The sequence below is a fragment of the Saccopteryx bilineata genome, chromosome 5, assembly GCF_036850765.1.
Source record: "Saccopteryx bilineata isolate mSacBil1 chromosome 5, mSacBil1_pri_phased_curated, whole genome shotgun sequence".
NCBI classification, from domain to species: domain Eukaryota; kingdom Metazoa; phylum Chordata; class Mammalia; order Chiroptera; family Emballonuridae; genus Saccopteryx; species Saccopteryx bilineata.
Window position 1 is genome coordinate 162,027,570 of NC_089494.1, and position 72,089 is coordinate 162,099,658.

The window sequence follows — 72,089 nt, forward strand, 5'->3', positions numbered from 1 at the left end:
TTCTCCAAGGTATGTTGTAAATAAAACTGTCAAAAATCAATGACAAAGAAAGAATCTCAAGGTAGCAAGAAAAAAGAACACAACATATAAAGAAAGGTCCATCAGGTTATCATCAAACTTATTGGCAGAAACTTTAAAAACCAGAAAAGGGTAAACCCAAACATTCAAAGTCCTGAAAAAGAGAAATTACCAGCCTAGAATAGTATATCTATTAAAGTTATCCTTTAAATATGAAGGAGAGATAAAAACTTTTCCAGACATACAGGAACTGAGGAAATTTACCACCAGAAAACCCCCACTGTAGGAAATGCTCAAGGGGGTTATTTGACAATACATAAAGAAAAAAACAACACCAAACTAAAACTAAAAGCTCCAACAAGCTTAAAATAAAAACAAGTATAATGTGTGACAACAATAACATAAAAGGGAAAATAATAAAGAACTGAGGTAGCAGAGGAGGGTTGAGTGCAGAAGCACTCATAAGACAAAGGACTTTTGTACATATAAAATTTTTTCTCTTAATAACCTAATGATAACCACCCAGGAAAAAGACAGTACTGGAACACATAACTTAAAAAAATAAGAAACAGGGGAAAGAAGTATGGACTACAATAAACGAAAAACAACTGACAGAAACACAAAAGAAAAGAACCAAATTAAATACAGAACTACCACAAAACAAAACATAAAATGATTATAAGAAATCTTCAAGCATCAACAATTATCCTAAATGTAAATGGTCTGGACTCACCAATAAAGAGACACAGAGTAGCATATTGGATTAAAAAGCAAAACCTAACCATGTGCTGCCTTCAAGAGACACATCTAAGTTACGAAAACAAAAATAGACTCAAAATGAAAGGTTGGAAAATGATATTCCAAGCAAATAATATATAAAGAAAAGAAGGTGTAGCCATACTAATATCTGACAGTGCTGAAATCAAGACAACAAAGGTAACCAGAGATAATGATGGATATTTCATAATGATAAAAGAAACATTGTATCAAAACACAACACTTCTTAATATATATGCACCAAATTGGGGAGCACAAAAATATATAAGATATCTACTACTTGATCTAAGAATGGAGACAGACAAAAACACAATCATACTTGAAGATTTTAATATGCAATTAATGGCTTTAGAGAAATCATCCAAACAGAAAATCAATAAAGAATTAATGGCCTTAAGTGGCACACTAGACCAAATGGACATAACATACATTTACAGAACATTTCATCACAGAACATCAGATTATACATTTTTCTTCCAATGTGTATGGAATATTCTCAAATATAGATCATATGTTGCACCACAACATTAACCTTAACAAATCAAGAAAAAATTGAAATTATGCCAACCATATTCTCAGATCATAAGCCTTTGAAATTAGAATTCAACTACAAAACTGCCATTTATGACAACATGGATGGAACTTGAGAACATTATACTAATTGAAATAAGAAAATCAGAAGAAGCTAAGAACTATATGATTTCACACATAGGTGGGATATAAAAATGAGACTCATCGATATAGAAATAGTGAAGTGGTTACCAGGGGGAGGAAGGTAAAGGAGGACACATAAGGCGATGGAAAATTATTTGACTTTGAGTAATGGGCACACAACATAGTCAACCATTCAAATGCTATATAAATGTTTACTCAAAACTGATATTGATTGATCATTGTCACCTCACTAAATTTAATTTCTAAATAAAAAATAAAAATAAATAAATCATTTGATAAAATCCAGCATCAGTTTATGCTAAAAACTCTCAGCAAAGTAGTAATAAAGGGAACATACCTCAACATAATAAAGGCTATATATGACAAACCTACAGCTAACATCATTCTCAATGGGGATGAACTACAAGTGTTCTCTTTAAGATTGGGAACAAGACAGGGATATTTGTTTTCACCACTCTTATATAACATAGTACTAGGAGTCCTAAACACAGCAATCAGACATGAAGAAAAAATAAAAGGCACAGTTATAGCTGTTGTTATTGGGGGGACCTGGGTCAGGGGGTAGAGAGATGGAGCAAAAAAGATAAAACTCATGGATATAGACAACAGTGTGATTATTGCTTGGGGTGTGGGTGAGGATTGGATAAGAGAATATATGAAGGATAAAAAGTGATGCGCAGAAATTTGACTTTGGGTAGTGAATGTACAAAATGGTATACAGATGATGTGTTGTAGAACTGTGTACATGAAACCTGATAATTTTGTTAACTATTGCCACCTAACATACTTAATAAAAAGGAAAAAGTAGAAATAAAATAATTATTGACCATTTTCTTTTTTATTATAATACATAATGTGGTCTTTCATTTTAACTGTGCCATAGAACAGAGGTTTACAGTCAGCAGTGCATGGCAATCAATACCAATGTGTTTTGCAAGTTTCTCAATGCAAATATTGAAAGACATAAGAATTGTCCCAGTAAATATTGGGAAACTAAAGTCTCTGCTTTTACCTGTGATTTTCAAGTTTACAGCAGGACATGTCTAGATATTCATGTGATGGAAGCATCAAAATCTTTACATATAAAAAATTATCCTTGACACCAGGTTTCTCCTTTTTTCAGTATGGGACTGTAAAGCCAGTAGCCGCAACCACCATCACAGCCACCTGGCCCATGCAGGTTCTCATTTGATTCGGACAGATGGTAATGAAACAACAGAGCCAAGAACTGGTGGGCCATTAGCTTCAATCCTAGCTTGCACCTGGCGGGCGAGAAATAAACAGTGAAAAAACACTTCCCTTTCTATTCAGGGCTCCCAAAGCCACTGACTTATCTGAGTTTCCTAGAATCAAATATTTCTAGCTCATTAGCTTTATTCACCTCTGTTCCCAAATTTCTTCTCTCTGCACAAACTCTGCACAAACTGGCTTCTCCTTCAGCACTCTACCATCTTGGCTGCTTCTCCTCTCCTCCACATGGCTTTCTCTGCTCTCCTCTTTAATGCTAATCTCAGGAACTGAGAGAGCAAGTTCCCAGTCTGCCCCCTTTATAGTATAGAAATCAAAATCTTTAATCCAATATACAAACAAGGAAGTCTCTGATACAAAGTCACTTATCTGAGGCATAATAAGATTCCTTATGAGAGTTCACCACCCCACATCATGTAATCAGTCAAGGGTGTGGGGAAAAGCTTAGTCTTAAAACTAAGCCTTAGGCTATAATAACTTTGCCAGCTTACAGCCTGTCTCCCACACCCAGTACAAACTGTAAGTGAGCAAACATATACATTATATTTACAAACTTATTTGACTAACATTCCACCCCTTTTGCTCACTTCACAATCTAAAACACAGGTATTCCTGTACAAGGACATTAAGCACATTACACAAATTACAACAACATGACTAATCATACAATTTCAACAATTACAAAGGTACATTTCACCAGTCTCTGAGCACTTTGCCAAAAGCACAAAATGTCCTTGGCCTTCTTTCTAGCCATGGGAAAAGCTTCCCGGGACAGGGAAAGGGCCTCCAGAAAAGCTGCCCCCTGCCCCCATTAGGGTCTTTTACATTGTCCAAAATTCATAAGTCCATCCAACAAAGGAGCCAGTGCACAGTCCATCATAGCCCAGAAATCAGTCCACGCACATGAGACCTCAGCCACTCTCCTCATCCCTGCCATCCTGGCAGTTCTTACACCCATGATGGTGAACCTTTTTATAAAAACTGCCCACTTTTGCAGTGCTGGTCAACCTTGTCCCTCCTGCCCACTAGTGGGCATTCCAGCTTTCATGGTGGGTGGTAGTGGAGCTACCAAATGGTGCTATGATTGGCCCACCATGAAAGCTGGAATGCCCACTAATGGGCAGGAGGGACCAGGTTGACCAGCACTGCAAAAGTGGGTGGTTTTTATAAAAAGGTTCGCCATCACGGTCTTATACTGCCCCAAAGAGGAGCACATGGCAATGGCTGTCAGCATTTCCATCTCTACTCCTGAGAGCATGATGGCATTCACCCCTATGTCCCAAAACTGCAGACCTGTTAGGGGTGGAGTAGGTACTCCTTGCTGCTGGGCTCTCACCTTCTGGATACTGCGAATTTGCAACTCCAGCCCAATTCTCATTCTCCAAAGGAGAACTGAAAACATCAGCTCCTGCTGCCAGGCTTAAGCCCCAGGCTACTGCTGCCTTCTGCTCTGCGGGCCTTGCAGCCCCAGCTCTGGTCTCAGCCCCAGCCTCCCACCACTGCTGGCTCTCCACAATGTCCAGGGAAATCTCCAACTCACAAACCTGTGATTCCTTCTCCAGTGGCTGCTCCATTTTCAAGCGAATCTCATGAATCTGGACTGCCTCCTTCTCCTGTGCTTGCTCCAGCTCCAGGGTCGGCATCTCTTTCTCCTGTGTTGGCTCCAGCTCCTTCCACTGCTCCGTTTGCAGGTCCCAGTTAGCCTCTTCCATAGAGCTCTTGGTTTGCTCAAGCATGGCTGTAAAAGTCAGCCAACCTACAGCCCCCAAAAGGACAGCCCTGGGGAACAATAACAGCAGCCAGTCCTCTACTCCACTGCTCAAAATGGTGGTGGCTTCATACTGATCTGTATTGAATCCTGCTGACTACACCAAATTTATGGCCAATAGCTTCGGCCACCATCACAGCTGCCTGGCCATGCAGATTCACATTTGATTTGGACAGACAGTAATAAAACAATGGAGCCAAGAACTGGTGGGCCATTAGCTTTAATCCTAGCTCGGTGAGAAATACACAGAGTGGGAAAATATTTCCCTTTCCATTCAGGGCTCCCCAAACTACTGACTTATCCAAGTTTCCTAGAATCAAAGATTTCTACCTCATCAGTCTTATTCATCTCTGTTCCCCGTTTCCTTCTCTCTGCACAAACTGGCTTCTCCTTCAGTACTCTGCCATCTTGGCTGCCTCTCCTCTCCATCATGTGGCCTTTATCTGCTCTCCTCTCTAATGCTAATCTCAGGAACTGAGAGAACAAGATTCCGGTCTGCTCCCTTTTATAGTATAGAAATCAAAACCTTTAATCCAATATACAAATAAGGAAATCTCTGATACAAAGTCACTTATCTGAGGCATAATGGAATTCCTCATGAGAGTGCACCACCCCACATCATGCAATCAGTCAAGGGTGTAGGGAAAAGCTTAGTCTTAAAACTAAACCTTAGGCTATAATGACTTTGCCGGTTTACAGCCTGTCTCCCAACACCCAGTGCAAACTATAAGCAAGCAAACATATATATTATATTTAAAACTTATTTGACCAACAGGGACCATTTATAATAAGTTAGCTGTAAATTATAATGCACCTTCTTGGTCTTTTAAGGGGTTCTATTGAGTGCTGTATCTTTTGCTGTCTCTCTAAGTTGATATTATTTAATTTCTTTACATGTAGAGGAAAGTTATACATAATTTTAAATAAATACATAAAAATTATATACATGCTTTCTGATTGAAATTTTTATTTTTACTTGGTTTCTTCTATAACTTCTTTCTCTACTTCACTCTCTACAGCAACTTTTAACAATAAGAAATGTTAACAGCTTAGTATGAGCTTTCTACATTTTCTGTATGCTTGTTGTAAGATAATGTACTTAAATCTGCAGGTTACATAGAGACAATGTAAAGCCAGTAGCCATGGCCACAATCACAGCTGCCTGGCCCATGCAGGTTCACATTTGATTCAGACAGTCTGTAATGAAACAATGGAGCCAAGAACTGGTGGGCCATCATCCTTAGTCCTAGCTTGCACCCAGTGGGCAAGTAAAAACACACACTGGGCTCCAAAACCCTTTCATTCAGTGCTCACAAAGCTACTTACTTATCCCAGTTTCCTAGAATCAAAGGTTTCTAGCTCACCAGACTTACTCACCTCTGTTCCCCATCTCCTTCCTTCTCCCTGCACAAACTCTGCACAAATTGGCTTCTCCATCAGCACTCCACCATCTTGGCTGATTCTCCTCTCCTCCACATGGCCTTACTCTGCTCTCCTCTCTCTGCTCTTCTCTCTAATGCTAAACTCAGGAACTGAGAGAGAGCAAGCTCCCAGTCTGCCTACTTTATAGTGTAGAAACCAAAATTTTTAATCCAATATAAAAACAAGGAAGTCTCTGATACAAAGTCACTTGTCTGAGGCATAATGGAATTCATCATGAGAACGTACCACCCCACATCAAAAAGTGTGGGAAAGTCTTAGTCCCAAAACCAAGCCCCAGGCTACAAGAATTCTGCCTGCCCACAGCCCGCCCCCAACACACATTAATATAATCACACCCATCTCAAGCAAGAAGGGCAACCAATACCATCACCTGGGTGATGGGCTTCCACGTGGGAAGTGCCATCTTTAACAAAGTGAGCAAAATATATTTTATTTACCCAATAGACACCAAGTTAAAATGAATTTTTGAGTTTATTAATTAGCCAGCTAGCTACACGGGGCACAATCCCAAATCATGTAGAAAGTCCCTACCATTCTGTGGCTGATTTTATAGACCAAATCCCATACTGGTTGGGGTGGGTAAGGAGGGGCTTGTGATCCCTTTGTCTAGAGGTATACGTTACTCTCATGACTTTAGGATGGGAGGGTGAGTCAGAGTGCAGGAATTCCTAATTAAGGTACATAAACATTCTTTTTAAAAGGCTTTTAAGAAAAGAGAAGTGAAGGGATTCTTAGGTAAATTCTATCTTCCTTGCTCCATAGTTAAATTATGACTTATCTGACCCAGTTGTCCTTGTAAGCCAGGAAGCACTTGCATTCTTTTCCCTCCATTCTCCACAGAAAGGAAGGGGCAAGAAGCCTGACCTTTCCTCTTTAAAATATCATTGCTAACACTAAGTTTACAGTTCTTTGGCACCTTATCACATGAATATATATGTATTTCTTGTGGTTTAAAAGTGGATACTGGTATATTATGACCCCCTAATCCACAAATTTATAAGTTTTTTTGTTGGAATCCATGGGAGTCTGAAAAGACCAGAGTAACAGGCTTTATTGAAAGGAAGAAAGGAACCCTGCTGGGCACTTCTCCTGGGAAGAAGAGCACCAGTTACAGACTAGGGGCAAATTATATTGTTTTTTGGGAGAGCCTAAGGGGATACTGAGTCAAAAGTTCTGGTATGTTCCCTTTTATGGTTTTAAAATTTTAGCTTTCTGAAATGCTCCTTCTTAGGGCAGGTTGACCAGCTTCTTGGAATTCCTCTGTCTCAGGGGCAACATTCCAGTAAGGGTGAGGTCTGACATCCAGCGGAACACATCCAGAGGGCAGTTTGGAATTCACATATCTATCATTTTTAATTGCACACCATTCTGAGTAGTGTGATGAACTCTTGCGCTGTCCTGCTCCATCCTGCTTTGATGCAAATCATCCAGTGTCCCCACCTCACTTCATCTTGGAGGCACTTTGTCATCTCTCATCATCACAGGAAGCATGAGTACAATGCAATATGTTATTTCTGAGATGGATGAGAGAGACCACATTCACATAACTTTTATCACAGTATTTATTATAATTTTTATTTTATTACTGTCAATCTTGTTATTAATTTATGACTGTGCCTAATTTATAAATTAAACTTTATCATGAGAAGGTATGTATAGAAAAGAACATAGTATATATAATGTTTGATACTATCTGCAGTTTCAGGCATTCACTGTGAGTCTTTGAACAGATGCCTGTTTTGAACTGAATACAAGTAATTATTGATCAGAGCCCAAATTGATTATAAATTTAAAGAGCTTTTATTAGCCGGCCAGCAACTGCTAGCTGAGAAACAGCTAACAGTCCCAAGGCTAGGGAGAGAGCAGTATTTAAGGGGATAAACCACAAAGTTTACAACATGTATGCACAACATTCTTGACATTTTGGTAGAAAGCATTCTTTATTCTAAAGCTGATTACAGTTCTTCCTGTAATTGCTGAAAGGTTAAAGCATAAAACCACATCCTGCTTATGTAGGCAAGATTTAAGTCAAGATATCTAACTAGTTAGGCTTGTAAATATTTTTCACTCTAAGCTACTGCCACAGGCAAGCTCCGTTTAATGCTTAACTTCCTTGTACAGAAGGGGATTTTGTATTGGGGATTTTCTACTCTAAGCAGCTACCAAAAGCAAGCTTAAAGTTCCTCTTTATGTTCAACTCTCTATACACAATACTGAGGTTCCATACACAACACTAGGCCCCTATCACATGCCCCATGAATAAGGGCAGATGACTGTACACACTTTCTTATGTTCAGCATGTGGAAATTCCTCCAAGTGCACCAGTGTAGCAAATACTACATGGAGTGAATGCACTGCAATTATTCAGCGATTTTCCTATGGGTGACTGTTCACTTGGTTGCCAGGGCTGGCACAAGACATGCTTATGCAAAATAGGTATTGTTACACAGGATGTTATTTCTGCAGGATCAAGATTTATGAGTTAAAGGGTATGTGAACTTTTAGTTTTAATAGTTGATGCCAGATTGTTTTTCAAATTCAGTTCCACACACCTAGCTGTAATATATAAGATTAGTTTCTTCCCCAGACAGTGATGCACAAAAGATAATATGACATAGGTTTTCACCATCAGGTGGCTATAAACAAAAATCTCTGTTACTCTAATTTGTTTCCCCCTAATGATTAGTGAATCTTTGCCTTGTATTGTGCTTGTGGCCATTGGAATTGCTCTGTGTAATGTCTTTTCATAATTGTAGTCAAAATTTTACAACTTATTTGCGATTTTCTTGACAATTTTTTATGAGCTCTCTTAGGTTATAATATCAACTCTTTTTCACATGGTTTATAAATATTTTTTAAATTTATCATTTACATATTTACTTTTTCCATGCAAACATTTATATTGTCAAATACATTTATTTATGTAGTACTCCAACCTGCAGGGAACTACCAGTTGTAAAGCCAGTAAACAGGGCCGCCATCACAGCGGCCACCTGGCCCATGCAGGTTCCCATTGGATTCGGACAGTCGGTAAAGAAATCATGGAGCCAAAAACTGATAGGCCATTTTCTTTAATTCTAGCTTGCACCCGGTGGGTAAGTAAAAACACACACTGGGCTCCAAAACCCACTCACATTCAGTGCTCACAAAGCCACTGACTTATCCGAGTTTCCTAGAATCAAAGGTTTCTAGCTCACCAGCCTTATTCTCCTCAGTTCCCCATCTCCTTTCTTATCCCAGATACAAACTCTGCACAAACTGGCATCTCACTCCGCACTCCGCCATCTTGGCTGCTTCTCCTGACCTACTCCACGTGGCTTCCTTCTGCTCTCTGCTCTGCTCTCTCCTCTAATCATCCCAGGAACCAAGAGTGTAAGCTCCTGTTCTGCCCCCTTTTATAGTGTAGATCCATAACCTTTAATCCAATATACAAAATAGGGAAGTCTCTACTACAAAGTCACTTCTCTGAGGCATGATTGGATTGTACCGTCCACATCAAAAAGGGTGGGAAAGGCTTAATCCCAAAACCAAGCCCCAGGCTACAACGATCCTGCCTGCCCCCAACACACAATAATATCACCTGGGCGACGGCCTCACGTGGGCAGTGCCATTTTTAACAAAGTGAGCATAATACATTTTATCTGCCCAACACCAGTGTTGCATGAAAAAAACCTACTCAAGATACAAACTTATGTCAAGAGGAAGAGAGAGGGAGACCTGCCAAGAGAGGCAAAGAGGATCTCCTGAATCTTCTTCTCCTTTAGCTTTTATTGATCAGAAACAGAACAGGGGTAATAGGATTACAAGGGAACGAGGCCAAGTGACAAGGGGGAAAAATGACTAATGGACATTTTGCTGACATGGAGAAAGGTTAATTTGGTCAGAATATTCTTTTTCTTTTGCTAATTAACAAGCACAAAGGAAAGGGCAATCCAGAACCTCTAAGATAACTTTCTAAAGTCTGTTCACATGCATTCCTTTGTGTCTGCCCAAAGGTCACTCACTCACACAGTTTCTTGATATTTGCATCCAAGAGACATTCACTCAGGGCTTTTAACTAAAGTCTCCCAATCCAAGGCATAGAGAGTTCAAGGTTAAATGGGTGATTCCTTACATCTCCCCCTTTTTTGTTTTAGTAAAGATTAACAGAGAGGATGAGTCAGCTTCTCAGATCATTTCATGCATTCCTCTGCTCCTCACCATCTGTCTCTCTCTCTCCCCTTTCGTTTTGGAAGACAAGCCAGCCCTTTCAACACAATTTGTTCCCAGGTCTCCTGGTAACTGGCTGTGAGTGATATTTTCTTCTATTTTCATTGGAGTGAGAGCCCTTCTGGGCTCTCAGCCTCACCCCCTCCTCCGTTCCTATAAGCAGGGGAGACTCACTGCTCCTTGGCATTTCCTACCAGGCTTGATGTGGCTTATTCTTTGCTCTTTGGTTTTTGAGAGCTGTTCTTGTAGTCCAGAGTTGGTTTTTCATGCTGATTGTTCCTAAAATAATTTGTAATCTAGTTTGGTGGTGTGAGCTGGGAGTCTGTACATCTGCCTACTCTGTTGCTATCCTGTTTGTTTCTTTTTTATACTTTTAATTTCCTTGGTGAAGTACTTTTTTTGTTCATTAAGTTGTTTTTTGAGCTCACTAAATTGCCTTTCAGTGTTTTCTTATATCTTATTAAGTATTTTTATTTATTTAATTTTCTATTTATTCATTGTAGAGAGAAAAAAGAGAGAGAAAGGGAGAGTGTAAGGCCAGGAGGCAGGGCCAGAGCCACTATCACAGCAGCCTGGCCCATGCAGGTTCGCATTGGATTCGGACAGTCGGTAAAGAAACCATGGAGCCAAAAACTGGTGGGCCATAGTCTTTAATCTAGCTTGCACCCGGCAGGCAAGTAAAAATACACACTGGGCTCCAAAACCCAGTCACATTCAGTGCTCACAAAGCTACTGATTTATCCGAGTTTCCTAGAATCAAAGGTTTCTAGCTCAACAGCCTTATTCTCCTCAGTTCCCCATTTCCTTCCTTATCCCAGATACAAACTCTGTACAAACTGGCATCTCACTCAGTACTCCGCCATCTTGGCTGCTTTTCCTGGCCTTCTCCACGTGGCCTCCTCCCGCTGCTGGCTCTATTCTCTCTGCTCTCTCATGCTAACCTCAGGAACCAAGAGCAAACTCCCGCTCCGTTCCCATTTTATAGTGTAGAAATCCAAACCCTTAATCCAACATACATAATGGGGAAGTCTCTAATACAAAATCACTTCTATGAGGCATGATAGGATTGTACCACCTCACACCAAAAAGGGTGGGACAGGCTTAATCCCAAAACCAAGCCTCAGGCTACAACAATTCTCAACACACATTAATATCACCTGGGCAACGGCCTCTTTAACAAAGTGAGCATAATACATTTTGTCTGCCCAACAGAGAGAGAGAAAGGAGGAAAAGTAAACATCAACTTTCATATATGCCTTGCCCAGACAAGTGCAGGGTTGTGAACTGGCGACCTCAGTGTTCCAGGTCGACACTTTATCTACTGCACCACTATAGGTCAGGGCTATTGAATATTTTTAGAGCTTCAAATTTGAATTCTCTGTCATTAAGCTCCAAGCTCCAAGGTTTCCATGTTATTTAGACTTTTTCTCTGAAAATTTTTCATCATCTCTCTGAGCTACATCTCTGTCTTGTATATCCATAATTGATATTTTTTTCTTGATGGCATTTGCAGGTGATATTTTTAATTCCCCAATAAGATATAATTACTTCTTTTTCTGGTAGGGGGTGCTGCACTACAAGATTTGCCTCTGCAAGATTCTTGGGTGTTCTAGTAAAGCTTAGCTGTCGCCTTTGTAATTATGAAGGCAGAATCATTGCATTGATAAGAGGGGCTTATTTCTAGGGCTTTGCAACTTTATAATACCAGCACTGGCTGACCAGAAGTCCTCCAGGGTCTGCCCTTCATGTCCCAACAGAGCAAGAAGCATCTAGTTTTGGGGTGCCCCCTCTTCTCACAAGAGAGAGCAGCCTAAAGACCTTACGGAGGGGAATCCAACACCACTGCTGTTTTCACAGCAAGGGGAGCAATGAGGAACTGGGAGGCTGGGGTGACAGAGCCCAATCCCTCCTTCAATACCACCCTAAGCTCTCCAAGCACAGCCCTGGGAAGGGCAGCAGGTGCGTGCCACAAGCTGGTGTCCTTGCGTTTTGGGAGCAGCTGTGGCAGAGATTGCACGCAGATCAGATATTTCCCATTTATACACACGGAACTCTGTCTGGCAAGCCAGTGCCTTAGCTTCAGAGACAGTGGTGGGCAGATCCCAAATCAAGTGTGTGTGGAACCATAAGGCTAAACTCTGCCAGTCGGGTGGGCAGATCAAGTGCACAACAGTGTCCTATGGGCCGATCTCTACAAGCTATTCACATGGAGTTCTTGGGAGCTTGCTACTGGCTTTGTTGTGTCCCATGCCTGTAATAAATTAGCTTTGCAATCATGGGTGCAGCAGACTCTGGGAAGTGGCCCTGCTTCCCGTTCTTCATTGTTACCCCTTACTCTGCTCCTTCCCCCCAGACTCTCTTCCCAGCTTCTCCAGTTCTGAGACAAAACCTGAGCAAACAGTGCCTCCCTCCATCAGGTCCGTGAGGAAGGAGAAAGATTCAGTCCTCTGGTATTATTTTTTCTTCTGTGCTTTGGCCTGCCTTTTGCATGATCATACCTTTGTCTATCCAATGTGTGTATATTTCAGGTTCATCTGGGTATTTTTCTCTACTTATAGTTGTAGAATTTGTTGCAATTTCAAGGGAGAGATGAGGAGTATCTTTCATGTAGTCATTTCTCTCCAATATTTAAATTTAAATGAGCTCTCCTTACATATTTCAATTTTAAAGCAACAATGCAGGAATAAAACTATTTTATTTAGTTCAGTGTTAGAACCAGCATTTACAATTTTTGCATGCAGCAACTTAATTCAGGTCTCAAAAAAGTCACATTTTGGCTATTTTTTGTTGATATTATTATTTTTTTAGATTTTGTTTATTAATTTTTATTGGAGAGGGAGATAAAGAGAGAGAAAAGAGAGAGAGAGAGAGAACAAGGGGAGGGGCAGGAAGCATCAACTCCCATACGGGCTTTGATCAAGCAAGCCCAGGGTTTTGAACAGGCAACCTCAACATTTTAGGTCGACACTTTATCCACTGCACCACCACAGGTCTGGCTAGTTGATATTATTTTATAGATTTATAAGCATAGGTTTACCAATTAGTCATAATTCACCCTAGGGGAACTATTCTTATGAATGGACAGGGTGTTACCTATTCTGCTACAAAATCAGACAGAAACTAAACAGAAACCAGAATCAGACAAACCAGAGAGGAACTTGGGACTCCAGTGCACAACTAGACCAGAAAGATGCCTATCTGACCTCAGCCAGGGCAATTTGTGACAGGGGCGCTGAAGAATGTAACTAGCAGAATCTCCTCAAGAAAATTACATTCGTCAGCTGCTTGGGAAATACTGTAGTCAGATCCTTCAAGGTCTCTTAGTCAGACTAATTTCTAGGCAAAGAGTAGGGAAGAAACAAAATGATAGCTCAGAGAATTATAGCTAAAACATTACAGAAAATCAGAAAAATTTAGGATTGTACAATAACAGGGAGAGCTATAGTTTTAAGAGTAATGGAATCTCCTAACATTATTCCTTCTCAGAGACAATTTTCCATTAAAGAAGGAGTATGACTCTTCCCAGGTCCTGGGGGGAAGAGGTGGAAGAGGATAAGGAGAGCTGAAGGCTCTTCAGTAGGTAAGGGAATAGGAATAGATGTTCTGTCCTCCTTACCGCTTCCTCAAATCTCATTGTCGCTGTAACCGGTGGTTCAGGTTGACTATGCTGAGATTTTTACTTTCTGCCATGTTGTTAGAAGAAGAAAATAAACCCTTTAATTCGTGTTCAAACCATCTTTTTAAAACTTTACCAGCTTGCTCCCATAATTTGCAATCTAAGGTTACCTAATTGGCAAACCGTCTGCAGTGTTCTTGTACAGCAGCATGGAGCAAGTGTTATAAATTTCTAACAGAAATGCGCTGCTGCCAGATGAGCTCCTGACCCATGAAGAAACCTCTCTGACCTATGTGCTTTGGTCCCTTCCTCAAGGCAAGTAGGGACAGTTTCTTACCAGAATTCCTCATAAGATACAGCCGTCAAACTATACTTCACATACGGATTCCACATGACCATGTCAGGGGTCACCACTTGTAGTACTCTAGCCCACTGGGAACTACCAATGTCATGTGAAAAAAAAACTACTCAAGACACAAACTTATGTCAAGAGGAAGAGAGAGGGAGACCTGCCAAGGGAGACAAAGAGAGACCTCCTGAGTCTCCTCCCTTAGCTTTTGTTGATCAGAAACAAAACAGGGGTAACAAGATTACAAAGGAGTGAGGCCAGGTGACAAGGGGGAAGAATGACTAAGGGACTTTTTGCTGATATGGAGAAAGGGTTAATTTGGTCAGTATATTCTTTTTCTTTTTCTAATTAACAAGCACAATGGAAAGGGCAATCCAGAATCTCTAAGCTAACTTTCTAAAGTCTGTTCACATGTATTTCTTTGTGTCTGCACAAAGGTCACTCACTCACAGAGCCTCTTGGTGTTTGCATTCAAGAGACATTCACTCAGGGCTTTTAACTAAAAAGTTCCCCAATTCAAGGCATAGAGGGCTTAAGGTAAAATGGGTGATTCCCTACATATTTATTCTTTCATAACATTTGATTTTCTGGTCTATTCAACAAGGTCTTTTCTCACACAAAGTTGTGTGTTGTTATTTCATGTATTTTCTCTTCCTTTTTTTACACTTTATATCATTCATGCATCTGGAATTTATTTACATATACGGTATAAGAGGGGAAATACAATTCTATTTTCTATGAGGTTAATAGTCATTTGTTACAGTATCATTTATAATTCATTCTTTTTCTATGAATTACACTACTCTTTTAATCATATCTTAAATTTCCATGTAATAAAAACTAATCCTGAATTTTCTATTTTGTCTCACTGGCATTTCTGTGTAACCTTATACCTTGTTTAGATTAATTTGGCTTTGTAGTAAGTTCTGAGACTCGGTCAAGAAAATTTCCTTCATTATTTTCCTGTTCTTTTCATAAATTTTCTCTCTGGCATTAAAAATTTTAATATACACTTGAAAAAATTGTATCTAATTTTAAACATCCTGGTGGAATTTTAAATAAAAATGCTTGTACATTATTTTACAAAAATTTAAATTGTAATGAATTATCTTTCAATCCAAAAATTTAATGTACATTTTCACTGATTCAAATATTATTTTATACCTTCAGTGATATTTTATAGTTTTTTTCTGTAGAAGCTGCACATTTTTGTGCAATTGATTTCTAAGTATTTTGAAGGTCTTTAGAAAGAAGGCAATATTTTACCACTTTTCATTTTGAGGTGCTTTGTCGCAGTTTGGTGTATTTGTCTTGCATCCAGTCAATGACAAAAGTCTCCAGTATATGCTAATAATTAATAAAATCTTTTGTGTTTTCAAGTTGTGTCAACATTTCCAAGGTTTCACCAGATTGTTTCTTTTTTTGGCACACTTCCAACCAATGGACTTGTCACAGTCTGTCCTGTAGGAAACACTGCTCAGCTTGCATTCAGTTTCCTGCTTAAAAAAAAAGAGAAGTACATAGCTCTACTTTATAACTTGATATTAACATAGAAGAAAAATTACTCATATATATTTATCTCCCCTAAACTTTATCTTAATTTTATTTTTCCTAAATGTCATCTTAATCTTATTTTTTCAGTATATAGCTAATATGAACTCATGGCTTTTTACAAACTCAACTATTTCCAGATAACAATATTAACATTGTTTGCATTTTCTCATTTTCACAGCTTCTTTAGCAGATTCCCTCAGTAGGTACCTTTTTTTTAAAAGTTGTTCTGGCAGCCATTGTAATGAGCCTTGGTTTGTGGCAACAGTATTTAGTTATGTCTTGAATTTCCTGATGCAAAATAAAAATAGTTACTTCCTAAAAGATGTATTTCTTTTTTTAAATTTTATATTTAACATTTATTTATTAAGCCCTGACTGTTAGGTCAGCAAAGAAAAATGAAATGAGTGTTTTAAAAATGATTTTCAAAACCATCCAATTATGTCTTGATGTGGTATCCTTTCTAACTCTAGTTGTACAGTGCACTTAGTTGATTATTCTGACATACCATTTTGTTGTTTTCTGGTTAATAACCTGCAATGATCCCTCACCATCTACATAGTGTCCTGAATCCTTCCATCTTCTTATGGCACCTTCCCCATCACTAGACAGGGCTTCCACAAAGCCCTTCTGTTACATTCTGGAGCCTCAGGGAGTTGTTCCAGGCACTCATTCTCCAGCCACACTGTTTCTTCTGGGCACTAGTATTGCATATGAAAATTGTGATGGGTAAAGTGCAACTCGATGCCATGCACCTCCATTAGGAGAGACAGAGCTAGAAACAGTATTTTAAAGATATGAGTTCACATAATTTTTTCAACTTAGTATATGTTGTCTCTTACAGTGTGAAGTTTTGTCAACCACTAATATTTTCTATTACACTGATAGTGACTTTATTAAGGAAGTTGTTTAAGGGGAAATAAATAAAAGGGAGGAATCAGCAGGTACATAGGAACTCAGGTTTGAAGAATGTTGAGGGTACGTATTGAAGGGTGATTGCAGAGGAAAGAAATAAAGGTGGCAGACTGTATGAAAGGGTACCTCATAATTACACAAATCCTGGAGTGATCCGTGCCACTTGTCTAGCTGGCTGTGTGCCAGCTCAAAGTTTTCAGAGGTAGGTTTTTCTAAACTCAACAAAACAGAGATCAAAGCAGTTCTAGGCAGTAGGGCCAAGATTAGACACCCAAGTGAGAGGACAGGAGAGGTCTGAACAAAGCTCAGTAGGAAGCAGTCTGAGACGGCAACATTTTAGAAATCTGAAAACACAGAAGCTGGTACATGCTGGGAAGTTCATTGTGGCTAATGCTGCAATGAAGTCTACAAAGTCAGGTAATTTCATTAAAACAATTTTTTTTCATTAAATAAATATATTTTTAAGTGGGAGGATGGGAGATAGAGAGAGATTCTCTCATGTGCCAGGATCCACCTGGCAACCTTCGTCTAGGGTCAATGCTCAAATCAACCAAGCCGTTCTCAGTGCCCTCAGGGTGAATGCTTGAACCAATCCATCCATGGGCTGTGGGAGGGGTAAAAAAGAGGAGGGGAGAGGGAGGCAGGGAGAAGCAGATTGTAGCTTCTCTTGTGTGTCTGACCAGGGATTGAACTCCGGAGGTTGGCATGCCTGGTAGAGGCTCTATCCACTGACACAACAGGCCAAGGCCAAGTAAGGTAAGTTTAAAATACAGTGTAACTGTTTCTTTAAAAGTAATACATTTTCATATAAAAACCAAATTGGCTTATATTTAAAAGAACAAGATCACAATGAAATACATATTATAGCAGTTATCAACACTGAAGTTTCACACTTCAAATGTAGGCTTTGTTTACAGTTAAATCTACTTTATTCACACTTCCGTACCTTGTACTTTTATGTAAGGTAAGAATAATTTCCCATTTCATTATAAAATCTGCATAAAGATCATTTGTATACATTATTTTTATTGCTTATACTTTATTATTATGTTATAATATATATGTTATCCATGCATTATAAGTCCTTGGTCATTAAACTACTCTCCAACTTTCTCTATTACTAGTAATACTGCAACAAATATCTTTGCATATATACTTTTTAAAAATATTAGATAATTTACCTAAGATAGATTAAAGATATGTATCAAAGGTATGTTATATTTTGAAGCTCTCATCTAATATTGCCAAATCAATTTCTCAGAAGACTGTGCCCCAGTGTTTACACTCTGATCAACAAACAAGGAAAATTCCCATTTATTAACTCTGTAACAGCACTGAGATATATCATTTAAAAATTTCTAAACAGACTGATGAAAGTGATATTTCATTTTTAATGTATATATTTTTTTTTGCACGGAAATGTGTATTGAGGTATAATTGACATAAAATGTTTATTAGTTCAGGTGTACAGCATAATGATTAAGTATTTGTATATACTGTAAAAGATCTGCACTATGTCTAGTTACCATACATTTAATGTACATTTCATATATGCAAGTGAGGTTGAATATATTTATTAGTAATTTGTAGTGTTTTTTCGGGAGATGTGTTGTTGGGAATGTTTTAATGCACCAATTCAGGCATGAGAAGGAAGGGACTTGAAAGACTAAAATATAGCTACTTAGAATCCAGAAATTAACCTAACAACATTTGTCAGTCTCTTTTAATTAAATTTCTTCTAATTATTATAGTTAATACATGATGGAAAGAAATTTGACCAACCCTGTACATTTATATTATTCTAACATGGCCTTAAAGTGGTTAATCTTGAATTATGTTCTCCTTAAGCTATTTAATAAAGTTCTAACCTTGGGCTAACCTACATCTATAAGACTGAAGTAATTTATTAAATTAGCAATTAAAATCCAGGCATTATTTGCCGCATGATGTGATATAACTAGAAGTAAACAACCCACTTAAAAAGTAGCTTTGAAAAAAACTAAAATTGAATCTAATCAAGCATTTAGATTCAATGCCAATTTATAGGAAATTCAAGGGATGGAGGGAGGACTTCAGGGAAACCACAAAGGAATCAGTAAGAAAGAATGAAAAACTTAAGCAGTACATTAAGAAGCTAGGAGAATTCCTTGGCAAGTGGAATAGAGGAACTGAGTCAAGATAATTAAACAAGGCCAAATGATTTGAGCAATTTAAGGTTCTATCTTTCCTAACCAAGGACATTTAGAAACAAATCATTTACACATTCCAGACCTTGCTATAGGGCAGACTTGTACAGATCCAGCTCCCTTTTCAATGACATTCTTTAAAGATGTCATTATACACTCATTTTGTTAAATTAACACATTAAAGGGCACACCTGGAAAACTAATAAATATTCTGCTAAAACCCTCCTTCCCTTGAGACCTCCTCTAAGGATTCACTCCCAAAAATGAGAGAGAAAAGCCTCAAGACAAAAAAACTCAACATGAGTTCTCTCTGGAGCACATTCACACCTTTTCTCGGGCATGAACTTTTTAGTACCTTTCTCCTAAATACTAAGGGTTCCCATGACCAGATCAGCCATCTTAGAGAATGTTCTGCTGTTCTGTTACAAGACGGAGACTAGGTCCAGAGTGAATCTGCTTTAGGCTGTCCTACAGTGTGTGGATTCTTGACTTTGTGCAGGAAAGATTTCACTAAATGAGTCCCTATGATTTTGGAGTACATTGATTAAAGCTGGGTACAGTGACACAAAGGAAGAATTTAGAGTAGAAGGGCTTAGGTGCAACCAAGAGAACAGCAGGTGGCAGCAGCTAGCTAGTTCAGGTTCACCCCTTGAACCTGTCTCCAAAGTCCTCTTTTTCTCTGACTTTCCAGTGAGCAGAAAGCAGCCCCCCCCCCACTCACTTCTGTCACTGTGACTTTTATTTCTCAGTGAGTCCATGCAGTCCAGTGTGGCCCACTTCATTCTTATAACATTTCTAGGAAGCAAAGAAGTCACACCTAGGCTCTCTCCTGGTACTTCTTCTACCCTAAACCAGTCCTTTGTTTCACTGTTCCCAGCTTTAATCAAGGTACTTTCAAAATCACCTGGGCTCATGTGAAATCTTTTCTGCTCAAAATTAAGAATGTACCCAGTATAGGCCAACTTGGGGCAGATCCATTTGGGGCTCAGTCCTAGTCAAGTAACAGAACAGTAGAACATAGTAGAACATTCTCTAAGATTGCTGAACTGGTTTATACAGTAAACCAAAGACCGGATAAACACATATATACATAGATAAATGTAAAATAATATTCCTGAGACAGTCAGGGAAATTTGAATATATCCTAGGTAAAATGTTATTAAAGAATTATTATAATTTTTGTAAAGTATGTCAATAGCATGAATTGCATCACTTCATCAGATAAAAATTCCATTATTTAAAGAACAATTGACCTAATACATGGGGTTTGCTTTAAAGTACTTCAGCAAAACAAAAGTGGGAAGGAGATGTAATAATATTGGTAAAATGTCGACAATTACTGAAGCAGGGTGATAGATACATGGATGGAGGTTCATTATGTTATTTTTCATTTTGTGTATGTTTTTAAAATTTCTACAATAAAATATAAAAATAAAATAGCAAAGTGACATCAGAGAAATGGTGCCTTAAGTAGGGCTCAATACCTCTCATTGACATTTCAACAAATTCAACTAGTAGAGACAGAATAACAATCCAGGAGAATCTGAAATACATGTACACCAAACAAAGGTACAATTGGGTGGAACGGTAGCTAAATATATAATCGATCCTGAAGGAAATAAGATGGAGAACAGAACAGTCCGCCTTCCTCACTTACCTGAGCAAGGGCTGCTTTCACTTGGAACTGAGAGAAAGTGAAGGCTGGTGACAGAGATGTTCAAGCCGAGGAGAGAGTGTGCCTGTGGCAGCTCAGCCATGCAAGTTAATGCCAACAGCAGACCCTGGCAGAGGTAGGGCGAGCAGTTTCCTTGTTTACTTCTGATATCCTAGTCTGTCTGCGAGTATCCTAGTCTACAGTGTGTGAGTAGTTCCTCCTAGCACCTCAGGCATGAGTGCCCACATTCCTGGACAGAGAGGAACGGATGGAGACCGTTAGCAGTAGCCTTCTGCATGGGCTGTGACCAGAGTCTCGGTGTAATCCCTGCTCCCCAAACAATAGTGCATGGAGAGTGCACAAAAGCCGACTTCCCTACAGCTGCTCCTCTCTGGTGGGGCACCTCTGCCAGACATACAGGCTATCAATGCACATTACCCAGGAAGAAAAAAATATGGAAGTGCTAGGGAGAGGGGCATGCAGGCAGTTTGCAGACAGTCTCTGGAGCAGATCCCTGGATCCAATTGCTGAAATTAGCTTAACCCACAGTCTGCTCACTGCCCATCTGCCTTACACCAGCAGTGGCTCTGGCTGACATGATCTTCTTTTTCAGGTCAGTGATCTAAGAGAACCCAATGGAGAGACATGATATTTTTTAGGGTCTCTTGCTCTGCACACAGTAGCTGGGGTAACTTCCTGCCAGCCAATACAGGGTAAAAAACACAATCCTATGGCACAGACCTCAGATAACACTGCAGAAGTTAGGCAGGCTAGGCTGTAGGCTTTTTAACAAGGGAGAAGCCTGCAGAGAGCAATCCCATGGAATGCTAAGGCAAATTTAACTAGATATACCTGGGGAACCTTAGAAAGGAGCCCGAACTGAAGTTACCTTGCCCCCCGACCTGTTTAAGCTGGTGGCTCTGGTTCGCAGAGCTTTCATACTCAGAGCTGTGCTCTAAAAGGACCTGAAGAAGAGAGTTGGCAGATTTTAAGACCTCCTGTTCTGCAGGCAGTGACTAGGGCATCTTCCTGCCAGCCAATATATGTTACAAAGTGCAAAAAGCATGGAGAGAGTGGTCCTGCAGAATGCTGAAGCATACTAGACACTCTTGGAGGCTCATAGAAAGACATCTTGAGAGCAATTGGCTACCAGCCTTGCCTCATTACGCTGGCTGCTCTGGCTAGCAAAGCCTTACCCAGAGCCCTGCATTGAGTGGGGATAGAGTGGGGATTTGCCAGCTCTTAGGGCCTCTTATGCTCCAGGCAGTGGCAGGGGAACTTCACAGCTAGGTCACCATGCTGCCGGTTCAGGAAAAAGAAATTTGGAGAGAGGCTCCAGGAAAACAGAATCTTCCATTGTTGGAGCCTGCAAACGCTAACAAGCCCCTACTACCAACAAGACTGTGGCATGATGTATGTCATCACCATAGCAACACATCAACTGCAAATCTCTACCTAAGTGTGATACTGGGGTAGAGCCTGGGGTACAGTGCCACCAACCAAAAAGAGAGAGAAGAAGGAAATAGGAGGGAGATAACCTCTGAAAATCAAGAATAATCCACAGTCTTTATAACTTTTTCCACTTTTTTTCTTTCATTTTTTTTATCTTCATTTTTTTTCTTCCACCTTGGTCCTTTTATTCTCTTTTTGACTTATTCTTTTCTCTTCATCTTAAACTTCATTACCCATAAGTGTTACATTTCCCATTTGTCTTTTTCTTTTTCTTTTTTTCTCCCTCTCTCTTGGTTTCTTCTTTTTCACTTTTTCTCTCATTCGATTCTCACTCACAAATTATTTTATTTTGAATTCAAATTTTTTCTGTGTGGCATTTTGTGTGTTTTATGCTTCTCTTTTTAACTCATTAGCATTTGCCCCAACCCCAGCTCTCCATTCTATCTAGTTTTTGTTTTACTTAATACAATAGTATTTTTAAAATTTTTTTTCTTGTTTTCTTCTTGTCTCTTTTACTGTATCTCTCATATGACCATCATGTACAAGCAAATTATTTTACACTTGATCCAAATTTTTTTCTTGTAGCATTTGTGGGTTCTTACCTTGTTTCTTTTGCCCACTTGTCACTTCTCCCTACTCAGGCCCCCCATGCTAGGTAGTTTTTGTTCCATTTAGCACAATATAATTCTCAGTTTTTCATGATATTTTCTCAAAAAAAAGAAATAATAATTTAAAAATATTTATTATTTTTTATTCTTTATTAATTCTTATTAGAGTTATTAACAAAACCACCCTTAGATGCCATTAAGAAAAAGAAAATAGAATATAGAGGATACAAAAAATAGAGATGTAGCACAGATAGATGAGAAAAATCTATAGAAAAAAATTTTAATAGATTGGAAACCTTGGAGTTAAATGACAGAAAACTTAAAGTAGAAATTCTAAAAATACTCAGAAATATACAAGAAAGCACAGAAAGACAATTTAGGTAGCTCAAAAAACAACTCAACAAACAGAAAGAATATATTACCAAGGAAACTGAAACTATGAAAACAAATCAGAGATAAAAAACTCAATTTACAAACTGAAAAACAAGGTAACAAGCTTATCTAATAGAATGGGCCAGAAAAAAGACAGAAATAGTGATATAGAAGACAGGAAACTAGAGGCACAACAAAGAGAAGAGAAGAGAAACTCATGAATTAAAAAAAATGAGAAAGTCCTACAAATATTGTCTGACTCCATCAAAAAGAGCAACATAGAATAATAGGTATATCAGAAGGAGAAGAGAGAGAAAATGGAATGGAGAACATATTCAAACAAATAATAGATGAGAACTTCACAAGTCTATGGAAAAAACCAAGCCTCGAATTCAAGAAGCAAACAGAACACTGAGTTATCTTAACCTCAAGAAACCTACTCCAAGGCACATCATAATAAAATTGGCACAAACCAATGACAAAGAAAACATTCTCAAGGCAACCAGAGAAAAGAAGAATACAACATATAAAGAAAGGCCTATAAGATTATCATTAGATTGCTCAGCAGAAACTCTACAAGCTAGAAGAGAGTGGACCCCAATATTTAAAGTTATGAAAGAAAGGAACTTCCAGCCAAGAATACTATACACATCAAAGCTATCCTTCAAATACAAAGGAGAAATAAAAACATTCACAGATACAGAAAAGATGAGGGAACTTATCACCAGAAAACCTCCACTTCAGGAAATCCTAAAGGGGGCTTTCCAACCAGATACAAAGAACAAAACAAAACAGAACCACTAGTAAAAGCTCCACCAAGAACACAATAAAATCATATTTAAACTGTAACAACAAAAACAAAAAAGGGAAAGGATGAAGATTAACAATAGTAAAGGAGTACAGAAGCACTCATGAGATAGTGTACTAAAATGAACATGGTAGGTACACTTTTCATTACTTAATGGTAACCATCCCTGAAAAAACCACCACAGAAGCACATGACTTGAAAAAAGAAGAAACAGAGGAAAGAAGTATGGAATACAACCAAACAAAAACAAAGGATAGAAAAACAAAAGAGAAGAATCAAACAAGACACAAAACTGACAGAAAGCAATGTATAAAATGGCAATAGGGAACCCACAAGTATAAATAATTACACTAAATGTAAATGGATTGAACTCACCAATAAAAAGACACAGAGGAGCAGAATGGATTTAAAAAGAAAATCCAACTGTATGTTGCCTTCAAGGAACACATCTAAGCAACAAGGATAAAAACAAATTCAAAGTGAAAGGCGGGGAAACAATACTCCAAGCAAATAACATCCAAAAAAAAGCAGACGTAGCAATACTCATATCTGATAATGCTGACTAAAAGACAGCAAAAGTACTCAGAGACAAAAATGGTCATTTCATAATGATTAAGCGGATGCTGAACCAAGAAGACATAACAATTCTTAATATATATGCACCAAACCAAGGAGCACCAAAATATATAAGACAGCTACTTATTAACCTTAAAACAAAAACTGACAAAAATACAATCATACCTGGAGACCTCAATACACCGCTGACGGCTCTAGATCGGTCATCCAAACAGAGAATCAATAAAGATATATTGGCCTTAAACAAAATTCTAGAGCACCTGGATATGATAGACATCTACAGAACATTTCATCCCAAAGTGACAGAGTATACATTTTTCTCCAGTGTACATGGATCATTCTCAAGAATTGACCATATGTTGGGCCACAAAAACAACATCAGAAAATTCAGAAAAATCGAAATTGTACCAAGCATATTTTCTGATCATAAAGCCTTGAAACTAGAATTCAACTGCAAAAAAAGAGAAAACCCCCACAAAAATGTGGAAACTAAACAACATACTTTTAAAAAATGAATGGGTCAAAGAAGAAATAAGCGCAGAGATCAAAAGATATATACAGACAAATGAAAATGACAATATGACATATCAGAATCTATGGGATGCAGCAAAAGCAGTGATAAGAGGGAAGTTCATATCACTTCAGGCCTTTATGAACAAACAAGAGAGAGCCTAAGGGAACCACTTAACTTCACACCTTAAGGAACTGGAAAAAGAAGAACAAACACAACCCAAAGCCAGCTGAAGAAAGGAGATAATAAAAATCAGAGCAGAAATAAATGAAATAGAGAACAGAAAAACTATAGAAAAAATTAATAGAACAAGGAGCTGGTTCTTTGAAAAGATCAACAAAATTGACAAACCCTTGGCAAGACTTACCAAAGAAAAAAAGAGAAAGGACTCATATAAACAAAATCCAAAATGAAAGAGGAGAAATCACCACGGATATCATAGATATACAAAGAATTATTGTAGACTACTATGGAAAACTTTATGCCACTAAATTCAACAACCTAGAAGAAATGGATAAATTCCTAGAACAATACAACCTTCCTTGACTGAGTCAAGAAGAAACAGAAAGCCTAAACAGACCAATTAGTAGGGAAGAAATAGAAAAAACTATTAAAAACCTTCCCCAAAATGAAAGTCCAGGCCACAACAATAAAAACAGCAATGTATTGGCAGAAAAATAGACACTCAGACCAATGGAACAGAATAGAAAGCCCTGATAAGTAAAAAATATATATCGTCAAATAATTTTTGATAAAGGGGCCAACAACACATAATGGAGAAAAGAAAGTCTCTTCTACAAATGGTGCTGATAAAACTGGAAAGCCACATGCAAAAGAATAAAACTTGGCTACACTTTGTCCCCTTGTACTAAAATTAATTCAAATTGATCAATGACCTATATATAAGACCTGAAACAATAAAGTACATAGAAGAAAACATAGATACTAAACTCATGGACCTTGGTTATAAAGAGCATTTTATGAATTTGATTCCAAAGGCAAGGAAAGTGAAGACAAAGATAAATGAATGGTACTACATCAGACTAAGAAGTTTCTGCACAGCAAGAGAAACTGACCACAAAACAGACAGCCAACTAAATAGGTGATAATATTTTCAAACAATATCTCAGATAAGGACCTAATATCCAAAATATACAAAGAACTCATAAAACTCAACAATAAACAAACAAACTATGCAATAAGAAAATGGGAAGAGGACATGAACAGACACTTCTCCCAGGAAGAAATACAAAGGCTAACAGATATATGAAAAAATGCTTATCTTCATTAGCTATTAGAGAAATGCAAATCAAAACTGCAATGAGATACCACCACTTCATGCCTGTAAGATTAGCTATTATCAACAAGACAGGAAATAACAAATGTTGGAGAGGCTGTGGAGAAAAGGGAACCCTCATCTACTGTTGGCAGAAATGCAAAGTAGAACAACCATTATGGAAGAAAGATTTGTGGTGCCTCAAAAAACTAAAAATAGAACTATGATATGACTCAGCCATCCCTCTACTGGGTATATACTCCCAAAACTCAAAAACATGGGTATGTATAGACACATGCAGACCCATGTTCATTGCAGCATTTTTCACAGTGGCCAAGACACAGAAACAACCAAAAAGCCCTTCAATAGATGACTGGGTAAAGAAGATGTGGTACATATATACTATGGAATACTGCTCAGCCATAAGAAATGATGACATCAGATCATTTACAACAACATGGAAGACCTTGATAACATTATACTGAGTGAAATAAGTAAATCAGAAAAAACTAGGAACTGTATGATTCCATACATAGGTGGGACATAAAAATGAGACTAAGAGGCATGGACAAGAGTGTGGTGGTTCCTGCAGGGGGTGGGGAGGAGAGGGAGGGAGTGGAGAGAGGAGAGGGGTACAAAGAAAACTAGATAGAAGGTGACGGAAGACAATTTGACTTTGGGTGATGGGTATGCAACATAATTAAATGTCAAAATAACCTGGCAATGTTTTCTCTAAAATATGTAACCTGATTTATTAATGTCACCCCATTAAAATTAATAATAAAAATAAATAAATAAAGTAGCAACAGGAAATAACTTCTGGAATGGCAAAATAAAGACCTCTAAAAATGTGATTCCCCACAAGAACAATGAGAGCAATGGCTAAAATACTCAAAATCAATTTTTAAAACTTTGTATATTAACTGAAGTCAATATTCAAAGAGTAGTAATTTTAAAAAAAATCACCAAACCTCATTTACAACAGTGAATTTTGTGGCATTTTAACTTGTTTTATTCCCATCCTTCTAGCTCCAGCTCATCAATTTCTCTAGGGCTTCCTAAAAAGTAGCATCTTCCTCACTGGTCTGATGGGTCTGGTACAGTGTTCCCACCCAGAGTAGACAGAGATGTAGCATGGGCCAGCAGACCCCATAGATACTTCCCTCTGCTAGCACAGGGTGAGCTGATCCAAAGCCCCAGCTCTCTCTCAGCTTCTCCTGGGCAGAAGAAAGAGTTGATCTATGCATCCAGTTTCCAACTTCTCTGGTGATGATCAGAGAACTAGTATCTATCAGACTAGTTTTGAAACGGACAGGTTTAGCATAGTCTAAGTATTGTAACTATAAGATATTTTATGAACCGCAAGGTCATCACAAAGAAATACCTGTAAAAGTTATACAAAAGAAAAAGAATCTAAAGAATATCACTAGAGAATCTCGACAAAACATGGGGAAGACATAGAGGAAAAGACAAATGCCTGAAACTAATATAAAATACCAATAAAGAAATCTACAATTAAAAAATTTAGAGAGAAAAGACAGACAAAAGAACAAGATTAACAGAATACAACTTTCAAAGTGGCATAGCAGAAACTTCCCTAACAATAATTACTTTAAATGTAAATGATTAAGTCCCCCATCAAAAGAAAGTGACTGACTGAATGAAAACAAATAAACAACAAATAATATCTAGACTCCACTATAATGTCTACAAGAAACCCACTTTAGATTTTGAGCACAGAGCGCACATAAGCTGAAAGTGAAAGGAGAGAAAAAATGTGTAAATAATAACCAAAAGAGAGCAAGATAGCTAAACTTAGATCTGACTAAATTGACTTAAGTGAGAACTGTCCCAGGAGATAAAGAACATTATAAAACAATGAAAGGGTCATACACCAGGAAGGTATAACAGTTATAAATATATACCAACTCAGGATTAGAACACGTAAGTATGTAGAGCAACTATTAGCAGAACTGAGGGGATACAGCAGTATTTGGATCTGGAACAAGACAAGGATTTTTACCAATCTATTTGACATAGTAATGGAAGTCTTAACCAGAGAAATTAGGCAAAAACAAAGCAAAACAAAAACTAAAAGAAAACCACCTTGATAATAATATACAAAAATCATTTGTGTTTTTATACTCTAGCAACATACTGTCTGTAAAAGAAATTAGGAAAACAATCTTATTTATTATAGCACCAAAAAGAATAAACTGCTTAGGAATACACTCAACTAAGCAGGTGAAAATCCTATATACTAAAAACTACAAAATGATTAAAGAAATTGAAGACACAAGTAGATGGAAAACTATCTTATGTTCATGTCTTGAAAGAACTGAAAATGTGTGTCCACACACAAACTTGCACATGAATGTTTATAGAAGCATTATTCAAAATAATAAGGAAGAAACAAATAAAAAAGCCAAATGTTCATCAACTGATGAATGGAAAAATAAAAGGTAGTACATCCATAGACAGGAATGATGTTTAGCCACAGAAAGGGATGAAGCAGTGATAAATGCTGCACCATTGTTGGGCCTTAAAAGCATCATGCTAAGTAAAAGAAGGCAGTTACAAAATGCCACGTAATGTATGAATTCATTTACATAAAATTTTGAGAATAGACAAATAAATGGAGACAGGAAGTAGTGGCCAGGAGCTGGAGGGAAGGAGAAATGGGGAGTTGATTCTAAGGAGTATAAGGTGTTTTAGGGGAAGATGAAAATGCTCTAAAGTTGTATAGGTAGTAACAATTCTATGAATGTACTGAATGTTGCTGAATTATATAATTTAAAAGGGGTGATCTTATGATATGTGACTTATACCTCATGAAAGCTATTAAAAATAACAATTATATTGTTTTCCTCCCTCTGCAAATTTCTTTTAATAAAGAAAATCAGTTTGCTTAATTAAAAGACTGAAGGGAGATGAGTGCAATGAGTTGCATTTCAGTGAAGTTGAATGATGGACACTTCATGCCTAGACTGGGATTTGGCACCTCGGCTCCTAGTAAGGTAACTATTGTGGCATTGGAGAGGGAGGGGTAGCAGATAGGGTCCTGATCAAACTAGTCCCTGTGTGAATGTGGGAAATTTAGATGGGCCTCTGTTTCTTCATTGGTAGGACGCTTTCCCTCCAGTTAGGTTGTTTTGTGCAGAAAGCCAATGCTTTTCAAATTTCAATAGGCAAAAAATACCAGAGCATCTTGTTAGAAATACAGATCGAAGAGTTCAAATCACAAAGTTTCTGATTCACTAGATTTGGGAGAAGGCTCAGAAGTCCACATTTCTAACGAGCTACCAAAGATCCTTGTGCTGCTTGTCCAAGGATCACACCTGGAGTAGCACTGTATCAAGGGAGTTGGAAGGGGTGGGTATGTTGGTTTCTGTTATTCTCCCTTGCTGTCCAGTTGTAGCCATTTCACAGTATATTAGGATAAATGGAACCCAGTTATTATGTAACCCCAGGCAAGGCACTTTGCAGCAAGCGTGCTTGTGATGAAGTTTCTCTGTAATGTTTAGTATCCAAATTGTCCCTGTCCGTCTCTACTCAGAATATTGAGAGAAATCTCTGTAGCAAAAGGATGTGGAAAAAGACAAAAAAAATGGTAGAGTCTCGGTGGTCTGAGGTGGAAATTGTCTCTCGGAGGCAGGTAGCCAGCACTGTGCCAAAAAGGGGGCCAAGTGACTCTTGGAAATTCTTTCTTTCTGGAAGACTGAACTCCAGGCATGTTTCTTGTTCAAGCACTGTAACCTTCCAAGAGCACAGTGTTCTTTCAGTGGCGTTTATGGTTCTTGAATGGAAGCTGTAGAATTGGTTCTTTAGCTTGAGAGTCATGTAGTGTGAATACTGAGGACCATAGCAAGAACATTGGCACAAAGTGTAGCTTTTCCTTTGATTTAGCTCTTCAATCGGTGGACAATTAATCTCTATGGCATTAGTGAACTTATCCAGAGTTAAAAATCTAAAACTGTATTTAAGACCATTTAATTACAGAGTGAGGTAGAAGGGGTTATTGGAGGGAATAATTATGGCTAAATTAAAAAAGCTCAGTCTGGTGGACCATAGTAAATTTCGCAGCTGAGAAAAATAACAAAGCTTTAAAGCAGAAATTATCACCTAATGAACAACTTAATGACCAAAAAATGATTATGAGACATCTTTGAGTGAAAAACTAGTTTATTCTTATAAATTCTTGTCCTTCCTCAGATATTTGAAGTGTTTCTCTAAGTGTACATAGGGTAATGACTAATGCATTCCATCTAAAGTTCCATATTCATTGCATAGATAGATAATTTTTAGCATTGGATTTCTGGTTAAAACCAGATAAATAATCTCTTATAAATTAAATTAATTTAGGGATGTATATTTAAAGGTTGTGTTAACCTGTAGATCACAGAGAGAATAAAAATCCAGAGGCAGAAGGTTAAACCCAACAATGTACTGTGGGGCCGGTTTGTGGGCTCACAAGACTCAATTGTGAGCATCTATTCCCCAAGTTGGTAGCTTGAGATTAGTCATGAGAAAAGTATTTGTACCGCACAAACTTGTAAGTACCACAGATTGGGACTTTTTTTCAGAGTCAATTGTCAAACATTTGTCACCTCTGGCTCCTAACCCTTAGCAAAGCAATAAGTTTTGTCAACCAGCTTTGCTTATGGTATTACTCATGTGTTCCTGAATCAAGTGGCTTTTCATTTTTTATGCATTTGTAGGTTGCTAAGAGTAAGGTAGAAGAGGCCATCAGGACAGCAATTGATGTAGGCTATCGCCATATTGATTCAGCCTATGTCTACCTAAATGAAGAAGAGATTGGAAGAGCCATACAGGAAAAGATTGCCGATGGCACTGTGAAGAGAAATGACATATTCTACACTTCAAAGGTGCTCTATAAAGTTGCATATGTACCTGTGGAGTTTAATTGTTTCTTGGTAAATTACTCCTCTCCTTGGTTTAATTTGATTTGCTCTCAAACCTAGGTCTGTAGAAAAGTGGTTAGGAACATGCTGGATGATAACGTGGGTTCTGGTCAGACTTTCTATATTTGGTTCTTACTAAATGTGTAACTTTGGACTTAAACTTACATAGATTCTTTGCCTCAGTTCCCCAAGCTGTAAAATATAGATAATATTATTTACTTAACTGGATTTTCCTGAATGCTACATAAAAAATACATATAAAGCTTTTAGAAAAGCTTTTAACATATTTTAAATGCTAAAAATAATGTTTAAGTGTATATACATACATATGATATATACATACATACATATATATATGTAAATACATATATTTATATATATTTGGTAAATTTAGGAATGGATTTGGCTTTTCCAACTCAGATATACTCAAATTTTGACAAAGTGACTTAGTCTTCTTTAGCTATAATATGAGGTGATGCAATTTCTTCAGAAAGTAGAGGTTTTTGGAAACTAATAACAAGTTTTAGTTCTTTAATATTCTGTAGTTTTTACTGTGAAATATTTTAATCACAAAAAGAGTTTTTTCACATTTCTGAGCCTTATCCATCATATCTCATCTAGTTACAGGGTCAGCAAACATTTATTTCTCTTTCCCATGAAATACAAATAATTCTCAAAAATTGATACGATAAAATTAATGTTTATGAATGTACTTAAGTACTTTAAAAAAACCCAAAATTCTTGAGTCATTTTCTCCTAACTATTCTCCATGTCCACTGACATCATATCTGAAGCAAAAATGAAATAATTTAGGTATTTATTCCAGAATGAACAGGAAACTCAAGAGGAACTTTGAGGGGAAGTAGCTCTGAAGAGAGTTGCTGTCCATGCAAGTGAATCCTATGCAGGTCTGTGACTGGATATATCTTCAAGCCCCGAAATTTGAATCTCTCCCTGTGACTCTGTTTAGATGTAGTATCACAACAGTACGAGCCTTCTTACTCTGACCTCCTAATCTTTTTTTCATAGAATCTGTTTGTTTCCTTATCATTAATACTTTTAATTATTTTTTTCTTAGGATATTACTTCTTAAAATGAGGTGATTAAAGTGTCCCCAAAATAAAGTTCATATTTAAAATGCAATTTCCCAACCCAGTCTGCAGATACTATTATTTATGATGTTTTAAGTAGCACTCAGGAATATGTCTTTAATTAGCTAACCAAATAATGCTTTTATATTATAAAATTTGAGAACCTCGGCCCTGGCAGGTTGGCTCAGTGGTAGAGCATCAGCCTAGCATGCAGGAGTCCCGGGTTTGATTCCCAGCCAGGGCACACAGGAGAAGTGCCCATTGCTTCTCCACCCCTCCTCCTCTCCTTCATCTCTGTCTCTCTCTTCCCCTCCCGCAGCCAAGGCTCCATTGGAGCAAAGTTTGTCTGGGCGCTGAGGACGGCTCTGTGGCCTCTGCCTCAGGTGCAAGAATGGCTCTGATTGCCACAGAGCGATTCCCCAGGATGGGCAGAGCATCGCTCCCTGGTGGGCATGCTGGGTGGATCCCGGTTTGGCGCATGCGGCAATCTGACTGTCCCCCCCCCCCCCCCCGTTTCCAAATTTGGAAAAATACAAAAACAAAACAAACAAACAAAAAATTTGAGAACCTCTTTGTAAGACCATATTTTCAGTTTGCTGCATTATTGTCTTAATTCTGTATGAAATAATTTATCATGATCAAGAATTAAGAGAGTCACTGAGTGACTCATCACTTCCGTCTACTATAAGTGGATTATGGTCATTGATATCTTTTTTTTGTTTTTTTTGTTATTTTATGAATCTCTCCCAAAGAGTCTTAAATAAATAATTCCACACTCCTTCTCTTTTAACCATTGAAGCTGTGGGGCACCTTTTTCCGTCCAAAATTGGTCCAAACTGGCCTGGAATTGTCACTGAAGAAATTTCAGCAGAGCTATGTGGATCTTTTCCTTGTTCATTCCCCTTTAGCTTTGCAGGTGAGTAATTTTACTTTGGTTATCAATATAAAAATTGTAGCTGAATGCAAGGGAAGAAATAGCTTTTAAAAATGAGACAAAATGTACAAAATACATTAAGATCCCTCTTTTTTCACTTCAACTATCTTCATCTCAGTTCAGTTCAGCCCCAGAATGACAATAGTTCACTTGTTTCAATGGCTTTGTGTCAATCTTGTGGAAGCCCTGTGCTCCTTCATCTGAACGCCATGCCCACTGTGTCTGGGAAGTGTCCTGATGTGGGGGTCAGTGGAGGTCCAGGAAATTCAAAGAGGATGGGACTCAGCCTTTGATATGCTGACAGGTTACTCTCTCATTTGACCACCTCCAGGTAGAAAGTGGAATGGGAAAGGGCCAGGACTGAGCTGAGAGGCTTGATGAGTCAGAGCTCTGCTCTAGGCACTCACTAGAATGGGGTCCTGGGTGTCTCAAGTTGTCTTTGACATAAATAATATTTACTAAACATTTAGCAGTGAAAACATTTCTAAGAGATGTGTGCCCTAAATGTACTTTCTTTTTCTTTATCCTAATCTTGAAATGCCGTTAAAAATAAGGATTGATTGTTCTATTAGCCTCAAGTCAAACAACTTGGCTGAAACCAGACATAGCTTAATACAACCTCTTCTTTTCTATGTTCCAGCCTGGGGAGGAAATTATACCAAAAGACGCACATGGAAAATTCATTTTTGACACAGTGCCTTTCTGTACCACGTGGGAGGTGAGTACCACCTCTGCTGCTTGGGGCAGAGAGGATAGACAAGACAGAATTCAGTAAAGGTGGGTCTAGTTCTGCCACCTGTGTAGATTCAGGCAAATCCCAGAATGCACCTTTGCCTCAGTTTTCAAAATTTACCCATTTAATAATTCAATACTACTTACTGAGTGACTATGATGTACTCAGTTCTTAGTACTTCTAAATACTCAGGTGACATCAGTGAATAGATCCAAAGATTTTGTTCGCATGGGAACTAATGTGTGTGTGTGTGTGTGTGTGTGTGTGTGTGTGTGTGTGTGTCTGTGGCTTGGAACACAAATTGGTAATTAAAAACAGAATGGGCAGGGTGGGCCTCCTTGAGAAAATGACATATGAACAAAGTCTTGCAGAGAATGAGGAAATTGATATCTGCATATCTGGACAAAGAGTAATAGAAGGCAAAAGAAGGTAAAGGTGGTTTTTAGATGGGAGAGAACATGCCATGTTCAAGAAACAACTAAAGGGCATGTGTGCTTAGAACAGAGGGAGTTTGGTGGCCAGTGATGGGAAACAAGGTCAGAGAGAAAACAAGGGCCTCCACCCTACTTCCCATGCTGCAGCTGCCCCAGTCCTGCCCTCCTGGTGCTTGTTTTGTTGTCACTCAATCACATATTTTTAGGTGTTCAGCTACAGATTGTGCTGGCTCCTTTAGCTCTGTTCTTTACCTTGCATTTTTTCTTGCTCTTATCTTCTTGCACACTTTCTCTATTATTTTTTATTCTCCTCATTTGGCCAATTCCTGTTTTGTTTATTGACACCTGAACCTTTCAGACTTCTCTCTTTAGCTCTGGCTCATAGTCACTCCTATCCCCAGGCCACGCCCTGAGTGTGCTCCCATTATGACATCTTGTCAGCCAGTGACTCCACTGACCTCTCACAAATTTTTCCTCCCCAGGCCCTGGAGAAGTGTAAGGAGGCAGGATTGGCCAAGTCCATTGGTGTGTCCAACTTTAACATCAAGCAGCTGGAGATGATCTTGAACAAGCCAGGACTTAAGTATAAGCCTGTCTGCAACCAGGTTAGTCCCATCAATACAACTCTGGCTTCTTCTCCCTCCTCTTCAGCTTAATTTTCTCTCATTTCCACATGACACTAATGACACTACATCTCATATACTGCTCACAAAAATTAGGGGATATTGTATTGCTTCATATTCATTTTGAAATATTCCCTAATTTCAGTGAGCAGTATATGTTGTGCTTTCAGACATCAGCTGCTTCAAGAGAACTAAACGTATTTCCCATTGTTGAAGGAAGTTCTCTAGACCATGTCACTTTACTAAAAAAAAATCTAAGTGTCAGATTGGAGTATAATCTACTAGGTGTTATGATGATTGGTTCTAAAAATGTAGAGCTAGTAGTTTACTGACTTTCCTTATCTCATAAAAGGTTAGTAAGTTGGAACTATGAAACTAACAACCTTTTTTTTTGAGAGAAAGAGAATGAGGAGGAGGTGAGAGATGAGAAGTATCAACTTATTAATAGCTTCTCATATGTGCCTTGATAAGGGTGGGGAGTGTAAGTAAGCTAGTAACCTCTTGTTCAAGCCAGTAACCTTGGGTTCATGCCAGAGACCTTGGACTTCAAGCCAGCAACCTTTGGACTCAAGCCAATTACCATGTGTTTCTAGCCAATGATATTGGGATCATGTTGATGATCCTGTACTTAAGCTGGAGACCCTGTTCTCAAGCCGGCAAGCCTGCATTCTAACCAGAGACCACAAGGTCATGAACTGGGGCCCTCAGCATCTTAGGCTGATGCTCAATCCACAGTGCCTCCACTGGTCAGTTTAAGTCTAACAGCTCTTGTATTCTGTGCCATGGGGCCTCTTGATAGCACTAAATTACTCCCAAACAATGTGAAAGTGCTTAATAACACTAAATTGTACCCTTAATAATGGTTTATGTGGTAAGTTTATGTTATGTACATTTTACCACCATAATTATTTTTTATTAAAAAGGCAATTTGTTAAGATAAGGCCACTTCAATGAGCAACACATATATACCTGTCTTGTAAGATAATAAAAGAAACCAGGAGTGTAGAAGTGACTGACTGGCAACACTTCTGCACTGCAGAGGGCCCACACTCCCTGGATTAGCCCATATCCTTTTACATTTCTTCCATGCAAACTCAGACAATAATATTCAATCCATATATTAAATATTAGTAAGGCTTATTATTTTTCTTATTTTTAGATTACAAATAAGGGTCCTAAAAAGTTAAACTTCTTGTCCCTTGGAAAATTTACCTTCACTTAAAGATCACCAATTAAAAGAAAGGAAAGAAATCTGGTTTTGCCTGGAGTAGTTGGTAAAGAATTAAAGGAGAAGCTGGATATTACTTGAGCTCTAAAGGGGGGGATAGAATTTGGCCAACTTGAGGCTGATTGGTTGGAGGGAGTTTACTAGGCCAAGAGGAAGACCCAGGTACACGACCATGTTTCCAGCCGGAGAGTCTGAGAGATCTGCTGATCGCAAGTTCTGGTCTTGTCTCCATGAGCACTGAGCTCATTAAGCAATACTGAGATGCTACCTCAGGGCAGTTAGCCAGAGTTAAGTCTTTGGAAGTCCCTGTGGCACAGCTGTGAGTGACAATCATGTGTTTTCCCATGTTGCTGGTATTCCTAACTGTTTTTGACACCGTGCAATACAGCACTGTATATTCCTTGTTAATTTCCGTTGGTGGTTCTATAATCCCACACTTCTGCTTGGCGACCCACAGGTAGAATGCCACCCATACCTCAACCAGAGAAAATTGCTGGACTTTTGCAAGTCTAAGAACATTGTCCTCGTTGCATACGCTGCCCTGGGCTCCGACCCCGAGAAGGATTGGTAATGATCTCAAGAGAGTTATTCTTACCAGAGATGCTGTACACTCTAGAGTCCTCTCTCAACTGTCTGGAGGAAATTTAGGATAGGTAGTAGAGATAATTTATCTTTGTCAACCCTTTTCCTTGCCAAGTGGTAAAGACTCAATAAAACATCAAATAATAACATTATTGATAAAAAGTTCATAAAATTTAGGTTTGGCTTTGAAGAGTGACAAAACCAGTCCAAGCCATGATTTGACTCTTTTAAAAAATAATTTTATTTAGAAAATTAAATTTACTGCAGTGACATTGTTCAATAAGAGTATATAGATTTCAAATAAATATTTCTATAGCATTTGAACTCTTGCTTGTGTTCTGACACTTTATGGTTGAGTGATGTGGAACAAGTAACAACTTCTCCAAGTATTATTTTCCTTATATCTTCAAGAGAATATCAATTATGCACCTTTTAACACATGATAAAAGTGAGAGAACTGAAAGCATTATTTTGAAATAGCAAAGTCATATAAAATAGGATTTTTTTTTTGTATTTTTCTGAAATTAGAAGCTGGGAGTCAGTCAGACAGACTCTGCATGTGCTAAACTGGGATCCACCAGCATGTCCACCAGGGGGCGATGCTCTGCTAATCTGGGGCATTCCTCTGTTTCCCCAGAAGCCATTCTAGTGCCAGAATCAGAAGCCATGGAGGTGTCCTCAGTGATTAGGCCAATTTTGCTCTGATGGAACCTTGGCTATGGGAGGGGGAGAGAGACACATAGAAATAGGAGAGGGGGGAGGGTGGCTTCTCTTGTGTGTCCAAGCTGGGAATTAAACCTGGGACTTCCACATGCTTGGTCGATGCTCTACCACTGAGCCAACTGGCCAGGGTCGGCAGTTTTTCTTTTTATGATGGTGGTTACCAGGTTTTAGTTTGAAGAGCAATTTTGTCTTTTTGACTTATTTGATCTTTTACGAAATTTCTCATAAATGTTTTAAAGATGAAAAGGAATCCAAGGTTTTTTTTCTTTCTTACTTTCTCTTGCCCTTCTTCTTTGGATTTACCAAGAGAAGCAAAACCAGACTTTGTGATAGTCAGAGGTAATGAGGAAGATTCTAGAGGACTAGCCACCCCCAGCTTGAATGAGTTGTCCCTAGTGAAATGGGTTAACAGCCTCAGACACACAGTATCTCTGCCTCCTCGCCAGGGTAAAGAAGAACAAACCAGTTCTCCTAGAAGATCCAGTACTCATTGCCATTGCTGCAAAGCACCAGCGAACCCCAGCTCAGGTGGCCCTCCGCTACCAGCTGCAGCGAGGGGTAGTGGTCCTGGCCAAGAGCTTCACTAAGGAGAGAATCCGAGAGAATTTCCAGGTACCCAGTAGGGCTGTAGGCAGCAGGGACTGATGGACACTGCATTTCCCCTGGTGTGGGTTATTTGTGAGGCTCTCCATGTATATTGGGGTAAAGCTTGTCTTCTGTAATTTGTACATAGAAGTGCTTTTATTTAACTCTCCTGTACTCCAACTGCTGCAGGGTGGGGGGTTAGCAAGAACACTAAACAGGTTCAGGTTTGGTCTCAATCCTGGTGTTTAACCCAATTGTGTGAACCTGAGTAAATCATCCCTTAATTTCTTTAACTGCAAAGTGAAGGCATAAGATGAGAAGGGGCTTATTTTCAAAAATTTCTGATATCCCATTGCTACAACCACAGCCACTCCATAGAAGTCTCTGTAGGTAGCCTGAATTGCCAGTCTCAACAATCTGAGTAGAAAATCCCCATGACTTTGCCAGGGAATGTGCACCAGGTTCAAGGCAACTATATCATAAAAGCTACATAAATTTCTACTTTAATTTGTATGTCTGTCTGGAGGGCAGGGGTAGGGAGTTATTGCCTCAGGAAAATTGATCTTCTCCTGTTTCTGATAGGTTTTTGATTTCCAGTTGACACCAGAGGATATGGAAACTTTAGATGGCCTCAACAGGAACATGTCCTATTTTGATGATTCTTAGTAAGTAGCTTATTTCCTTATAGACGCTGGAAAGCAGGACAGTGAAGGAACTTGACTTTTTCGAATCCACAAAGCAAAGACTTCTCTTCCCTTTTCCTGTAAAAAAATTGTTGGAAATCATTTTGTCTTCAAGCCCTCAGACAACTCTTTCACTGTTACTTTTATGTTCCCTCTGTCATAATGCTACTTAAATTCTAGGATCAATCAATTTATTAATATTATTTGCATATTCCCTCTGCTCTTGCCCTTTTTCTCCTCTTACTCATTGATCCAAACAAAACCTGGTTAAGTCCCATCTCTGCTACATCATCAGGTTCTCCCTTCCGCAAGATTATTACTTAAGGCATTGAAATATGTGTTCTTCTTAAATAACAAGTAGACAGGGAGGAACCAAGATGGCAGCAGTATAGACAGATGCAAAGATTCCCAGCTCACACCACCAAACTGAATTACAAATTAATTTACGAACAATCAGTGTGAAAAACCAACTTTGGATTAAAATAACAGGTCACAAAAACTAAGGAGCAAAGAAGAAGTCATAGCAAGCCTGCTAGGGAACTCTGAACCGCAGTGGGGTGGGCTCCCCTGCATCCAGGAGTGAAAGTGGGGTCAAATTGAGATCCTAGAAGGGCTCTCCTTACAAGGAGAAAAGAAGGAAATATTGCTCACAGCTTCTTGCCTTGGGACCTGGGAATGAGGTGTGCTAAGAGGGCTGGCTTGTCTTCCAAAAAAAAAGTGGGAAGAGAAAGAGAGATGGTAACGAGCAGAGGGATGCATGGGATTACCTGAGAAGCTGACTCATCCAGAGTGGAGGTGGCCATAGCTGGGGGAGGGGTTGAACCCTCAACAAAGCACAAGCCTAAAGTGGTTCCAGGTGACCCACTTCCAGAAGCTCTCCAGTCCCAATCAGAGTAACAAGACACAGCTGACAACAGGAAGTGGGGAGGAAGGGCAGTAACTCGGGTCTTAATGGAGATCTGACATACACCTCCACTTTACTGAAATGAAGAAAGCACCCCACCCCCAGAAAGAAGCTGGCAGATCTGGCCTTCAGAGTCTCCAGTTACACCCACTGCATTCCTGGATACAGAATAAAATAAGCCTTCTTTTGACATCAGTAAACAAGACTACCACTGAGTTAAGAAAATTGAGAAGAAAACAAACAAATCAAGACTTCAAAGAGGCTCTACTAGGTAAGGAGATCACAGCTGGAAGAAGCCTACAAGTCACAGAGGATAATGGTAGGCAGAGAAGCATAAGTCTTATACTTCAAGCAGATAAATCTTCTGATAAAGTCTTGGATGAATTGAAAGTAATCAAATTACTGGATGCAGACTATCAAATAATTATTTTTAGGATGCTTGAAGAAATCAAAGCTACAGTGAATGGACTTAATGAACACTTCAATATAAAATTGAAAGCATCAAAAAAAAAAAAAGGAAATCATAAAGAAGAACCAGACAGAAATGACAAACACAATATTAGAAATGAAGACTACACAGAAAGCAATTAAAAGCAGTCTGGATACAACGGAGGATCAAATCAGTGACTTAGAGGACATGATAAGTGAAAGCATGGAAGGGGAGCAGCAAAAAGAAAAGAGACAGAAAAAATCTGAGGAAACTCTAAGAGAGCTCTATGACAACCTAAAGAGAAACAACGTCCGCATCATATGCATTCCTAAAGAAGAATATAAAGAACAAGGGTTACAGACTTTGTTCAATAAAATCATAGCTAAAAACTTCCCTAAGTTGATGCAGAAAGATGTCACACAACTTCAGAAAGCACAGAAATTCTATTAAAGAGAAACCCCCAAAAATCTATACCAAGACACCTTATAATTAAAATAGAAAAAATCTAAGAGATAAAGAGAAAATATTAAAAGCTGCTAAGAAGAAAAGGTTATCACCTACAAAGGAGCCCACATAAGGATGACATCAACTTCTCAACAGAAACACTTGAGGCCAGAAAGGAATGGCATTATTCAAAATAATGCAGAACAAGAGCCTACAACCAAGACTTCTTTATCCAACAAGGTTATGTTTAAAATGGAAGGAGAAATAAAAAACTTCCCAGACAAAAAAAACAAAACAAAACAAAAAAAATTTATTACAACCAAACCAATTCTTCAAGAAATGTTAAGGGGCCTGTTATAAACAGAACAAAGGGGGAAAAGAATATAAAAAAGAGGATATAACTTTAAAGAATAAAATGGCAATAAACAACTACATATCAATAATAACCTTAAATGTAAATGGATTAAATTCTCCAATCAAAAGACATAGGGTAGCTGCATGGATAAGAAAACAGGACCCGAACATATGCTGTCTACAGGAGATGAATCTCAAAACAAAATATACACATAGGCTGAAGGTAAAAGGATGGAAAAAAATATTTTATGCAAATGCAAATGAAAAAAAGCTGGGGTAGCAATACTTATATCTGACAAAATAGACTCTAAAACAATGATTATACTAAGGGATAAAGAAGGTCACTACATAATGATATAGGGAGCAATCCAACAGGAAGAGAAAATGATTATAAATATATATGCACCTAATATAGGAGCACCTAAATATATAAAGCAGATTTTGATGGACATGAAGGGAGAGACAAACAGCAATGCTATAAGAGTATGGGATTTCAATACCCCACTAACAACAATGGCTAGATCCTCAATAAAGAAAATTAACAAAGAAACAACAGAATTAAGGGATACACTAGATCAATGGGATTTAATAGATATCTTCAGAACCAGCTACCCTAAAGCAGCAGGATATAAATTCTTTTCAAGTACTCATGGTACATTCTCTATGATAGACCACATATAAGGGCATAAAATGAGTCTCAACAAACTTAAGAAGACTGAAACCATATCAAGCAACTTCTCTGACCATAATGGCACGAAACTAGAAATCAGCTACAACAGAAAAACTGAAAAACACTTGGAAACTAAACAGCATGTTATTAAACAATGACTGGGTCAACAATGAGATCAAGAAAGAAATAAAAAAATTTCTTGAAACAAATGAAAATGAGCATACAACAACTCAAAATTTATGAGACACAGCAAAAGCAGTCCTGAGAGGGAAGTTCATAGCATTACAGGCATACCTTAAGAAGGTAGAAAAAGCTAAAAAAAAATAACCCTGCAAGTAAAAGAACTAGAACAAAAACAGCAAGTAAAGCGTAGAGGAAGTAGAAGGAAGGAAATAATAAAGATCAGAACAGAAATAAATGACATAGAAACTAAATAGAACAATACAGAGGATCAATGAAACCAAGAGCTGGTTCTTTGAAAAAGTAAATAAGATCAATGAACCCTTATCCAGATTCACCAAGAAAAAAAGAGAAAGTACCCAAATAAATAAAATTAGAAATGAGAGTGGAGAAGTAACAACAGACACAGCAGAAATAGAAAGGATTGTAAGAAAATGCTATGAAGAAATGTATGCCAAAAAATTGGACACCTAGGTGAAATGGACAAATTCCCTGAAAAAATGTAATATTTCAAAAATTATTCTGGAAGAATCAGAAAACCTAAATAGACCAATTACAACAAATGAGATTGAAACAGTTATCAATAGACTCCCAACAAACAAAAGCCCTGGGCCAGATGGCTTCACAGTCAAATTCTAACAAACATTCAAAGAACTAACTCCTATCCTTCTCAAGCTATTTCAAAAAATTCAAGAGGAGGGAAAACTTCCAAGCTCCTTTTATGAGGTGAGCATAATTCTAATTCCAAAAACCAGACAAAGACAACACAAAGAAAGAAAAATATAGGCCAATATCCCCGATGAATTTAGATGCTAAAATTCTCAACAAATATTAGCAAACCAGATCCAGCAATACATGAAAAAATCATATAACAAGATCAAATGGGTTATATTTTGGGGAGGCAAGACTAGTACAATATTCAGAAATCAATCAATGTGATTCTTCACATAAACAAAAGGAAGGACAAAAACCACATGATAATATCAGTAGATGCAAAAAAAGCATTTGATAAAATCCAGCACCCATTTATGATGAAAGTGGGAATACACAGATCACACCTCAACATGATAAAGGTCATTTATGATAGGCCCACAGCCAACCTCATATTCAATGGGCAAAAGTTAAAAGCAATCCCCTGATGATCAGGAACGAGGCAAGGGTGACCTCTCTCACCACTCTTATTCAACATAGTTCTGGGAGTCCTAGCTACAACAATCAGACAAGAAGAAAAAAGGCATCCGAATTGGAAAGGAAGAAGTAAAACTATCATTATTTACTGATGATATGATACTGTACCTAGAAAACATTCAAGTCACATTCAAAAAAACTACTAGACTTGATAAATGAATTCAGCAAGGTGGCAGGATATAAAATTTTTCTTTCTTTTTTTAATTAGTTTTACTAGGGTGACATCAATAAATTAGGGAACATATGTTCAAAGAAAACATGTCCAGGTTATCTTGTCGATCAATTATGTTGCATACCCATCACCCAAAGTCAGATTGTTCTCTGTCACCTTCTAACTAGTTTTCTCTGTGCCTTTCCCCCTTCCCTTTTTCCTCTCCTCCCCCCCACCCCGTAACCACCACACTCTTGTCAATGTCTCTTAGTCTCGTTTTTATGTCCCACCTACGTATGGAATAATGCAGTTCTTGGGTTTTTTTCTGATTTACTTATTTCACTCCATATAATATTATCAAGATCCCACCATTTTGTTGTAAATGATCTGATGTCATCATTTCTTATGGCTGATTAGTATTCCATAGTGTATATGTGCCACATCTTCTTTATCCAGTCCTCTATTGAAGGGCTCTTTGGTTGTTTCCATGTCTTGGCCACTGTGAACAATGCTGCAATGAATATGGGGCTGCATGTGTCTTTACATATCAATGTTTCTGAGTTTTGGGGGTGTATACCCAGTAGAGGGATTGCTGGGTCATAAGGTAGTTCTATTTTCAGTTTTTTGAGGAACCACCATACTTTCTTCCATAATAGTTGTACTACTTTACATTCCCACCAACAGTGAATGAGGGTTTCTTTTTCTCCACAGCCTCTCCAACATTTGCTATTACCTGCCTTGTTAATAATAGCTAATCTAACAGGTGTGAGGTGATATCTCATTGCAGTTTTTATTTGCATTTCTCTAATAACTAATGAAGATGAGCATCTTTTCATATATCTGTTAGCTTTTGTATTTCTTCCTGGGAGAAGTGTCTGTGCATGTCCTCTTCCCATTTTCTTATTGGATAGTTTGTTTATTGTTGAGTTTTATGAGTTCTTTGTATATTTTGGATATTAGGCCCTTATCTGAGCTATTGTTTGAAAATATTATCACCCATTTTGTTGGCTGTCTGTTTTGTGGTCAGTTTCTCTTGATGTGCCAAAACTTCTTAGTCTGATGTAGTACCATTCATTTATCTTTGCCTTCTCTTCTCTTGCCTTTGGAGTCAAATTCATAAAGTGCTTTTTATAACCAAGGTCCATGAGTTTTGTTTTAGGTCTTATATATAGGTCTTTGATCAATTTGAATTAATTTTAGTACAAGGGGACAAAGTGTAGTCAAGTTTTATTCTTTTGCATGTGGCTTTCCAGTTTTATCAGCACCATTTGTTGAAGAGACTTTCTTTATTCCATTGTGTGTTTTTGGCCCCTTTATCAAAAATTATTTGACCATATATATGTGGTTTATTTCTGGGCTTTCTATTCTGTTCCATTGGTCTGAGTGTCTATTTTTCTGCCAATATCGTGCAGTTTTTATTGTTGTGGCTCTATAATATAATTTGAAGTCAGGTATTTTAATGCCCCCAGCTTCCTTCTTTTTCCTTAGGATTGCTTTGGCTATTCAGGGTTTTTTAGAGTTCCATATAAAATCTGATGATTTTTTGTTCCTTTTTTTAAAAAAAAATGCCATTGGAATTTTGATGGGAATTGCATTGAGTTTGTATATTGCTTTGGTAATATGGTCATTTTGATTATATTTATTCTTCCTATTCAAGAACAAGGAATATTTTTTCATTTCATTGTATCTTTTTTTTTATTTTCATTAACAATGCTTTGTAGTTTTCATTATATAGGTCCTTTACATTCTTTGTTATGTTTATTCCTAGGTATTTTATTTTTTTTGTTGCAATCGTGAAGGAGATTATATTTTTGAGTTTGTTCTCAAATGTTTCATTGTTGGAATATAGAAAGGCTATGGACTTTTGTATGTTAATTTTGTATCCTACGAGCTTACTCTATTGACTTATTTTTTCTAGCAGTCTTTTGTAGATTCTAGTAGTCTTTTTGTAGGTTTTTGATGTATACTATACTATATATTGTATAGGATTATGTCATCTGCAAAAAGTGTACCTTTACTTCAATCTTTTCCGATATGGATACTTTTTATTTCTTTATCTTGTCTGATTGCTCTGGCTAGAACCTCTAGCCCCACACTAAATAAGAGTGGAGAGAGTGGACAACCTTGTCTTGTTTCTGATTTAAGGGGGCAAGCCTTCAGTTTTGTGCCATTTAATATGATGTTAGCTGATGGTTTATCATATATGGCCTTTATCATGTTGAGATATTTTCCTTCTATACCCATTTTGTTGAGAGTCTTAAACATAAAATTGTTGTATTTTATCAAATGCCTTTTCTGCATCTATTGATAAGATCATGTGGCTTTTGTTCTTTGTTTTGTTGATATGGTGTATTATGTTAACTGTTTTACATGTGATGAACCATCTTTGAGATTCTGGGATGAATCCCACTTGATCATGATGTATTATTTTTTAATATGTTGTTGTATTCGATTTGCTAGTAATTTGTTTAATATTTCAGCATCTGTATTTATTAGGGATATTGGTCTGTGGTTTTTTTGTTTGTTTGTTTGTTTGTTTTTTTCTTTGTGCTGTCCTTGCCCGGTTTCGGTAAGAGGGTTATGTTGGCCTCCTAAAATGTGTTTGGAAGTATTGCTGCTTCTTCAATTTTTTGGAAGACTTTCAGTAGAATAAGAACCAAGTCTTCTTTGAATGTTTGATAGAATTAACTAGTATAACTGTCTAGGCCTGGACAGTAAACTTCTGGGGAGGTTTTTAATAGTTTTTTCTATTTCTTTCCTACTAATTGGTCTGTTTGGCTTTCTGCTTTTTCTTGACTAAGTCTAGGAAGGTTGTATTGTTCTAGGAATTTATCCATTTCTTCTTGATTGCTGAATTTAGTGGGATAAAGTTTTTCATAGTATTCTACAATAATTTTTGTATATCTATGATATCCATGGTGATTTCTCCTCTTTCATTTTGGATTTTGTTTATATGAGTCCTTTCTCTTTTTTCCTTGGTAAGTCTTGCCAAGGGTTTGTCAATTTTGTTGATCTTTTCAAAGAACCAGCCCCTTGTTCTATGAATTTTTTCTATAGTTTTTCTGTTCTCTGTTTCTTTTATTTCTGCTCTGATTTTTATTATCTCCTTTCTTCAACTGGTTTTGGATTGTGTTTGTTCTTCTTTTTCCAGTTCCTTAAGGTGTGAAGTTAAGTGGTTCACTTGGGCTCTCTCTTGTTTGTTCATAAAGGCCTGAAGTGATATGAACTTCCCTCATATCACTGCTTTTGCTGCATCCCATAGATTCTGATATGTCATATTGTCATTTTCATTTTTCTGTATATATCTTTTGATCTCTGCACTTATTTCTTCTTTGACCCATTCATTTTTTAAAAGTATGTTGTTTAGTTTCCACATTTTTGTGGGGTATTTTTCCTCTTTTTTTTTTGTAGTTGAATTCTAGTTTCAAGGCTTTATGATCAGAAAATATGCTGGGTACAATTTCGCTTTTTCTGAATTTGCTGATGTTATTTTTGTGGCCCAACATATGGTCAATTCTTGAGAATGATCCATGTACACTGGAGAAAAAATGTATACTCTGTCACTTTGGGATGAAATGTCCTGTAGATGTCTATCATATCCAGGAGCTCTAGTATTTTGTTTAAGGCCAATATATCTTTATTGATTCTCTGTTTGGATGACCGAGCTAGAGCTGTCAGCGGTGTATTGAGGTCTCCAAGTATGATTGTATTTTTGTCAGTTTTTGTTTTAAGGTCAATAAGTAGCTGTCTTATATATTTTGGTGCTCCTTTGTTTTGGTGCATATATATTAAGAATTGTTATGTCTTCTTGGTTCAGTGTCTGCTTAATCATTATGAAATGACCATTTTTGTCTCTGAGTACTTTTGTTGTCCTTTAGTCAGCATTATCAGATATGAGTATTGCTACGTCTGCTTTTTTTTTTGGATGTTATTTGCTTGGAGTATTGTTTTCCCGCCTTTCACTTTGAATTTGTTTTTATCCTTGTTGCTTAGATGTGTTCCTTGAAGGCAACATACAGTTGGATTTTCTTTTTAAATCCATTCTGCTCCTCTGTGTCTTTTTATTGGTGAGTTCAATCCATTTACATTTAGTGTAATTATTTATACTTGTGGGTTCCCTATTGCCATTTTATACATTGCTTTCTGTCAGTTTTGTGTCTTGTTTGATTCTTCTCTTTTGTTTTTCTACCCTTTGTTTTTGTTTGGTTGTATTCCATACTTCTTTCCTCTGTTGCTATCTGTTTTAAATCATGTGCTTCTGTGGTGGTTTTTTCAAGTGTGGTTAACATTAAGTAACGATAAGGGTTTCTACCCTGTTCATTGTAATGCACTATCTTGTGAGTACTTCTGTACTCCATCGCCCTTTGCTACTATTAATTTTTGTCCTCTCCCGCCTGACCTGTGGTGGCGCTGTGGATAGAGCATTGACCTGGAAATGATGAGGTCGCTGGTTCGAAACCCTGGGCTTGCCTTGTCGAGGCACATATGGGAGTTGATGCTTCCAGCTCCTCCCCCCTTCTCTCTCTCTCTCTCTCTCTCTCTGTCTCTCCCTCTCCTCTCTAAAAATGAATAAATAAATAAAATTTAAAAAAAAATTTTTGTCCTCTCCCTCCTTTTTTTTGTTTTTGTTGTCACAGTTTAAATTTGGTTTTACTGTTTTCTTGGTGGAGCTTTTACTTGTGGTTTTGTTTTCTTTTGTTCTTTGTATCTGGTTGGAAAATCCCCTTTAGTACTTACTGGAGTGGAGGCTTTTGATGATAAATTCCCTCATCTTTTCTGTATCTGTGAATGTTTTTATTTCTCCTTCATATTTGAAGGATAGTTTTGATGGGTATAGTATTCGTGGCTGAAAGTTCCTCTCTTTTAGGACTTTAAATATTGGGGTCCACTCTCTTCTAGCTTGTAGATTTTCTGTTGAGAAATCTGATGATAATCTAATGGGCCTTCCTTTATATGTTGTATTCTTCTTTTCCCTGGCTGCCTTGAGAATTTTTTCTTTGTTGTTGGTTTGTGCCAATTTCATTATGATGTGCCTTGGAGTAGGTTTTTTTGGGTTAAGAAAACTCAGAGTTTTGTTTGCTTCTTGAATTTGAGGCTTTAGTTCTTTCCACAGGCTTGGGAAGTCCTCATCTATTATTTGTTTGAATATGTTCTCCATTCCATTCTCTCTCTCTTCTCCCTCTGATATACCTATTATTCTTATGTTATTCTTTTTGATGGAGTCAGAAAATTCCTGTAGGGCTTTCTCATTTTTTAAAATTTTTGAATCTCTTTCTTCTCTCTTGTGCCTCAAGTTGCTTGTCTTCTATTTCACTAATCCTACCTTCTATCTGGCCTGTTCTATTAGCTAAGCTTGTTACCTCATTTTTCAGCTCATGAATTGAGTTTTTCATCTCTGTTTGATTTGTTTTTATAGTTTCAATTTCCTTGGACATATATTCTTTGTGTTCGTTGAGTTGTTTCTGAGCTCCCTAAATTGCCTTTCTGTGTTTTCTTGTATATCTTGGAGGATTTTTAGGATTTCTATTTTAAATTCTGTGTCATTTAACTCCAAGGTTTCCAATATATTAAATACTTTTTCTTAGATTTTTCCTCATCTCTCTGTGCTACCTCCTGTCTTTTGTATCCATAGTATTCAATTTCCTTTTCTTTAATGGCATCTGAGGGTGGTTTTGTTGCTAGTACTAATGAGAATTAATAAAGAATAAAAAATTAAAAAAATAAAAATAATTATTTCACCCTTTTTTTCACTCCTCTCCTCTCCCGTCCTTATTCAGAAAATCTTGTGGTAAATTGTGAATTATATTGTTTTAAATAGAACAAAAACTACCTGTAATGGAGTTCCTGCATTGGGGAGAATAGATAAAGGGGCAAAAAAGGGGGTATGGACCCACTAAATGCAAAAAAGAAAAAAATTTGGGTCAAGAATAAAATGATTTTTTTTTTAGGTGATGGTTAACTAAGACATATAATGAGAGCAATGAGAGGGAAACAGGAAAAATGAAAAAAAAATTAAAATTACTATTGTATTTAGTGGAGCAATAACTAGATGAAATGGAGAGCCAGGGTTGGGAGCACTGCTAGTGAGTCAAAAAAGTGAAGTAAAAAACCCCCAATGCACCGGCCCTGGCCAGTTGGCTCAGTGGTAGAGCATCGGCCTAGCGTGCAGAGGACCTGGGTTCGATTCCTGGCCAGGGCACACAGGAGAAGGGCCCATTTGCTTCTCTACCCCTCTGCCGCGCTTTCCTCTCTGTCTCTCTCATCCCCTCCCGCAGCCAAGGCTCCATTGGAGCAAATATGGCCTGTGCGCTGGGGATGGCTCCTTGGCCTCTACCCCAGGCACTAGAGTGGCTCTGGTCGCGACATGGCTACGCCCAGGATGGGCAGAGCATCGCCCCCTGGTGGGCAGAGCTTCGCCCCTGGTGGGCGTGCCGGGTGGATCCCGGTCGGGCACATGCGGGAGTCTGTCTGACTGTCTCTCCTTGTTTCCAGCTTCAGAAAAATGAAAAAAACAACAACAACAACAAAAAAAAAACCCAATGCACCACAAAGGAAAATTTGTGTCCCAAATAAAATAATTTGTTCATGATTGAGGATTGAATGAGAAGAAAAATAAAGGAAAAAAGAAGAAACTAATATAGAGGGAGAAAAAAAGAAAGAGGAAAACACAAAAAGAAGAAAAAAGAAAATAGAATAGGAGAGAGAGAGAGAGTTAAGGGTTTTGGAGTGGAACGCTCATAGAGAGAAAGGAAGAGGAAAGGAAAGGAAAGATAATGAGAGATGTAACACTTATGGGTAGCATAGTTCAAGGAGAGGAGAGAGTAAGACCGGCAGAGAATTAAACAACCAAATTGGAAAAGGAAGAAAATATTCAAGACAAGAAGATAAGAGAAACAAACGAATAAATATAATAAAATGAGATAGGTTATAAAGTCTGTGGATTATTCTTGATTTTGAGAAGTTATCTTCTTGCTCTTTCTTTTCTCTCCCTCTTCCTGGTCGGTGACTCTGTACCCCGGATTCTGCCCCTGTGTCACATTTAGGTAGAGGTTTGCAGTTGATAAGTCTCTGGTGATGTCATATATTGGGCTTCAGTTTCGTTGGCTGTTGAGGCTCATTAGCATTTGCAGGCTCTGACAATGAGAGAGTTTGTTTTCCTGAAGCCTCTCTCCTAGTCTTTCCTTTCTGAATTAGCAGCCCTATGATCCAGCTATGGGGTTGCTGCTGCCTCTGCCTGGAGAGTAAGAGGCTCAAAGAGCTGGCAAATCCCCACTCTATTCCCACTCAGTGCAGGGCTCTGGGTAAGGCACAATCAGTCAGAACTGCTAGCATAATCAGGTGGGGCTGGGAGCCATTTGTTTTCAAGGTTCCTTTCTATGTGCCTCTAGGCATGTCCCAAATGCCTCAGCACTCTGTGGGACCCCTTTCCCTAGGCTTTTGGCACTTTGTAACCTGTTTTGGCTGGGTAGAAGATGCCCTAGTCACTTTTTGCAGAGCAAGAGGACGTACAAGCTGCCAAATACCTCTTTTTAACATATAGCCCTGAGTATGCAAGCTCTTCCAATCATAGGTTGCCCCCATCCCTATGTGCATAGCATAACAAGAGGTACTAAAAAATATCTCCCCTCTTGTCTTAGATCACTGACCTGAGAGAGATCTTGTCAGTTAGGGTTGCATAGGTCAGTTGGGAAGTGAGCAGACTTTGGGTTAAGCTAATCCTTCACGGGTCTGTTAGCTTGTCTAACTGGGTAAGGCACCCAATCTGACTGGAGAAGTTCAAGCATAAGGAATCTTGCTTTTGCGCACCGTTCTTCAGGGTGCAGGGTCAGTAACACTGAGATTCTGGTCACAGCTCACGCAAAGGCCTCTGCCCCTCTCTCCGGGAACACAGGCGCCAATTCCCGGGGGAATCTCGTGCCCACTATCCGCGCTCGCTGACCAGGATACCAGGCCGGCTGCCTCTCTCCCTGGGTGATGTGCCCTGCCTGCCGGGAGAAGTTCCAGCATTGGGAATTTTGCTCCCGCTCACTCTCCATCTGCCACTTTTTCAGGGTGCAGGGGAAACCCCGAGACTCTGGATTCGGCCCACACAAAGGCCTCTGACTCTGCTCCTTTGTTCGGTAACACAGACGCCCACTCCTGGGACTCTAGGAGAAATCTTTCACACACTATCTGTGCATGCCGACCAGGAGATTGGGGTGGATGGCTGCCCCACTTGTTTTTCTTTGTCTGGATTTGGTACGAGTGTTAGCTTGTGTTGACTGGGTTGCCACAAGCACAGTTTTTCCTTGGCTTGGATGTCTGTGCCACAGCCTGGTTTGGACGTTTGTGCCGCAACCTGGTACTATTCACACCCTATGCCTGCCTCAGTTCCTATACTCTCAGTTCCCAGTGAAAGCAGCCCTTATTTAGATTAGTAAAGAAGGTGGAGTGTTTCTTCCTCCATCTTATTTCCTTCAGGGTTGATTATATATTTAGTCAATTTTTCACTCGATTATACCTTTGTGTTTAGTGTGGAACTGCTGGAGGCTCCAAGGATAGATTTCTCTGTCTCTGGTTGAAGATCTTGTTGAATTTTGGGGGAGATTTATTGGTATTGCTCCTTACAGTGCCATTTCTCTGATGTCACTCAGGATATAAAATTAATACCCAGAAATCAGAGGCATTTTTATACACCAACAATGATCTGTCTGAAAGTGAAATTATCCCTTTCACTATTGCAACAAAAAAATAAAGTAACTAGGAGTATATTTAATGAAGGAGGTTAAAGAGTTGTACTCGAAAAATTATAAAACATTGATAAAATAAATGAAGGAAGATACAAACAAGTAGAAGCATATATTGTGTTCATGGCTAGGAAGAATAAACATCATTAAAATGTCCATATTACACAAAGCAATTAGTAAATTCAATGAAATTCCTATTAAAACACCAAGGACATAGTTCAAAGATATAGAACAAATATTCCAAAAATTTATATAGAACCAAAAAAGAACAAGGAATAGCCTCAGCCATCTTGAAAAAGAAGAATAAAGTGGGTTGTATCACATTTCCAGACATAAAGTTATATTACAAGGCCATTGTACTCAAAACAGCTTGGTACTGGCATAAGTACAGGCACATAGAGCAATGTGACAGAACAGAGAACCCAGAAATAAACCAGCACCTTTATGAATAATTGATATTTGACAAGGGTGGTGATAGCATACAATGAAGTAAAGATAGTCTCTTTAACAAATGGTGTTGGGAAAATTGGTCAGCTACCTACAAAAAAATGAAACTAGACCACCGACTCACACCATTCACAAAAATAAACTCAAAATGGATTAAAGACTTAAATGTAAGTCATGAAACCATATGCATCCCAGAGGAAAACATAGGGAATAAGCTCTCCGACATATCTTGCAGCAATATATTTGCTGATTTATCTCCACGGGCAAGTGAAATAAAAGACAGGATAAACAAATGAGAGTATGTCAAACTAAAAAGCTTTTGCATAGCTAAAGACAATATGAACAAAATAAAAAGAAAAACCACACAATGAAAGAACATATTTGACAATATGTCTGATAAGAGTTTAATAACCAAAATTTATAAAGAACTTTTAAAATTCAACACCAGGTAAATAAACAGTTCAATCAAAAAAAGGGCAAAAGAGATGAATAGACACTTTTCCAAAGAGGACATACAGATGGCCAATAAGCATATGAAAAAAATGCTCAACATCACTAATTATTAGAGAAATGCAAATTAAAACCACAATGAGATATTACCTCACACCAGTCAGAATGGCGCTCATCAACAAAACAACACAGAATAAGTGCAGGTGAGCATGTGGAGAAAAGGGAACCTTCCTGCACTGCTGGTGGGATGCACACTGGTGCAGCCACTATGAAAAACAGTATAGAGATTCCTCAAAAAAGTAAAAATTAAACTGCCTTTTGACCCAGCCATTCCATATTTAGGAATATACTCCAAGAATACCATAGCACAGTTTGAAAGGAGAAATGCACCCCCATGTTTATGGCAGCATAGATAGCCAAGATCTGGAAAGAGCCCAAGTGTCTGTCAGTGGATGGTTAGATTAAAAAGCGGTGGTACATATACACAATAGAATACTATGGGGCCTTGAAAAAGAAGGAAATATTACCTTTTGTGACAACATGGATAGACCTGGATACACTAATGTTAAGTGAAATAAGCCAGGCAGAGAAAGAAAAACATCATATGACCTCACTCATATGACGAATCTGACGAACAATATAAACTGAGGAGCAGAACAGAAAGAGAGGCGGGATCAAAGGATCCAGAAGGAAAGCAGACAGAGGGAAAGGGGATGATTGGGTGATAGGATGGGAAGAGAGCAGAAAAGCAAATCCCGAAGGGAAGGGGGGAGGGTGTTACGGGGAGGGAGAGGGGGAATGTCCTGGGGAACATGGGTAACATTAGAATCTATGTAAACACAACAAATTAATAAAAAAAAATAAAATAAAGTATTTTTAAATTTTTCTAAAAAAACAAACTAACAAACACAACACAACACAACAAAAAGCCTTCTCTTGAGCTTGCTTCCCTTGTGGCTGCTCTGGTTTCCCTTGACCTCCCTTGCGGTTCTGTCTCAGGGTCTCCCTATTTTGCAGGTTTCTCCTCTTCAGCTTGACCTCTAAACTTGACCTCTTAACTTCAGAGTGACCTAAAGCTCAATCATAGACTTTTTCTCTTTTCTATGTACACCACATTCTTGTGATTTCATCTAGTCCCACACTTTAAACACCATATAAATAGAGACTCTCCAAAATCATTTCCAGCCCAGACCTGGGTCCTGGACCAAGTGTTTTAGATCCCTTTACTCAGCTCCACCTGGATGTCTAATAAACATCTCAACTTATCTCCCATACTGGTGTCTGCAGGGCTTCCCCTTGACACACATGCCAGACACGCTCATGTTAATGTTAAGTCACTGACTGTTCTTTGCTTTTCTGCTTTTCTACTTCATCCTCACACATAGTAGCCAGAGCCAAATTCCTTACACAACCCTGAAGAGTCAACAGGGTGCTCCCTCCCTACAACTTTGCCTCCATGTCCTACTGGTTCTCCTCCCTGGCTCTCCAGCACAGCTCCCCTGGCCCTTTGGCTGCTTTCCACATATACCTGGCCTGTCTCAGGCCCTTTTCACTGGCTGTTCTGTTAGAATGCTCCTCCTCCAGGTAGGTAGCTAGATGTTCACTCCTCCACTTCCTTGTGTCTTAACTCAGATGTCACCTCTGTAAAACCTTCTCGTTTACTTTATCTGACAATGCGCCCCTACCCAGCATTTCCTTTCCCTCTACCCTGACTTCTCTCCTGGTAACTATCCTTAATTCATAAACCATATAGTTCACTAACTGACTTGGTTATTTTTTGTTGACCACAGACTGTTAGATTTCCAGGATAGGATTTTGTACAAAGCTACTCTTTCCCTGATCAATCTATAAATATTGGTTGAATGAACAATATAAGGAAATGACAAAAAGGATAAGAGGAAGGGAACGTAGAGGAGCATATTGTAGTCCTTCACAATATTGATAAGTTTATTCAACACTTATTCAGTGATTTAGTATTTTCCATCTCAAAATAATCATGTATATAAAGTGAGTTCACTTCCCTTGCTAAATTGGAATTTCTCTGTTGAAGTGACTTAGTTTATAATCATTGTATCCACTTATAAGTCTAATATATAATTTTTAACCCAGTAAAATCATAGATAAATGATTTCTGAGTGCTGGGAAGAAATTGCTCAACAATGATATTTTTATCACCTTCCTCATCATTGCCTTGTAATATTTGTTAACTTTATGTAAGAATCCCGATGGGCATTAAAAAGGGATGGCAGAATTCATTTCTGCCCTTTGGGATTTTAAAGCTGCAATACCAATTGTTTTATATCCTTAAGTTGTAGAGTAACATAACCGCAAAAATAGAATATATTTGTTATTTTTTGTGTAGGTGCTCAAGTGAAAGTTAAGTATATATTTTTTTCAATGTGTTTATTACAGTGTAATGCAATAGCACATGGTTATTATAAAACTAGTTGCATTTGTCCATCTCCAAAAAAGATTAATTTATACTTAAGCCAGTTAAAACAAACAAACAAGCAATCCTCTGTTTACCCAGCCCTGAAACAGTTGACTTAAGCTCTTCTTTTATCTTACAGTTATGCTGGATACCCAGATGATCCATTTTCTGATGACTATTAAAATTGGTGGCTGCTCAAGTGTTTTTTTCTTTGTTTTTCTTTTTTTTGTTTCGGTTGATAATTAGCGAACATGTCAAGGATGAGAGAGTTTCTAGTCATTCCATGCCCCTTTGCTTAATCAGTCACAATATGACTAGAATGCCTGGATCAGGAAATAAAATTTTCTAAGCCTAGTCTTTCCCCCCAAATAAATAATGATACAGTTTAAACAACCTGCCGCCTCTTTGGCTTGTTTGCTTCTTTCCCTGCATCACCGAGATGAAAATTCTGACCTCCCAGGAAGTGATCATGGGGACCATGTGCTCTCAAGAAAGGCTAACCATTGACCGCACTTTCAAATTTTCAAAGTCTACTTTATCACGTGGCAGTAGTTCTTGTTTTATTTTCTCTTTTGTTCTATGAATTCACCTCACCCTAAAAATTTATCAGACTTTTAATATCTAAAATACAAAACAGCTGAAACATCCAAATTTCAATTAAGGATTACTCATAAAACCAAGAAGAATGAAGGTATCAAACTGCTTCCCCCCCCCCACTTCCTCCATAATCTGCTTCGCTGTCTTTACCAATTGTCCATAATGTCTGTCCACAACCAACCACACCTCCTGACTTTGCTTAGGCTGCTTTCTTCCTTGCTGTGTGGTGAAAAGGCTGCAGTTAGGCTTGCTCTCTTGTTTTCTGGCTGCACTCACTTTGCACAATTAGTGATGTAAGCACGTGGCAGAAAGCCACCTTTGTGTGCACAGCCTATATAAGGTTACGGTACTTACCCCAGTGGTGATTTCCCAGTTCACTTGTCCGCCCGAAGGGGAAGCAGTTTTCCTGTTTGTTCACTTGCCTGCTGCCATGATAATCCAATAAACGGGAATGGCCCAATGCCTTTCAGCTCCACAGCTGTTCTGTGGGCAGCCTGAACCCAGTGTGAACCTCCCTGGCCTTGACCTTCTGCAGTACACTGTGTATGCCTCCAAATTTTTACGTGTCCTTGCCTTTCCCATTTTAGTGAAAGGAGAAAGTTTTCAGTGGGACAGTGTTGACTGAGATGAGCACCCCCTCCACCCTAACGTCATTAGTGTTAGGCTCAAGACCTACGTCCCTTACCAAAAAAACTCTACTAAGCCAGGTTAAACTTTATCTGGCAACAGGGCAGTTCCTATAGCTCTCCATCTGAGCAAACCTGGCTGATACCTCACATCTTCTCCCCAAGGCTCCCAGTTGAGCACATCCTCTCACTCCACCTTAAAATTTCATGTCAAAACTAGTCACTTGACTAAACCTTACTCGATAACCCTATAAAAGCTTAAATCTCAGACATCAGAGTGGACATGACAGGGCCTCAGCCCTTCTGTTCACAGATGCATAAGTTCCTTATAAAACACATCAGGCCTGGTGCATCCCTCTTTTGGCGAACTAAGAATTAGAAACACAAACCAGCCATCTGACACGTTCCTCCTTGAAGTGGACAAGTGTATACTTTTTCTTGCGGAGCCTGTGTCCACAGGCCCTGAGTTGAGAAAGAACTTCCACAGAAGTCAGGTTAGCCAGAGAAAAGCAGGCCTCAGGGGAGAAGGGCTTGTGAGATAGAAGTTGCACAGAGCTTTCAAATACCATATGAACAGGGAAGTATGCGGGATGGAGAATGTCTGCATGAACCTGGCAAAACTTCCTAAGCTTTATAATTCTATATTGTTTGTTTCTGCTACCTGTTGTTTCTATTCTCACAATGGCCCACCAGTGTTTAAAACTAAAAACCAAAACCCTTAACATGCAGACAATAAAGTTAGCACTCAATGAGCTTGAGTTAGTTGGTCTCTTTCTCCACCCATTGGCCAATTTGGTTAACAGCTCTGATGCAGGCTCGGGAATGAAGGATAAATGCAGAAATAGGTCATACATTCATCATTCAGGATCCCATGTTTGAGTATTTGCTCATAGGCTAAAATTTACTTGTAATACAAAATTTAACACTGTCCAGACTTTCCTGCTCATTCTCAGACTTGCAGAGAGCAACAACAATGGGGGCCATCTCGGCTGGTTTCTACTAAGGGGGAAGAGGGCACTGTTGTGCCTTCTTTCAACTCTCACTGCCAAGAAATTCTCATCTGTATGACTCTTTTTGGTGATTTTGCCATTTAAAATGGCCCTCGTAAAAGAGTTATTTAAAAATTTTTAAAAGTCCTGGTGGTTGGTTCAGTGGTAGTGCAATGGCTGGGCATGTGGAGTCCCAGATTCGATTTCTGCCCAGGGCACACAGGAGAACTGCTCATCTGCTTCTCCACCCTTCTCCTTCTCCTTTCTCTCTGTATCTCTCTTCCCCTCCTGTAGCCACTGGTTCCATGGCCTCTGCCTCAGGCAGTGGAATGGCTCTGGTTGCAAAGGAACAGCAGCCCAGATGGACAGAACATCACCCCTTAGTGGCCATGCCAGGTGCATCTTGGTCAGGTGCATGCGGGAGTATGTTTCTCTGCCTCCCGGCTTCTAACTTCAGAAAAATACAAAAAAGATTTTTTTTTGTAAAAGCCTTTCCATAAAATATAAAGTGATTATAAAAAAGTAGCTATTGGAACTATGGTAATGAGCCAGGTCCATGTGATGACCATCTGGTGTTTTTCAACTGCCAGTCTACAGACCACTCCGCCAAAAATTTCCATGCCTGTCCATGAAAGAGACAACCACCCTGCTGTTGTATGAAGTTTATAGATCCAATGATCTTATTCAAATTCACTGATGCTCAGGATGATGTCTTAGCCGTCCCTGAACTTATTCTACTTTCACCAGTCCCCAAGGGTAAAAAGGCTGAAAACCAGTGCTATTAGAGCACCCCTCTGACTGTGGTAGGAAGTGTGGTCTTCACCTTGCCGTGCTCAGCACACCCAGGCCATGTGGGTGGGGGAGCCTTGACTCCAGCCCGGATCCTTGCTGGCCGTTGGCTTCAGGAGCAGACACAGAAAAGGTTTTCATTCTGCTGCTCCTGTTAACAGCCTGGGGGTTCGGGAGCCCCCACATGTCACCTCCCTGGCAGGGCACCAAAGCTTGAGTATGAATCAAGGGTGCACTGAGGTGAGAGCACCAAAGGTAGCAGGAAGGAAGCCTCATGAACGGGAGGCAGATGGGAGCACCTGGTGAGGAACAGGGGGATGACAGGTCAGGACTGTGCCAGGCCGGCCTCCACACCCCTTCTCCACTGGGTGATGGAGCCCAGCGCTGGGCCAGAGAGTGACAGCCAGGAGTGACTAACCCCGGTGGACAGGAACAGTGTCCTTGAGGCAGGCCATGGACATGACCCGAGGGCAATTCACATCCTTGGAGATGTGTGTGTGAGCTGCAGTGTTTAGCTCGGCAGGAGGTGCCGGGAGCCCACAGCAGCTCCCAGGAGACCGGGACACCTGGGCTGAGCGGGAGGTGACGTGCAGGGAGGCAGGAATCACACATTGTCCTGAGCAAACCTGCATGCACACCCAGCCTGTTTTCCTCAGAGGACAGGACGCTGGTCCCTGTCTTGGACTGAACGCCGAGTACAAAATGGAGAATGAGCACTCACATCTTCGATTTGGTGTTTTCACAGGTATAATCTGATTTCTTGGAAAACTTTCATTAACAATAGCATTTTAAAATTAAAGTTTATATTTTAAGTAAGAAGAAATGCCTCTGTGTTGAGCTAAGACAGCTCACCACTTTCACCCAGCCTGTTTCCAGGTGTGAAGGTAAGCGATTCTCCGGAAGTCACTGGGGGTCTGCACCCAGTAGGGAACAGAGAGGCCAGCGGGGCCTCACTGCTGAGGCTGAGCTGTGACTGTAGAGCTTCTTCACGCTGGTCTCTCAGTACTTGTGAGAATCCCACCACACGGTGCCTGTGGGATTTGTACGCCTGTGTGGGTGTCTGCGGGGCGAGCATGTGCTCGGGACACGTGCTCTCCAGTCACAGACCACACTGACTTAGAAGAAATCTGGCGGAGCTCGTCTCTGTCCCTCCCATCTGTGGCCAGGCCATGCCCAGTGCTGGGCAGTGAGCTCTTTAGAGCCCTGGATCTGTCTGGGCCGCGTTATAGGAGGGGTGGGACACAGCTCAGTACCCTATGTTGAAAGGATAATCCCTTGATTTTCAGTTCTGGAAACCAAAGAACAAGTCAAAAACAGAAACAAAAAGGGATTACTATTTTAAAAAACACACAATTAAAATGACATAATCACATATTTTTATACTCCCTAATATATGAAATTCATCTTTGGGTTCTCTCACTGGCCCATTCTCAAACAGGAAACAATTCTTAGATTTCATTAACCTAGAATGTATATGACAAATACCATCCAGGAACCAACCTTCCTCCATTTTAAAAGCACTGAGGGGGCCGTACTCGCACGAGAATGTGGTCAGTCAGCAGTTCCTGTCCAGGCGGAGGAGATCATTCATGACTTTTCTGTTAATTCAAAACCAAACACTGGAAACCAGAAGAAAATATTCACGGGAACTAAGTCCAGTGAACATTTAAGCAGCACATGCTACCAGCAGAGCACTGAGCTGGACGTGTGGGGACACAGAGACCTAAAGGAATCTGGTCATGTGACACCTGGTCCACTCCCTGAGCCTCAGCCTCCGTTCCCAGACCCACGGAGATGTGGCCATCTGCTTGGCATTGGCTAAGCAGGGGCCCTGGGAAAGATGAGGTGTGTGCTGTGTTGTTCCCATAGGAGTGAGGATAATACAGAATTGTCACAGGGTGCAGCAAAGTATTTTTCCTACTATTCAAAAACACAAACTAACAAAAAAACAAAAAACCCAAACTCAAAAGAACTTACGCATTTATTCTACACATCCCAGCAGTTATTGCCTCAGGACCATTAACTCTAACAATAGCTGTAATAAATTGTAATTTAAGAGTACTTACTTTCTGTTTCTTCTAAGACATTCTAATCTGTCCCCTTACTTGATCCCTAACATGCCCAAGGACTGTGACCTGTTCCTATAATCATAGCTCTTCAAATGGGAAAGTCAACCCTAACCCGCTGCTGAGTAGCGGGCAGGAGGGTGCAGGGCATGAGTTCATCTTTGTCCAGGAGGGGACAGGCCCTAGCCAGAATCTACCCACGGGGTCGTCCACGTGATGCCTAGTCAGCAGTTCTGCCTGGAGGGGGAGCTGTGCTTGGGTGGTTGGCATTGAAGGGAGAAGCTGGCAGCCTGGAAGCATCCCTCCTGTTAGAGTAGGCAGTCCCAGGGGCAGCGTTAATGAGTGGTGCTGGGCGCAGAGCAGGAGTTTGGGTGGCAGGTGGCCCATATGGCTCCCTGGCCCCTCATTATGTCTCCTCCCCCAGTTTATTCCTGTCTGCAGCCCCCAGGTGGGTGAGGCCTGTGCTTCTACTGCCCCTCTGCTGTGTCAGAGCCGCACAGGCTGGGCCTGTTTGTTGCAGTGTGTAGCTGTCTGGCACACACATGACCCCAAACCTACTGCCGTCAGAGAAGGAAAACACCTTCTTGGAAATCCTCAAGAATCCATGTTAAGGTGAGAGATTTGGGGATGACGATCACATTCTTCTGGATCTGAAACCGGATCAAATCCTACAGGGAAAGAGTCTCATGAGACAAAGGCGAACATGTGGAGTCAGAGACCAGCCGCTTCCCGGACAGTTCGTGTTTCACTGTGCAGTAAAGCCCACAGTCGCGGGCAGCAGGCACTACCACCACAGACGTTCCCTTCCAGAGTCCGCAGGAACCAAATGCATTTCTGCACTGACCCTCCAGCATGTCTGAAGGACAGGAGCTGGCGAGAGGACCTGCTGATACCTTAATGAAAATTTATTAACGTGTCCAGTTCCCCGAACTGTAGGACATTAGAGCCAGGAGGAGAATAACAAACACTCCACTGAGCTTGGGTGCTGAGGGAGATGGTCTGGGAGCCCAATGGGCCTGAGTTTATGGGACCATGGCGGCCTCAAGTGTCTGGTTAACACTGGATAGTTCAAGTCAGTCACCAGCTGGAACACACTGAGTTCTCCCCTCCCCCTGCCCACCCAGTGGCTCCAGGAGCGAGCAGAGAGGTACCTCCCAGCCCTGCGGTGCCACACCAACCTGACCTGGGATTTCTGGTGCTTCCGTCTGATGGTCTGGATCACAGGGTTGTCCATTAGGTCCTCGCCCTCTCTGGAGAAAATAAATAGCACAGGGGACATGAGAATAAATATATGCACTTCCTTGTTAAAAAAAAACCAAAATTTTCTCCAAAGTGGAAACTCTAGATTTACTTTTATCTGGTCATGTTACTTGCTCAGTGTGGGAAATCTAAATGTACAGAAAAGTTTATCACAAATCCATCATCTAGAAATAAGCATGGCTGACATTTCAGAGCAGATGGCTGGCACATGGATTTTACTCATATTTGGTGTTTGTCTGGAGACCCAGGCAGTAACATCAGAGTGTCTAAGGCAAGGGCTCCTGGCCATAGTGTGCGCCTTGGACTTCTGACCCCTTCTTATAGAACCTAGAGTAGTGCCTACGGCACCATCATCACCATGAATAGACAATTGTTTGTTGTAATCTCAGGAAAGTTCACCTCAAAGCCCAAGAGAACATTGTACCTGGGGATATTTATGGAGAGCTTTATGCAGAGACTGTGAAGACTGTCTGTGGGTCTGCCCCTCAACATCTGTCCAGCAGTGGCCAGGCCCGAAGCACTTTGGGGAGCCATTTTTTCCCCCAGCAAATATTTACTAAGGAGTTACATTGTTTCAAACTCTGGAATAGAAGCAGTTCTCAGTGTCTATGAAGGGACCAAACAGAGCCCACTCCACATGGGCTGGGTCCAGGCCACCAGCCTCCCCCTCCTCTCGCACGGCTCCCCCAACACTCTCTCGCACGGCTCTTCACCCCACCCTCAGCTGTGAGTATGACCCAGCCTTCAGGAACGCCCTCACTGCTATCAAGTTCACACACATGTGCCCATTTCACATGAGAAACACACAGGCAATAATAGTCAAATAATTTCAGCCTTTCCTAGGTCACTAATATGTCCCAGGTACTGAGCTACAGGCTGGGCCAAGAGTCATGATTTAGATGCAATCCCCACAACTCAGATAGCTCTGACAAGTAGGAGAGACTGAAAATAAAACAATGACAAAAGAGTGACAAGGGCTATGGAGGAAACATTAAGAAGGGGAAGTTAGGAGGTCTTCCTGGAGGAGGTGGTGCAGAACTGAGCCTTATATTAGAAACTGGAACTAGCCAGATTAAGAAAAAATAATAAGCCTGACCAGGTAGTGGTGCAGGACTGGGACTCTGAGGACCCAGGTATGAAACCCTGAGTCTGCCAGCTTGAGTGTGGCGTCACTGCCTTGAGCGTGGTATTATAGATATGACCCTATGGTTTCTGGTTTGATTGAGCCCAAGGTTGCTGGCTTGAGTAATGGGTCACTTGCTCTGCTGTAGCACCTCAGTCAAGGCACATATAAGAAAGGAATCAATGAACAACTAAGAAGACTAAGGAGCTGTAATGAAGAATGATGCTTCTCATCTTTCTTCCTTCCTGTTTGTCTGTCCCTATATGTCCCTCTCTGTGTGTCTCTCTCTGTCTCTGTCACAAAAAGAAAAGAAGATAAGAAGATTTCTAGGTAAAGAAAATGGTGTTTGTAAAGGCACAGAGACTAGAAAGCAGGAGCCCTAAGTAGTTTCAAGGTTGGCACTTACCTGTTGGCAGGAAGAAATGAGGCAAAAATAGGCAGAGGCCAGACCAAGAATTGAAGGATTTGTAGACAGAAGAGGAACACAATCATAATCGGATTGCTATCTTCAACTGCTGTCTGAAAACCAAAGAAACCTGTGAGGAGTTAATAGCCTGCTGTAATCTCTGGAGATAATTCATATTTAATGAAGACAAGGACAGTGAGAACAGAGATCAAGAGACAGGACAGGCCCTGGCCAGTTGGCTCAGCAGGAGAGTATTGGCCTGGCGAGTGAAAGTCCTGATTTTGATTCCTGGCCAGTGCACACAGAAGAAGCACCCATCTGCTTCTCCACCCTTCCCCCTTTCCTTTCTCTCTATCTCTCTCTTCTCCTCCCAAAGCCAAGGCTCCATGGGATAAAAGTTGGCCGGGAACTGAGGATGGCTCCATGGCCTCCCCCTCAGGTACTAGAATGTCTTTGGTTGCAGCAGAGCAAAGGCCCAGATGGGCAGAACATCACACTCTGATGGGCATGCTGGGTGGATCCAGGTTGTGCGCATGTGGTTATCTGTCTGTCTGCTGCCCCTCGCTTCTCACTTCGAAAAGAAAAAAAAAAAAAGAGACAGGACAGACTCCAAGTTTTCTGGCAGAATAATCAATGCATCTTGCAGACAGGTTGGATTTGAGGATCAGAGAGGGAAGGCAATTCTGACCCAGGTGGCAGAGTGGGTGGTGGCTCATCTGCTAATGGGGGAGCACAATATACAGTCCAGGTTCTGGGGAGATGATTGCATAGGGAATCTGTGACCCATTCTGAGAGAGAGGTCTGACAGAGCACTGGAGGCTATGTTTCCTGCTTGTTTTGTCCCTTAAAAGTCACTGCCTTCTCGAGGCAGTCACTGAAGTGACTCTACTCTGCTTTCAGCTACAGCTCTTCCCCAGCCCATGGAGACCAGGGGAGCTGACAGTTCCAATAGTGGGGTGCCTGTGTTCTCCACACCCAGCCCACGCCTTCCTCAAACCTTCTGATAACTGTGCAAATGATACTGAAACATACATCCATATCTGGCCAAAAGCCCTACCTGGAACCCCCGAGGGGCTGGTAAGCAGTCAAGGACACACCTCTGGACTGGCAGAAGCTGATCAGATTCTTCTGAGTGAGGTATGGGTGTCATTCATTCTACAAAGAGAATCACAGCTGACCAAAGAGCTTGCAGACCAGTGAGACAGTGGAAAAGAGCACCTACATCAATGTCCTGGCTCCATCACTGACGAGCTACGTGATCACCTCTAGGCTTAAGTGTCCATGCCTATGAAATAAAAGGCTGGATTGAGGGGCTGCCCACTGTCCTCATTCTTGATGAACACCTAAGCCACCTGAACGCTCAAGAATCCCTGCTCAGTGAGGCCCTCCCTGAGCACTTGAAGTAATGTGCAGCCTGCTACCTCCTCCTCGCCTGTACCTTCCTCTGTAGCATTGGACATTAGTCGACATCTTGTGTATTGTCATTCTTTGAAATTGTCTATATGTTGCCATTAGACAGGGACCTGGGTCAGATTTTTTGTTGTTCAAACAGTCCCCAGCCTCCAGGGTAAGCCAAGCATGCAGTGAGTGCTTAGTGAGCGTTCAGTGAATGAAGGGAGCTGGGAGTTACATGTGACAAACACATGCTACAGTGACTCTGAGGGACAGGTTATGAAACTCGAGAACAGATTCCTGTCTCCTCCACACTCTCTAAGTCCTCATGTCCCCAGGTCATAAGTGAATTTAAATGCTAATTTAGAGTGAATTCAGAGGTGTGGACAGTGCCCTCATACCCAGCAGGCTCTCAGGACCCACAGGCTGAGCTGCCAGAAACCCAGAAAGTAGAGCTGCTGGCTCTCTAAAAGCCCCTTTCAGGGTGCATTCCTGGGGGTTCCCAACCCTAATTATAAAAAGGACCTTGAAGCCCCTCCTCATCCCACGGACTAGGCAACAGCCTTCTCATGATTTAAAAGTGCCTCTCAACAGGCCTGGCCAGATGGGTCAGTGGATAAAGTGTCATCCCAGCATGGTGACATTGCAGATTTGTTCTCCAGTCAGGGCACATACAAGAGGCAATCAATGAGTGTACAATTAAGTGGAACAATGAGTTGATGCATCTCTCTCTTCCCTCCCCACTTCCTTCCTCTCTCAAATCAGTGGCCAGCTCAACAAAAACCCACATAGAAAACAAGCAATTTTGCACAGAGAGATTGTACGTGTGAAGCTTTAAAGAATGGGAGCCCACTGAGTGTGCAAGTTGGGACACTGGCCACTCTTCATGGGTGGTGACTGGAAGAGCTTCCAGGAAGTGGAGGACATTCTGGCTCTTGCTCTGGGTACTGAAGAGTTGAGTGTGTTCACTTGTGGGAACTCACTGAGCTGTGCCCTTTAGGATATGTGCACTTTTCTGGATGTATGTTGTATCTCAATCCTAAAACTTTATGTATAAAAAACCAATAGAATGTGATGCTCTAGTTTCAGTATCTCCACTGGAAACTACCTTTCTGTCACCGAAGACGGGCAGTCACACCATAGAATCCCATGCGGAAACAAGAATGGGTAATCACACATGAAGTTAGGAGAGTCAAAGACATACATCGCTGAGTAAAGAAAGCTAGACACAGAAGAGCACGCCAAGTGTCACATTATTTATACAAAGTCCAATAGCTGATCTGCGCTGTTAGAAATTGGAACAGTGACGGGGAGTGTGGACCAGAGAGCAGCAGGGAGGGGTTACTGGGGTACCGGCCCTGTTGTTTCTCCCTCTGGGCACTGGCCCAGAGCTAGGTCCAGTTATAAGAATGTATCAAGCTCTATTCTTATGTGTGCAATTGTTTGTATGCACATAACACATTCATAAAAACTTTTAAGTAAAATAAACACCCCTCCTACATACATACACAGCCAGTCTAGTAAACACCCTTTCCTCACAGCCATTTCTCAGCATGCAAGTCTCGGCAGAGTCTGTGAACCACTCAGTTGTCTATCACTTTCAGGCTGCAATGCAATCTTCTTGGGCTGGAGAGAGTGGAGAGGGTGCCGGTGAGTCCACAGGAAGCCGGCACCATCTCTGACCATCACTAACAAGGGATGAGGGCCTGTTGGACCCTCTGTCACTTCTGAACATACCTGGAAAATAGCCCCATGGCTGCATGTGGAAAACTATGCTTATGCCCTGCTGTCCAAGGACACTAACTCACTAGACGAGCCTTTTAGAAAGGTCACACTGATTCTAGCCAGATGGCTCAGTGGACAGAGGGTCAATCCAGCTTGTCTGAGCTTGCGGGTTCGACCCCTGTCAGGGCACATATGAGAAGCAATCATTGGAACAACTACAACTAAATGAAACAACAAGTTGAAGCCTCTCTCTTCCCCTCTCAAAGGAATGGATATATTTAAAAAAGAATGAAAGAAAGAAGAAAAGAGAGAGAGAGAGAGAAAGAAAGAAAAAAGAAAGAAAGTTCTCGCCTTTGACCCATCATTTGCTTACCTGCTCCATAGTCATGACTTCTGACAGCTGCTGGAGAAAATTCCTCCTTGGTGCCCCACCCCACTTTGTTTCCAGGGGGGCCATGTGGAGGTAACAACCAAAAAGCTGGCTCCATTCTTTCACGTCACTTAGCCATACACAGCTCGCCTGGTTAGTCACTGGCTTGAACCTCAAGTTGGGTTTATGAAAAGTCTCTCCAGCTGCTGGACACCCCAAAGGCTTTCACCAACCCTGCAGTCACTTTGTCCTCCATGGCTTAAAGGGAACAAGAATTATTTTTGGCACTTGGGTTCTGACTACTCCATTGGTAATTCATGATCCATACTCCTTCACACATTATTCTAAAACTGGTCCTAATATTTTAAGATATTATACTTGATGCATTATAATCATTTCTGCACTTGACTTCTATTCCATTTCCATCATGTAGTAGTTGTGGAATGTTGGGCACATTATATAACCTCACTAAGCATAAATGTCATCTGCCAGCTGGGAATAATCTTCTCTGTCACAGCGTTAAAGATTACATCAAATAATGAACAAGAGCATTTAACATTCTGCCCATGTACCTATTACTCTGAACATCTGTTGATATGATGTTGGCAAGGATGTGCATGCTGACTGGATCTGGTGGTAGTCTTTCTACCAAAATTATCATCTTCTTCAGCACAATGATGCACTATCATGCTAATCCACCATTATTTTCCTTGTGAAGGAACTTGAGGGCAAAAGCACCATAGCTCTGTGCTGTTTTCTGACCAGCAAGCCAGACTGGCCCTCAGGGCACCACCATCTCATTAGCCAAAAGCAGGCCCATAGTTCCCATTGAAATACTGGTCAGTTTGTTGATTTAAATTTACTTGTTCTTTATTTTAAATATTGTATTTTTTTTGTTTGTTTTTTTTACTTTAAAATAAGATATGTGCAGTGTGCATAGGGATTTGTTCCTAGTTTTTTTTTATACTCTGGCCCTCCAACAGTCTGAGGGACAGTGAACTGGCCCCCGGTGTAAAAAGTTTGGGGACTCCTGCTTTGAAGGCTCTTCTGTGGCTTTGACAAGACTCAGAAGCCACCGAGGCGGACTCTGGATTGGCCAGTAGCTCCGAGGCGGCGGGTTATCTGGTAGCGCCAGAGGACCAGTGGGCATTCCCACATCTCCTAGGAAAGTGGGCTGTTGGGAAGCAGGGTGTGCAAGCTTTAGGCTTTGAGGTCTCAGCGGGTCCCGTCTCCTAGCAACGTGTAGCATCAAAAGTGCAGCGCACCAGGAAGGGAGTGAAGCCAGGCTGATGGGCTGAGATGCAGAGGGTCCCAGGTTCTGCAGGCCACCCCCAGGGCAGTCTGGATAGGACAGGGTCTGGGATGCTTTGTCCACCGCTCTGGGACCCACACTCTATAAGGAAGGACCTCTAGGGTAAGGAGGGGAGGCCTCATTCTTCCCCCGCAACTGAGTGGACTGGGGGCGGGGACCCCGAAAGTCCCACTGGTTCCTAGGAGTGTATTTTGTGCTTTGTGTTCCATCGATGACCTGTTGCGCTGAGTCCAGTAAATGCTTTCTATCTCCCGAAGTCCTTGGGGCTGGGGGCGGTCTGGGGGCAGGTGCTGGGCATTGGACCGCTCCCCCGGGACCAAGGGTCGGACCACCCTTGTCGGGGCCTCAGTTCTTCAGGTGGAACTGGGCGGAGTCATTGTCCTCGCTGGGGAGAGGATGCTTCCAGAAAAAAATGTTCATTACTACTAACTGGACTGGGCATGTCAGGACAATAGACAGAAACTGGGGAACAGAGAGAATACCAGGCCCCTCTTATGCCCCCTGGAGCTCACAGGTCCTGCTCCTTTGCCCTCTGGGGCCTGGTAGCCCCACTACCTAGATGACCCCAAACAATGATGTTTAGTTTTCCTGTTTCCTGCTGCAGTGCTGGGAATGACCACCAAGGCAGGGGCTGTGCGCATTGTGGTAGATGGAGCAACTGGAGCGGGAAGGGGTCAGTCATTCTGGTGGAGCCCCTGCCTCTGACCCAACTTGTACCTATTATTATTATTATTATTAGCTCAATCTCCATGATGATGTGGTTCTCTCAGAAGTGGGAGAGGGCTGTGAAATCCTCTCATTAATTCATTCAGCTACTGTGAAAAAGCAAAATTACTTTTTATTTGTGGGAATATCAAAAAATTCTTGATACACCGCGTTTGCTTCAAATTATGGCCACAAGTATTTTTGTATTTGCTACTGTTTATATTGTTTGACTTGTCCCTGTTTTGTATTACAACAGTGTGAAAATAAGCCGTCCCTGAACCTGAATGAGAATTGCAGGATGGGAACCGTGAAGGCAGGTTTGCTGGAGAAGCTGGTAGAGTACCTGGTGTCTGCCCTCCAGAGCAGACTACTGTGTGCCCGCCTCCCTGTCTATCCACTGAAACTTCTCCAGCACCTACTGGTCACAGACCTGCTGTGGAAAAGGTCGGTGCTTCTCTCCTTCACAGCACACCTCCTAGCTGTGTGTTGTGGGAATGTCACTTCACCTCTCTGAGCCTCAGTTTGCCCATGTGAAAATCAGGGTGTTATGAGAACCAAGCTCAGAGGATTATTGTCAGGACTAAGTGGAATAAGCCATGGAGAGTACTGACTCTGTGCTTGGCTCTGTGGAAAGGGCTGCTGAGGGCTATGGTTTTTTATTTATGATTTTCTCTTCCCTATGAAGAAGCTCTCTGCCTCCAGCCTCAGTTATTCTGTGGCCTTAAGAAAAGCTGTTTCCCATTTGTAAATGAGATTCCACATTCTATCTGGGCAGTCCCCTATCCTGGGTGTAGCCAGAGCAGGGACCCCTGGGGCCTTGTTGAGATACCTGAGAAGATTCAATCTGTCAAAAATAGATACAGTCAGTGTCTACTGCATGAGGGTCCTTTCCTAGACCCTTCACATAGTTTAATGAATGGAGCAGACTAAAATTTCTATCTTCCCAGCTTCATGCCAGCTGGCACATCGGCCACTTCCACTAGACATCATAGCAGGTAGAGGACACAGGACGTTGGATGTGACAGTTTCCTGGCCTCCTCTAGATACGGCTTCCTCTGCCCTCATTGTCAGAAGGATGACAGATGCCAGGAACAACTAAAGGAGTGCGTGGCCTTTGAGTCAACAGAAAGGCTTCTGTCGGGGGTATTTGGGACTGAGACCAGTGGGGGTCAGCATCTGAACGAGGTAGACGTTATCATCCTAAAGCAGTTTATGGCTTACAGGCAGCTCAGCCCTCCTGGCCCAGACCTGGAGCACAGTGCCAACCTTGTTTGGACCCAGCTGGAGGACTAACAGCCTTCTGAGGCAGAGCCTTAGGTGGTGGTGGTGGGTGCATGTGAGCTTATGGGGAGGGGTCAGTGCTGGAGCCACTCAAGGAGGAGCTGCCAGAGGTTGGTGTAGGGACAGGATCAGACTGCCCTCAGACCACTCAGTAGGTGGACTCAGGCTAGGAAAACATCTTTCTCTAGAGAGCTCTGGGATATGGTCTGTCTCTGCAGAGGCCCACGAGAAGGCAGGTGTGTAGGTGACCTCTCCTCCTCCTGCAGTTCCAGTGCGGTTTCCACATGGCGCTCGCTCCAGCACCTGCTCCTCTGCCATCCAAGAGCTAGATTCAGTTGTGTAAATAGAGGTTGCAAGCCTGTTTAGAGCTTGAGGCATTTTCGTCATTAGATTTGATGCCACCTCCGGCAGCTGGTCCAGAGCCAGAGCCAAGTCCACACCGGTTCTAGCAGCAGCTCCAGAGCTAGAGTCCCGCTACAGCAGGAGCTTTAGCTCTGCCTTGTCTTAGTGCCAGGAGAGCAGGAGCTGCACCTGGCTCCTCCCTCTGCACCAGCTCCTGAGCTATACCTAGCGCCAGAGCTGGCCTCTTCTCCCTTCTGGTGGGAGCACTTAAATTTCTTTTCTCTTCATATTTAAAAATAAAAATTAAAACATTTTATATGTTAAAATTTAAATTCAATATAATGTAATCATTAATATAATTTATCATTTTAAACTCTGCAATTCAGAGGCATAAGCAGCCCTACTATCTAATTGCAGACTATTTTAATCTCCCTGAAAGGACAGCCCATACCCAGCATCACTCCCTTCCCTAAGCCCCCAGCAATAGCTAACCTGTTATGTCTGTTTCTTTACCTAGTCTGGACTACTCAGAAAATGGAATCATAATATGTGGCGTTTTATGTCTGCCCACATGTATTTAAAGGGACTAATTTTTGCTTTTTAAAAATAATTAAAATAGTACTTTTTTATTTAAAAAAGAAATCTCAGGTGAAAAAGATTATATGTGAAACTGAAGCTTTTAAAATAAATATTCAATATATACAGAATCTTTGGGGTAAGCCACTGTTCTAAGTGTCACTGAGAGCCAGAGCCACAAAGAAACAGGTCAAATGGCTCCTTTGTGGTCATCTGAAAATAAGGAAAAAGTCACAAGTGGAAAGACACATGGGAACCAGAACAACGTTCCTCAGAACCTGAGGCCAGAGAAAGGTTTAATATCCTGGCGTACCAAAAACTCTCAAAACTCACTGTTTTAAAAAGGGACAAGAAAAAGACACTTGCAGTAAAAACGAGAAGCAGTTCACATGACCAACTGGCGATCTGCAAGAGAGGCTGTCACCTCCCTGCTGAAGACACATTACGGGGACTGGATGTGTCACCACCAGTAGCAGCTTTAGTGTCTGTTGACAACCAGCCCTGGGGACAATGTGAGGAAGAACCGGCCCCACTGGATCCCTGGAGTGAAAGGACACTGGTCTCTGGGAGAATAGCTCACAAGACCCATAAGTTCCACAGATACATATCTTATCTAGCACTGCTGAGCGTAGGAGTGTATCCAAAAGAAATCTTTGCACAATTTTTCCAAGCTACATTTATATGATGACGCATTCCATTCCATTACTATTCACTGCAGGGCTCTTGCTGTAGTCCTGGCCCCATCCAGGCCCTTGTCCCTCCAGCCCCATAACCGAGCTTCTCCACAGAGCAGCCAGGCGGCCATCCAGGACAGAAGAGAAATGGCCTGGCTGCCTGCCTGCCTCTCTCCCACTTGGCACAAACCCCTTCCTCTCAGCCAGGAAAGCACATCTAGGGCAGCTCCTAGGACAGCCTTGAACATGCTCCACCCAGGTAAGCTCTCAGTTACAACAGCAGAACTCACTTGAGCCTGTGTGAGCAGAGGGCCTTACAAAGCACAGGGTGGTGGGAAGCTGTTGGAAAGGCAGAGCATTAGACTGGGGGTTTGGAGATAGTTAAGTGCTGAGACTACCTCTAACACTCCACTGGGGTGACTCCTCCTCACCCCCTCTGCCCGTCCCCAGTCCACATATGCAGCACATTCAGCGTGTGGTTGGGGACATCGAGAGATTCAGTGACCTTGGAAAAGTATTACTATTAGATCCTTGTTTCCTTTTTTTGTGAAATAGGGCAGCAGCCTCCCACAATATTATGAACACAAGATCAGTCAGATTACACTTGGAATGCCCTGCACGTATGAGAGCTCATGTGACAAGGACCTTCCAAGGGGGCCTACTTGAAAAATGTGGCCTCAGTGGGAGGCACTTTCTCAGATCATGGGTGTACTGAGTACTGAAGCTATACCTCATGTGTAACAAGAGTTGTCAAAGTGCTTGACCCCTGTGCCCTGAGGATGGAATTCTGGAAAAAGCAAAGCAGCTATTTGCCCAAGATTATCTCAGCAAGGGGTCTATGGTACAGAAGAAAGGATGTGATAGAGGCCCAAAATATGTCTTAAAAAATGACATGAATTATTGTAAGCTTTACCAGGTGGTGACTCCAATT

At 40.4% G+C, this 72,089-nt stretch overlaps 2 protein-coding genes across 9 annotated transcripts in view; one reads left to right on the forward strand and one right to left on the reverse strand.

Annotated features, from left to right (window-relative positions):
* Positions 1-10,166: 10,166 nt before the first annotated feature.
* LOC136306954 (aldo-keto reductase family 1 member C3-like) lies at positions 10,167-55,318 on the forward strand. Of its 5 annotated transcripts, XM_066233899.1 has the most exons (11): positions 10,167-10,216; positions 17,253-17,325; positions 28,908-29,029; positions 30,731-30,946; positions 32,825-32,941; positions 33,600-33,677; positions 34,609-34,731; positions 36,435-36,544; positions 37,729-37,894; positions 38,450-38,532; positions 49,364-50,444. In XM_066233899.1, the coding sequence occupies exons 3-11, from the start codon at positions 28,943-28,945 to the stop codon at positions 49,458-49,460; spliced, it is 1,077 nt and encodes a 358-aa protein (XP_066089996.1). In that variant the 5' UTR covers positions 10,167-10,216; positions 17,253-17,325; positions 28,908-28,942; the 3' UTR covers positions 49,461-50,444. The 5 variants fall into 5 exon arrangements, with proteins under 5 accessions (XP_066089996.1, XP_066089995.1, XP_066089998.1 ...); XM_066233898.1 differs by lacking the exon at positions 10,167-10,216 and having other exon boundaries at positions 17,170-17,325; XM_066233901.1 differs by lacking the exons at positions 10,167-10,216; positions 49,364-50,444 and adding an exon at positions 55,065-55,318 and having other exon boundaries at positions 17,171-17,325.
* Positions 55,319-58,764: 3,446 nt separating this feature from the next.
* The window catches only part of AKR1E2 (aldo-keto reductase family 1 member E2), a 16,777-nt gene continuing 3,452 nt past the window's right edge, over positions 58,765-72,089 (reverse strand). Inside the window, exons 2-7 of one of the 4 annotated variants that reach the window (XR_010731933.1) lie at positions 63,839-63,936; positions 62,782-62,894; positions 61,176-61,242; positions 60,551-60,660; positions 59,427-59,524; positions 58,765-59,214 (exon numbers count right to left, since the gene is read on the reverse strand). Coding sequence is in view for 1 of the 4 variants with exons in the window: in XM_066280388.1 (XP_066136485.1) it covers positions 60,556-60,660; positions 61,176-61,242; positions 62,782-62,894; positions 63,839-63,931 (378 nt within the window). In the remaining 3 variants the exon portion in view is untranslated. Of the gene's footprint in view, positions 59,215-59,426; positions 59,525-59,840; positions 60,661-61,170; positions 61,243-62,781; positions 62,895-63,838; positions 64,083-72,089 lie in introns of those variants that run through there. The other 3 variants (XR_010731935.1, XR_010731934.1, XM_066280388.1) reach the window with 3 other exon arrangements.

Coding starts and splice junctions, on each gene's coding strand:
- LOC136306954 (XM_066233899.1), top strand. CDS start 28,943: ATGAGTGCAATGAGTTGCATTTCAGTGAAGTTGAATGATGGACACTTC. Junction 30,947..32,824: donor TGGAGTTTAATTGTTTCTTG/GTAAATTACTCC, acceptor TAACCATTGAAG/CTGTGGGGCACCTTTTTCCG. Junction 34,732..36,434: donor ATAAGCCTGTCTGCAACCAG/GTTAGTCCCATC, acceptor GGCGACCCACAG/GTAGAATGCCACCCATACCT.